This window comes from Oncorhynchus clarkii, chromosome 18 (genome assembly GCF_045791955.1).
Source record: "Oncorhynchus clarkii lewisi isolate Uvic-CL-2024 chromosome 18, UVic_Ocla_1.0, whole genome shotgun sequence".
In the NCBI taxonomy this organism is placed as follows: Eukaryota; Metazoa; Chordata; class Actinopteri; order Salmoniformes; family Salmonidae; genus Oncorhynchus; species Oncorhynchus clarkii.
The window spans coordinates 44,216,400-44,287,621 of NC_092164.1; the positions used below are offsets into that span (position 1 = coordinate 44,216,400).

Genomic DNA, 71,222 nt, shown 5'->3' on the forward strand with positions numbered 1-71,222 from the left:
TGACCGACAAGGTTATGTCATTACAGTATCACTTTCAAATAACACATTCATAAACAAAGTAGACTAACGCAGCAGAAATGATGTAACAAAATACTCACACCTCCATCTTTAGTTTAAATGTAATATTGCGCCTAGATACCAGCTCTGGTGGTAGCTGTGGCTTAGTGCTCCTTCCTAACAATATTCTCTAGCTCTTTCACTTTACTTTAGACACATGTATAAAGGGTGTGGCACAGGTAGTCGATGGGGAACAGAAATGGACAGTGTTAGTCATGATCCTTGGAAACCAACATTAGAGTCTGCCCGACTGCATGTGTTGCTGCGGGGGACCAGAAGATTGCTGGTTGGTGCCCACTGTAGAGACGGACATAATCTACTCTGTCACAAACCCAAGTCATAAAATATTCCGGAAAATTCATCTTTATACTATATGTAGTATCATACTGATACTATCTGTAGACTATTAGTTAGGCTATTTTATCAACGTCTGTCTGGGTCGTCATGCCGACCGTGCCAACATTCCAAAAATATGGGCACATGTGCAATGACATCCACAGTCCACTGGACTGCAGTCTAAGCTTGGGACAGGTAGTTTTTGACACAGTCTTGTTTAGTAGTATGTCAATTGATTCAATGCCAGACCAATATGAACTACATTACCTAACATCTGATATATTTATTTCTGGTCAGTCCATAATACTCCATTTGTAACAATGATTCATGTTTTAAATATTACTTTGACAAACTTTGTTACTATCAAAGTGACACTTCTGATCTCGACCAAACTGTTATGATCTCAAATAATACAACTATTATAGATCCTACATAACATAGTAATATCTTAAAGTTATGGATATTTCTCAGATGCAACTTCAGGCCTAACTCCCACATTCTGTTTGAGGCCTTAATCAGGATGAAATTATATTCACTTTTGGTTTCTTTATAGTACACACAATAACACAACAGGCCTAGAGTAGAAAAACATGAGTGTTTAGAATGATGTTTACAGTGTGAGGGGAGGAGGTAGCTTCACACACAGAGTCAACGGACACCCAGCAGGTCAAGAGATGCTCCTGTAGCCTCGCAGCTTGGAGCAGAGGGCTGGGCTGCAGCTGTTCCGTTCTGCAGGCGTCTCCATGCCGCCAGAATGCAGACACAGCTTCACACAGCTTCACACAGCTTCACACACACACACACACACACACACACACACACACACACACACACACACACACACACACACACACACACACACACACACACACACACACACACACACACACACACACACACACCATGACCATGCTGCTTTATACAGTTACAGAATTATCTATCCTCATGGCTGGCCCTGAATAACTTGGTGTCTTTTGTCTTTCTTGGCATATTATGTGGATCTCTCTACTAAACATATCAATTATTTCTAGTGAAAAAATAGGACAAAGGGGTGTATACCAGTTTGTATTATTCATTGAGGGAATGATGCATGATTTTTAAACTAGGTTATTGCTCTCAGTCAGATTGAATCGTTTCAAAATGCTTAGGCTATAAATCAATAACGCCCGAGGGGGTGTGGTATATTTAAGCAATAAGGCCAGAGGAGGTGTGGTATATGGTCAATATACCACGGCTAAGGGCGGTTCTTAGGCACGACACAACACAGAGTTAGAGCAGTAAAAATACATGTTTTCTCATGCCCGTGGTATACGGTCTGATATACTACAGCTGTCACCCAATCAGCATTCAGGGCGCGAACCACACAGTTTATGAGGCTTATTCTAAACCAGATAGTCCGGGTCCTAAGCATTATAAACTGGGTGGTTCGAGCCCTGAATGCTGATTGGGTGACAGCCGTGGTATATCAGATCATATACCACAGGTAGAACAATTCCTGTATTTTTTACCAATTACTTTGGTAACCAGTTTATATTAGCAATACGACACCTCGGGGGTTTGTGGTATATTGCCAATATACCACGGCAAAGGGCTGTATCCAGGCATTCCTGTATCCAGGAATAGTCCTTAGCCGTGGTATAATGGCCATGCATCGCGTCCCCTGGCGTCTTGGAGGACGTGTGTTTTGGGAGGGTTGAAAGCTGAAAACGTTCATGCAGGAGCTCGATGATGTCATCTGCGAACTCACTCCCCCAAGTCAGAGGCACCGATTTGTTGTCTTCGTTTCATTTCCCACCTGAAGTTTCTCCAATGCGTATCGGACCGCAGCACAAACCGAGAAAGTCAGATAACTAAACTTTGCTGTCTAAACGACGTGGGATTTAAGGGATTTAGCGACTGGACATAGACCCGAACAGCCCCTTTTCTGTGGGCGAGCGCGTGAACTTTTACTGGAACCGCAAAAATGAATCGGAGTTTTAATAAATCCCAATCTTCCCTGCAATATTTTGATTGCATCGCGGTTGAAGTGAAAAGCAAGGTAAGCCGACTAGCCTATCGTTGGAACACATTTAGACACCATCATGACAATTTTCTTTGAAGTAGGCTAAATAGTTAGCCTAAGCTACTTCACATGCTCTGGAATGGGGTTTCTGGCTAAATAGACTCGGCTGTGGTGGAAGAGGTACTGTACTGCTACTTGTCTAGATTTGACCTGCCACATGCAATGGGAATACTCACAAACTCTCAACAATTACGCTACAGTTGGTTAGTTGATGAATTGGTTGTAAACTACTGTGATTTTCACAAGGCAACTTTTTCAAATTTCTTGTGGAAAACCCGCTGAAGATTGGGACTATTCATGCGAATCCTAATGCCATGGCAGATGTTCTAGAAAAACGGGTTTTGCATTGACGAAGGATCGATTAAATGTGTTAATTATTCTAAAGAAAGTCTCATGGTAATTCCCAAGAGTAGCGGTCGAGATATGGTTATTTTTTGCAACATTTGTTGCAACTACTCTTGATTGTTTTGCTACTAACAAGAGTTGACACTGACAGCGTGTTGATTTCAACACAACAATACACGGACTGACTATACAAGATCATAGCCGAGCTTTCTCAACCAAATTACATTCCAATAGACCTAATACCGATTTATTTAGTTATTTTAACACAAATATGCTCTCTCATTGTTGTGAAACAAAAATGTAGTCGTCTATCGATGTGGGCTAGAAACCGAGACATGTTGTATTTTAGTTATTCGGTCATGCAGCTCTTGACCTGCTATGTGTGTGTGTGTGAGAGAAACTACCTCCTCCCCTCATACTGTAAACATCACTCTTAAGTCTGGAGTGTGTGCCAGTTGCCTACCAACCAACAGACATTGGTGGGTGATAAGACGAATATGTGCCATTTGAAACCATTAGTGGAATAGATCCGTTCAGACGACTAGATCTCTTCTCTACTGGCCCATGTCGTGTCCTTCCTCCATCCTGACATGTCAATATATTGTACTGATAGTATATTCTTCTACTTCTATGATATCTGTTGCTCAGGTTATGTTCCTCCATCATTCTTCTCTTTCCTCCTCTCTTACAAGGTTTAGGATGGTGCTGATGTTGTTTAGTTTATCCTCAGGTGGATTTCACAGCCTGGACATTTCTTAGGCGGGTTGTATAATCTTTGTGTAGTGTTGTGGCTGGCAGTGTTTTGCTCAAGGCTCTCGTTGGTGAAGTGCATCAATGCACCATGCCTGCCCGCCGCAGAGCTGATCCACCTCTATTGTTTCAGAGGGCTGAGTGAGTATTCAGCTCTAATTCAGAGTTAATATTCAGTCTCACTAATTCATACCGGGTCTGGAATGCTGCTGACCCATTGTCTGTCTCTCTGTCTGTGGTGAAAGGAGGTCCTCTTTTAGGAGCCCTATCAGAGTGTTAGGGCCCCCTTCTGGCTTATCTCTCCTGGGAACCCCTTAAGGAGCAAGCAGTTTAACGTTTTGTTTGTGTGTTTAAAACAACCTCTGATAGGTGGAGAGGAAACTTGTCAACTTTAGGAGAAACTTGTCATCAAGAGCCATATTGGGTTGGGCTAGGTAGGGCAGGACTAAACGTGTCATCACAGAACTAATTGGCTGTTGTAGTGAGTCAACCGGTGTCATCCTCTAGTGACACGACAACCTAACTCACCATCACCACTCTATTCAGGCCTGTTGGAGTGTGACCTCAATCAGGCACCATCTCTCCCCACTGAGGGAGTGAATCGGTATCAGCCTCTTAGTGATGTCATAAAGGAGTTTAGTTCCTGTTTTTCACTGACCCAGGAGGAGAACCTGTTCTCTGGAATTGTTCTGATAACACCAGACTCGAACAACGTGGCTTCTCAAAGATGAGCTGTGTTGCAACAGGCTGGTTTGTCTCAGCGCCAGCTGTTCTCTGTAGAGATGTCTTTAGATGGTACTGTAGCATGTCTTCATTCACCCGACAGTATCTACCTCACCCTCCCTCACCCATCACGGTTCATCTCTCAACCACTGGAATTTGCATCTCCATACAAAAACTGTCCGTAGGTCGGCTGGGTAGTTTTAGATTGTCACGCGGGGAAGAAGCGTGATAAGACCGAGAAGCCATTAGCAAACTTAGTCTGGCCTCCATCCATGTCAGTCAGTGTGTCGGGCCTAATGCTTGAGCAGCGCAGCCTGTCAGTCTGTACCTGTCTGGACCCGTTTTTAACATTCTCCCGTGAAAGAGGAGGAGGTGCTCTTTGTTAGTGTGATGTATTATTTTCAGGTTCTGATTCAAATTTAGCTCATGATCTTGTCCAGACTTGAAGCTGGCTGACTCCCTTTAGGCTGTGTTCGTGTTTTAAACACAGGCTGGTTTAACAGCTCAGTCACACGGATGACATGGTAACATACTGAAACACTGACCTCTACTTTTCAACAGCGAACATATCTAGCACTTTTAGGATTCTGTTTTTGAATCTATTTTATTGAGGGTTTTTTTTCTTCATAAAATCATATCGTGCCTCAGTGGTTTTCACAAGGCCTCATTAGCCCACAAGCTGAGAGAGAACAGTCTGTCACAAACCCATCACTTATTGCTAAATGTAGGTTTCATTTGATGATTTATTTTGGTGTGTGTGTGTGTGTGTGTGTGTGTGTGTGTGTGTGTGTGTGTGTGGTGTGTGTGTGTGTGTGTGTTTATTCATGTTTGGCATCAGTATGAGTTGGATAACACACCTGGCATCACACTGCCTCACCAACATATTCAGATGGTATTTCACGTTGTAATGACAAACTGCATGACAGGCGCAGTCTAACTCAAACCTCCCAGCAGTCTAACCTAGGCCTTCCTCTAGAACAGACTGTCATCGGGCCTTCCTCTCTGAGCAGATAATTACCGCACCATAGCATAGTGCAGCACAGTTCACCACCATCCACAAGTGACTACTGTTGTAATGTGACTGCTATTGTCAGAGACAAAGCCTAGTTTGTGTTATGCAGACCCAGTGCCCACGCATACAGTGATAGGGTTTCTACTGGCTATGTCAGTTACATGACCAGAGCTGTGACCCCTGGGTCACCCCAGCTGCTCTCCATGGTGGTCCAGTCTCTCTCTCTCTCTCTCTCTCACACACAGACACAGACACGCCAGTACAGACAATCACGCCTCTGAGCATCCTGTTTGAGCAAACCTTGGTGTGTGTGTGCATGCTCAGTCAGTTTGTCCACCCCCATATAATGTTGTTCTGACCCGAACTGTTTTGTCTGTTGGCGTCATCTCATCCAGATAGGCTTGTTTACTGCTGACTCATTCACCTGCATTGTTCCTTTGTCTCAGACAAATGGCACCCTACTCCCTATATAGTGCACTACTTTTGACCCGGGTCCTTGATCAACAGTACTGGACTAGAGTGAGCTCCAAAAGTATTGGGACCGTGACAATGTTCATGTTGTTTTGGCTCTGTACTCCAGCTCTTTTGATTTGAAATGATACAATGGCTACGAGGTTAAAGTGCAGACTATCAGCTCTAGTTTGAGAGTTATTTTCATCCGTTATCGTGTGAACCGTTTAAAAATGAAAGCACTTTTTGTACATAGGTAGCATCCACGTTAATGTAGAAGTGTTTAGAAACATTCTATTCTTATTTACAATAGAAGTGACTCCAAAATGACACTACATTATTTACTATTCATTTCTATTGGACACAAAATATTCTAAAACACAAGCAAAATAAACAGCAAGTGCATCCAACAAGTTTGTACGGGACCAAATACTAAACCTTTGACTACTTTAACACACACAAGTGAATTTGTCCCAATAACTTTGGTCCCCTAAAATGTTGGGACTATGTACAAAAAGTGCTGTAATTTCTAAATGGTTCACCCGATATGAATGAAAATACTCTCAAATTAAAGCTAATTAACCTCACAGTCATTATAATTTCAAATCAAAAGTTCTGGAGTACAGAGCCCCAAAAAAACAAATAATTGTCACTGTCCCAATTCTTTTGGAGCTCACTGTGTATTTAGGGAAAAAGGTGCATTTGGGACAAGCCTAAACCTCCACTTCCCTCTTGCTTCAGTGGGATAAATGGAAGACATGGACATAGCAATTACGGCTCTTTTCTTTACCTGTGCCGTGGCTTGTTTGAGTGTTACATTGTGTAAATAGTTTTATTGTGGTTAGACTGTCTGTGAAGTTCTGAAAAATCATCTTCTTTAGACATCCTGAAAGAATATTGTGTCTGTCTGCCGATTCTGTTTTGGCTGAACATCGTCTGGCCTTGGTGGTGGATTAGAGAACAATGTGAAGCAGTTGTGACACTGATTACCTAGCATTTTAGGACTCTGTCCCACTGAGGTCCCTTGTGTCTAACTATACGTTTATAGGCCAGGTCGATATCGATCGAGATTCAAGTATAAGGTTGGCTCAAATTGTGTTCAGTGCTGTGCTCGGTCACCAAGCAGCTGTCTTGCTAACTCACCCCTATGTGTTGTCCCTGCAGTACGGAGCAGAGTTCCGGCGGTTCTCCGTGGACCGGTTCAAACCGGGGAAGTTCGAGGACTTCTATAAGCTCGTCATGCACGTTCACCGCATCGCCAACATGGAGGTCATGATTGGCTACGCTGACATCCACGGAGACCTGCTGCCAATCAACAACGACGACAACTTCTGCAAGGCGGTGTCCACGGCCCACCCATTGCTCCGGGTCTTCATACAGCGACAAGGTGAGGAGGAGCTTGACTAATATATAGTGTTGCTGTTTCTGATCGAGCAGACTTATCGTTTTCTTCTGCGTCGTCATTGGTTGTAATGATTTAGGGTCTGTTTTCTCACCTATCGGTCAGGATCCTTTTTGTTTCGCTCACACGGGGGGGTTTACTGTCCTGTACTGCTGGTCCGCCGTGGGTGGGTGTGTGTGATGGGTCAGTCCTGTGTGCTATCTAAAAGGGGAATGCTTGCAGGCGAAAGCAGCCAATAGAAAGGAGGTCGATGGGAACGTCTTCTTTCATGCCAGACATGACTTCGAACAAAAGCCCTGCTTGAATGAGATGCTCCTCACTATGTAGGGCTGAACTGAGCGCTGCTAATCCAAAGGCACCGCTCCTAAACACTGAATGGGAGCCGGCCCCCCCCATATACACAAGGCCTGCGGAGGCCTCTTCCCCTGTATACCAGGCATGGGACCAGGCATGGGCATCCGACTGCAGCCGGCCCCAGCATACAAATGCATCCATCACCTTTCATGTGGAATGTTCACGTCATTGGCTGTGTTGTGTTTCCTGGTGTACTGTCCCGCTACGTACTCCTGCAGTTCGCGTTATGACAATACTCCCAATGGTTGTAATGCAAGAGGCTGAACAAAGTGGGGTGTTATCATGGCACATTGCTGACACAAAGGATTTGTTTGTTGAAAGGATTGCAGCTCCAGTAGGAAGGAAGATTATACAATGCCTCTCCTAACAAAGAGTTTGTTTTATCAGGTGTTTTTTTGTTGTTGTGAAGATCTAAGTAATGATAGTGAAGTATTCATGTGTGTGCAGCAGGGTAAGGTGAACTTATTGCATTGGGACTCATGGTGTAAGCGTGGGTACTATTTACAGGAATTCGCGCTGTAGTTACTTTGGAGATGAGTCAGCATTCTCGAGCTGTGTATTGAACTTTACTGGAGGCCATTGTTCTAACGTCTATTCATACTGAGGCCTATTCCTGCCTGTGTATCTGGGGGTAAAAATCCCCTGTGATGAGTAGCGCTGGGTAGTACCAACCTACAAGCACCACAGGTTTCCCGTCAGTCACGCTGTCCAAGCATCTCCTGACCACCCGGAGAACAATCCAGGCCTCTGTCAGAGACGGTCAGTAGTTAGAACTGCTGCCCTCTCTCAGGGCCTCGCATAGAGTCATTAGTTTGACTCAGCGTCATGACTCTGTCACTCTGATCACACGGATCCTATTCTAACGCAGTATGGGTCGTCTGGACCCACTGACTGAACAAACACTTAACTAGCCTCACATCCTAACCTCACAGAGACGACAATGTTGCTGTTATGAGCAGTAGTCTTAAACATTGTCCCTCTCTCTGTTTTGGGAAAAAGCTGGAAAGGAAATTCCTTATGCAAAACACTCCTCTCTGAGTGAAACTCTGGAATGGGTTTATAAGACTGAACAGAGAAGGTAAATGTCCCTGACAATTGAGTTTCAAAGCCCAGAACCCCTCACTGTCTGTCAATTTATAGTCTTCTCTCTCCCACCACATGACCTCGGACCCAGCCAATCAGAGTAGAGACATAAAGTCAGATGAGGCCCCTGGGGCCAGGGTAGGGTGGTCACTAGATCATCTCCATGGTCCACTGCCATGACAAGGACCCATTTGATGTGCTGCTGCACAGGTGCACTTCTCCCCTCCGCCCGGGACCCACTAAGACCCTCAGATCTCTGGGTAATGACTAATCTGAGTCCAGGGGGGAACTGAACCTGTAAGAGCCCCGCAAAGGGCCCACTTCCTCCTGGTTTAATTTGAACTCACCACCCCACCCCCTACCTTTCTCCAACCCCCTCCCCCGTGTGAGTGTGGAGACCTTGCTGCTGCTTTTACAAGGTTGTCTTTCTCTCTGGCCGGTAACCAGGCCTGTCGGCAGTTTAGAGGGCTCAGTCAGTAGCCACATGCATCATTGCATCTGGCTTTCACCCATCCTTCCTGTGCTCTCCGTTGTTCAGTGAGTTATGAGGTTGTAGGACAATCAACATCGGACTGAGGAAGAGCGGGTTAAGGATCGTTCTCCACCTGCTGTTATGCAGTATTTTCCTGTTTAAAGGGGAGATCCAGGGATATTGGAACGATTCCTTTTGCATAATTTACTAATCCTGTTACTGGAGCCACGTCTGTTTGCAAAATCATGATTAATGAAGTGCAGAGATGGGGAAACTGTGGCCTCGACTAGTAAGCTGATTACGGAGGGGCAACAGTATTAGGATTGTCCTGTAGACATATAGAGCAGAGACAGTTGAACTCTGGAACAGTCTATTCTAGTGTACAACTGTTACAGTTTGGGAGCTTTGGAAGATACAGCATGAGTATGAGGACAGAGGGGAAAGGAGTAGTGGGAAAGCATGCCTGTATTCAGGCTCCCTGCCTGAGATGATGGTGTGGGTGTGATTGTAGCTGTCCAGTCATGTGGAGCCTGCTGGTCACTCACATTAGCTCTGGGTCAGAGAGCTGCAGGGGTGGAGCTTTGTCTGGCCTCCCTGGTTCTGCAGTGGTGGAGCTTTAGGTTGTCTCTGAAATGTCACCCTGTTCACCATATAATTCACTACTTTTGACCAGGGCCCTATAGGGAATCTTATAGCCTCTTTAGACCAGCTCTGGCATGACCACTTCTAATGTAGCTCAAGCTGATAATTGCTGCATTGGGTTAAGGTTCAACTTGTGAGTTGTAACTTTTTAATAAAAATCTTTGCCACGATGCAAATGGATTCAAATTACATTATAAATACAGAATGAAATAGCTGGCACTCATGGTGTGTATCAGGGGTAGGCAAATCGATTCAGCTGTGTGATGATTTTTGTCAGAGTGAAAAGTCGTGGGGGCAGCCGGAACATAATTATAATCATTTGTACACTGCAAATTGATCAAAAATAAATTGTATTTGAAAAGAACAATTGCATACAGTGCCTTCAGAAAGTATTCACAACCCTTTTCACACATTTTGCTGTGTTACAAAGTGGGAATAAAATGTCTTTTTTTTTGTAAATGTTATACACAAAATACTCAATGTCAAAGTGGAAGAAAAATTCTAACCTTTGTAAAAAAGAAAATCATGAAAAATGAAACACTATCACTATAGATAAGTATTCGACCCTCTCAGTCAATGTAAACCCTCACCTTTGACAGTGATTATAGCTGAGAGTCTTTCAGGGTAAGCCCATTTATTATTTTCAAAATTCTTCATGCTCTGTCACATTTGTTGTTGATCAATGCTAGACAACCGTTTTCAGGCAGATATAGATAGTCTGTAACTCGGCCACACAGGTACATTCACTGTCTTGGTAAACATCTCCAGTGTAGATTTGGGCTTGTCCTTTAGGTTATTATACTGCTGAAAGGGGAATTCATCTTCCAGTGTCTGGTGGAAAACGGACAACCAGGTTTTCCTCTAGGATTTTGCCCCTTTGCTCCATTCCATTTATTTTGTATCATTAAGTAACGGGGAGTTTAATAGGGACCGACTGGCGCAGCTGTCTAAGGCAATGCATTGCAATGCTAAAGACGTCACTACAGACCTGAGTTCGAGCCCGAGCTGTATCACAACCGGCCGTAATCGGGAGCCCCATAGGGCGATGCACAATTGGCCCAGCGTCGTCCGGGTTAGGGGAGAATTTGGCCGGGGTAGGCCGTCTTAACTGACTTGCCTAGTTAAATAACATAAACAAATATATACAATCATACCCATAACATGATGCAGCCACCACTATGCTTGAAAATATGGAGAGTGGTACTCAGACATGTTTGGGGTAAATCCAATATTACCACGACTTTGTATTCAGGACAAAAAGTGAATTGCTTTGCAAGGATGCCTGTATCTTTGTAGTGACTGCGTGTATTGATACACCATCCAAAGTGTAATTAATAACTTCACCATGCTCAAAGGCATATTCAATGTCGGCTTTTCATTTTTTTGACCCATCTACCAATAGATGCCCTTCTTTGCAAGGCATTGGAAAACCTCCCTGATCTTTGTGGTTGAATCTGTGTATGAAATTCACTGCTTGACTGAGGGACCTTTTTTTTAGAAGATAATTGTATGTGTGGGGTACAAGGATGAGGTAGTCATTCAGAACTCATGTTCAACACTATTGCACACAGAGTGAGTCCACACAACTTATTATGTGACTTGTTAGGCAAATGTGTACTCCTCCTTATTTAGGCTTGCCATATTGACTGAAGACATTACAGATATAAATGTTTAAATCATTTGTAAAAATGTTGAAAACAATTTGACTTTGACATTATGGGGTATTGTGTTTACGCCAGTGACAGAACGTTTTTAAATTCAAACAAAATGTGGAAAAGGGTGAGGGGTATTGGCACTTTCTGAAGGCGATGTACCTTGATTACATACATACATTACATACATACATACAGACATGATCACGTCTTTTTTTATTTTTTTATTCATGGGAGTACTTGAGCAGATTTCCTAAATTGAACTTATTTTTTAAAGCTAAATTCCTGGTGATTTTATAGATAGATCTAACTATCTACCTACCTACCTTTCTACACACACAAAACAACTTTGGGGGGACAAATAAATGACTCGCTGGCTGATTTTTGCGTCACGGGCCACCTGTTGCTACCACTGGTGTATATGCAGAGCATAGATAGATTGGTTTTATTGTTTTGCATTGGGTCAGTTCCACAATAACAGAATTTCAACGTTTAACAAACCATACAACTCTATGCACAAGGACTACTTTTAACAATTTCCACAGAAAAATGTATCAAAAAGAATTTAGTGGAAGAGCTGTGGTGATGTAAACTTTGGGAACAGAATTTTGGTAAAATCTCCCTCTGGTTTTTATGCGACCACGTTTGCCAAAAACTCTGTTAAATATCTGCTCCGAATTTTACTTTTACCTACTTTTCGCCCCAATTTCGTGGTATCCAATTGGTAGTTACACTCTTGTCTCATCGCTGCAACTCCCGTACGGACTCGGGAGAGGCAAAGGTTGAGAGCCTTGCATCCTCCGAAATACAACCCAACCCAGCCAAGCCACACTGCTACTTGACACCATGCCTGCTTAACCCGGAAGCCAGCCGCACCAATGTGTGGGAGGAAACACCGTACACCTGGCGACCGTGTCAGCGTGCATTGCGCCCGGCCTGCACAGGAGTCGCTAGAGCACGATGGGACAAGAACATCCCTGCCAACCAAACCCTCCCCTAACCCGGATGACGCTGGGCCAATTGTGCGCCGCTCCATGGGTCTCCAGGTCACGGCCGGCTGCGACAGAGCCTGGACTCTAATCAGGTTCTCTAGTGGCACAGCTAGCACTGCAATGCAGTGTCTTAGACCACTGTGCAACTCGGGAGGCATCTGCTCCGAATTAACATGACACATTGAATTAACATGACACATAGAAAAAATAGTTTTTGGTTATTAACCTGTTGGATCTCTGGGGGCGCTATTTCATTTTTGGATAAAAAACGTTCCCGTTTTAAGCGCGATATTTTGTCACGAAAAGATGCTCGACTATGCATATTCTTGACCGTTTTGGAAAGAAAACACTCTGAAGTTTCAGAATCTGCAAAGATTTTGTCTGTAAGTACCCCAGAACTCATTCTACAGGCGAAACCAAGATGATGCATCACCCAGGAATTAGCAGAATTTCTGAAGCTCTGTTTTCCATTGTCTCCTTATATGGCTGTGATTGCGCAAGGAATGAGCCTACACTTTCTGTCGTTCGCCCAAGGTCTTAGCAGCATTGTGACGTATTTGTAGGCATATCATTGGAAGATTGACCATAAGAGACTACATTTTCCAAGTGTCCGCCTGGTGTCCTGCGTCGAATTCGGTGCGTAATTGCCAGCTGCTTCCACTTTACCATTTGATTCAGGGGAGAAAGCATGTGTCCAAGAACGATGTATCAATGAAGAGATATGTGAAAAACACCTTGATGATTGATTCTAAACAGCGTTTGCCATGTTTTCAGTCGATATTATGGAGTTAATTTGGAAAAAAGTTCGCGTTTTGAGGACTGAATTTTCGGTTTTTTTTTGGTAGCCAAATGTGATGTATAAAACGGAGCTATTTCTAATACACAAAGAATCTTTTTGGAAAAACTGAGCATCTGCTATCCAACTGAGAGTATCCTCATTGAAAACATCAGAAGTTCTTCAAAGGTAAATGATTTTATTTGAAGGCTTTTATGTTTTTGTTGAAATGTTGCGTGCTGGATGCTAACGCTAATGCTAACGCTAAATCCTTTGTTTGCTAGCTACTGTTACACAAATTATTGTTTTCCTATGGTTGAGAAGCATATTTTGAAAATCTGAGATGACAGTTTTGTTTACAAAAGGCTAAGCTTGCGAGATGGCATATTTATTTCATTTCATTTGCGATTTTCATGAATAGTTAACGTTGCGTTATGGTAATGAGCTTGAGTCTGTATTCCTGATACCGGATCCGGTATGGGGAGTTCCAAGAGGTTAACCTACAGTAAGTGAAGTGGATTTACACCCAGTAACGGAATTACGGTAATGGAATTACATGATGGGTCCCTGATCTGTAGTACACAGAAATGCATCATTATGGGTATGAATGAGATTCTCCAAAAGACATTTTCAGTTTCAGTTTCACAAGTTTGGACAGCGCAGCAGAGCAGAGTAGGGTTCTGTGTAGTACAGTCTAGCAGAGTAGAGTATAGTACATTATACTATACTTTACTGTACTCTTTCTTTGCTGTATTGGACTGTACTCTGCTGTGCTCTGCTTACTGTATTGTCCAAACTTGTGAAACATACGTCTATGATTGGTCCAGTCCGTCTGTGGACTTTAACAGCAAGGCCAAGGTGAACCGACCAAATTTCAACTACTTTTCAACGTCCATGGATGTCCAGTGTTGGTTGGTGCTCAGTGGGTGAGGATGCTGGTTACAGTAAATGGAAAGCGAGGGGGCTCATGGGTAGGTTTCAGTAAGAGCTGGGAGAGGTGACATTAACTGGAGAGAGAGTGCGCAAGGGATAGATTCTCCAGACTCTTAACACTCTTGGTTTTACCAAAGGACAACAGAAAGACAAAGAGAACTGCTATGAGCTGAACATAGTATGCCAGTGGAAGGGAGGACAGTAGCAGGTGACCCAACTGTGGTTTGTGACCAATATCCCATTGTAGCCAATTCACTTGTAGTAATTCTGTTACTCAATCTAATTTATTTAAAACACCCTTTTTACATCAGCAGATGTCACAAAGTGCTATACAGATCCCAACCTAAAACCCCAAACAGCAAGCAATGCAGATGTAGAAGCACAGTGGATAGGAAAAACTCCCTAGAAAGTAGAAAGGCAGAAACCTAGAGAGGAACCAGACTCTGAGGGGTGGCCAATCCTCTTCTGGATGTGCTGGGTGGAGATTATAAGAGTACATGGCCATTAAGGCCAGATCGTTCTTCAAGATGTTCCAACGTTCATAGATGACCAGCAAGGTCAAATAATAATCACAGGGGTTGTAGAGGGTGCAACAGGTCAGTACCTCAGGAGTAAATGTCAGTTGGTGTTACTAATGTTTTAAAATGTATTTTATTATTCTGAATTTTAATCACTTAATAATTAATAAACATTTGAAATCGGTTAAATCACTACAAGTCATTGGTAGGTCTACCATTACTTGTTACTTATGAACTTTCATTATCCTCTCATGAGGGAGAGAAACTAGAATATATCTTAAAGATGAGTGGGATTTTGATAATGGAATTACAAGGCACAAGGAAATATTTCTTACATTTACAGAAGCTAAAACAATTCTACAAAACTAAATGTGTTGAGATTATTCGGCATGGCTCTTTACGTCAACTTATTTGTGTTTTGATGTATTTCTTAAATGGTCATTTCCATGTAAAAGACCCAAGAACATGAAAATGTGAAGTTCATAGGATCATTTCAAATTTGGTGTCAAATAAATGCTAAGAGTCTCTATATTTCAGGGAAATAAAGGCATGTATACATTTTTCAACCATTTCCATCCTAAAAATTAGGACTAAGCAAAATGCTTTGCTTTCTGGTCAAACGGAAAACATCTCCCACACAAAGTCTTAAAAGGTATTAGAAATACAAAGCTAGGCAATTTTGTTTATGAATTAAGTGATTAAAATGTGAAAATCTGTTACCTTTTTGGTAGTTTCAGCTCAGGTAAATGTCTTGCGCTTTTGTCGTGTTGCTGTTTTTGTTTGTCTTTCTGTTTTTTCATTTGCGAGTTTGACTTTGAGCATCTCTGGATGTTTGCAAGTCCTCCATGGATGGGTAGGTTGGTTCTGATGCGATGTCCCATCAACATTTGTGCTGGTGAAAGTCTGTTCTGCAACAGTGCGCTGCGGTAGATCATTACAGGAAATCCTCCTTTCCATCTTGTGCCCTTTTCATCAGACCTTTGCCAATTTTGACTGAACTCACTGCTAAGCCGTTGGGGCTTGAGGTGTTATCTGAATCCCCAGTCGTTAGCGAATGATTGGAATTCGGAACTTGAGCTCTGCGGGCCATTGTCGGAGTACAGTTCAGACGCAACCCCATGTCTAGCGAAGACTGATTCCAGGTAGGTGATTACAGCTTTGCTGGAGGTAGTTGGCAGTGTTGCTACTTCAGGGTAGTTTAGGTAGTAGTCAGTAACAACAATGTATTTTTTTCCATTGCAGTCAAAAAAGTAAACTCCAACTTTGTAGTAGGGTTTGTTGGGTGCTGGATGAGGCATTAGTGGTTCTGCTTGCTGCTTTGGCCTGTAGGTCAAACACAGTTCACATGAAGCAGTGGTCTGGCTGATTTCCTGGTTGATTCTTGGCCAGTACATTACTTCTCATGCTCGTTGTTTGCATTTTACCTCAGCCAAGTAGCCCTTGTGTGTTTTCTGTAGCATTGTTTTGCGTAGTGTCATGGCAATGACTATCTTGTTGCCTTTGAACACTGTCATCCACAATGGTGAGCTCTGCTCTGCACATCCAGCAATCCTGTATTCTCTTTGGACAGTTGTTTTTCTGTGTGGGCCATCCCTATCAGTATTGTTTCTTTCAACTCTGTCATTGTTTCATCAGCTGCTGTCTCTCTTTTGATCTGCTCCATTATCTCAGAAGACACAGGAAGTGATGCTACGATCATATCGACATAGGCCTGAATCTGATTTTCTGTGTGTTGGCACTCCTCTTTCTTGTCAACTACTTGAGAAAGAGTGTCAGCGGCAAACATTTAGCTTTCCCGGGGTGTAGATCATCTTCACTTCATACTTTTGCAGTATGATCAACATTCTGGATTCTCATTGGACAATCATTCAGTTGCTTAGACATGACTGACACCAATGGTTTGTAGTCAGTTTCGACTTCAAGGCTTGTCTGTAGACTTATTGGTGAAACCTTTTGCAAACTCACGTTCGCCTGTAGTTCTTTCTCTATTCGTGCATAACTTGTTTCTGCACCTGTCAAGGCTCTGGACACATAAGCAACGGGTTGCCATGTGTCATCATGCTGAAGAACTACTTGCAGAAGAACTACTCACAGGCCAAACTGTGACACGAATGCAGAAATCCTTGTGCTTTTTTCTGGATCATAGAACCTGAGCACTGGCTCTTCTGTGATTGTCTTCGGGTTGTTTTTGAAGCAGTTTTCCTGCACATGAGTCCATGTCCATTTGTTTATCTGTTCCAGAAGACATCGGAGTGGTGCGGACAGTTGAGAGATGAACTTTTCAGACACTTCGTGCCCATGAAGTGTCTGAAGTCATCCTTGTTCTTCGGGTACTCCATGTTGTTGAAGGCTGATATTTTTCCTCGGTTGGTTTGACTAGATCCTCTGAAATGTCTCCCACAAAGGTATGTGTTTTCACATCACTCTCATTTGCCCTTGTTTAGTTTCAGGCTGACTTTCCGTGTCAGGTCCAGCACTTGTCTCACTCTCACATCATGTTCTTCTTTTGTGGACCCCCAGATGATGATATTGTCCATGGTCTCTAGTCCTGGAATGTGCTCATAGATTGTCTTGCGGTAGACCTCTGGCGCTGAGAGAATCCCATATGGTAGACCAAGAAATCTGTTCCTGCCCTCAGGTGTGTTGAATGTGCCTAGCCCTTGAGCTTGCATCATCTAGCTTCATTTGCCAGAATCCTGATGAGGCATCAAGCTTACTGAACCACTTTGCTCCAGCAAACTGCAAGATTATGTCTTCTCTGGTTGGCAACTTGAAATGCTCTCGCTTGATAGCTTTTTGAGATCTCTCCGGTCTAAACATATCCTGAGATCCCCGTTCTTTTTCATCACAATAACCAGTGATCTTACCCAATCTGTAAGTTCATCCATGTTTGTGATCACATCCATCTTTTCCATGTGTCAGAGTTCCTTCTTGAGCTTTTTTTCATGCACAACTGGAGTAATTTTGTCATCAATACATATTTTGTGTTCTCCAGGTTAACATCCGAGACCCTAAAACACATCCTCGTACTCAGTCAGTAGTGACTCTTGGTCATTTTCAGTCTGATGTCACTACATACTCTTTTCACCAACTGTAGCTTTTCACAAGCACTGATTCCTAGGATAAGCTGTACACTCTTTTCCACATTCAGCAGCTGTGATTTGAAATGTTTTTCCTTTGTGCTGTAAAGTTACTATGTAGCTTCCTTTGACTGCTATGTTCTCCCCAGTATACAGTGAGGGGGGAAAAAGTATTTGATCCCCAGCTGATTTTGTACGTTTGCCCACTGACAAAGAAATGATCCGTCTATAATTTTAATGGTAGGTTTATTTGAACAGTGAGAGACAGAATAACAACAACAAAAATCCAGAGAAATGCATGTCAAAAATGTTATAAATTGATTTGCATTTGCATTTTACTCTCTTAAACTGAGATTAGGAACACTCTCTTTGTTACCTGTATCAAAGACACCTGTCCACAGAAGCAATCAATCAGATTCCAACCTCTCCACCATGGCAAAGACCAAAAATCTCTCCAAGGATGTCAGGGACAAGATTGTAGACCTACACAAGGCTGGAATGGGCTACAAGGCTGGAATGGGCTACAAGACCATCGCCAAGCAGCTTGGTGAGAAGGTGACAACAGTTGGTGCGATTATTCGCAAATGGAAGAAACACAAAAGAAACACAAAAGAACTGTCAATCTCCCTCGGCCTGGGGCTCCATGCAAGATCTCACCTTGTGGAGTTGCAATGATCATGAGAACGGTGAGGAATCAGCCCAGAACTACACGGGAGGATCTTGTCAATGATCTCAAGGCAGCTGGGACCATAGTCACCAAGAAAACAATTGGTAACACACTACGCCGTGAAGGACTGAAATCCTGCAGCGCCCGCAAGGTCCCTCTGCTCAAGAAAGCACATATACATGCCCATCTGAAGTTTGCCAATGAACATCAGAATGATTCAGAGGACAACTGGGTGAAAGTGTTGTGGTCAGATGAGACCAAAATGGACCTCTTTGGCATCAACTCAACTCGCCGTGTTTGGAGGAGGAGGAATGCTGCCTATGACCCCAAGAACACCATCCCCACCGTCAAACATGGAGGTGGAAACATTATGCTTCGGGGTTGTTTTTCTGCTAAAGGGAAACAACAACTTCACCGCATCAAAGGGACGATGGACAGGGCCATGTACCGTCAAATCTTGGGTGAGAACCTCCTTCCCTCAGCCAGGGCATTGAAAATAGGTCGTGGATGGGTATTCCAGCATGACAATGACCCAAAACACATGGCCAAGGCAACAGGGTGGCTCAAGAAGAAGCACATTAAGGTCCTGGAGTGGCCTAGCCAGTCTCCAGACCTTAATCTCATAAAAAATCTGTGGAGGGAGCTGAAGGTTAGAGTTGCCAAACGTCAGCCTCGAAACCTTAATGACTCGGATAAGATCTGCAAAGAGGAGTGGGACATAATCCCTCCAGAGATGTGTTGCAAACCTGGTGGCCAACTACAAGAAACGTCTGACCTCTGATTGCCAACAAGGGTTTTTCCACCAAGTAGTAAGTCATGTTTTGCAGAGGGGTCAAATACTTATTTCCCTCATTAAAATGCAAATCAATTTATAACATTTTTGACATGCGTTTTTCTGAATTTTGTTGTTATTCTGTCTCTCACTGTTCAAATAAACCTACCATTCAAATTACAGATGGATCATTTCTTTGTCAGTGGGCAAAAGTACAAAATCAGCAGGGGATCAAATACTTTTTTCCCTCACTCTAACTAGTAACCATGATTTTCATAGGGTGTATTTTGCTCTTCACATTCGGTGTTTTGTTGTCATCCAGCACCAACAGGTTTACATGAGCTCCAGTATCGGGCTTGGATGGTATTATAGTTTAATTCGCAGTCAATTGCACAATCCATTCAGCTTTTGTTGTTATATAATTTGCTATATGCAGGGCAATTTTTGGGCTTGTGGATAACTCCACATTTTCCACATGTGGTATTTAGATTTTTTGCTTTTGGTTGTTTTTGTTTTGTGTGTGTGTGGCTCCTCTCTTTGTATTGCATGCACTGACGTCTCATCCCTGCGCAGCACTTTAGCTTGTGCTCTGGTGGTTTCAGCTGCTCGGCACGTTCACTGCTTTATCCACAGTTACATCTTGCTCACGCAGCAATCTCTCCTTGAGTCCATTATCAAGTATGCCACAGACGATCCTGTCTTTCACTAGTGAAAATCTGAAGACTCACATGTTTTGCTCAGTGTGTTCAGCTCTGCCAAGTACTGGTCAACTGACTCCCTGTTTCTGATCATTAGAGAAACATCTCTCAAACGTGATGTTCTGGCTTGATACAAAGTACTCCTCAAATTTAGCCATGAGGACTGTCAATGTCAAGTTTGCCTCGTCTAGCTGAAAGCTATTGTAAATGTCCAATACATCCCCAACAAAAACATGCTGAAAAATGGAAGCTTTCAATTGATCTCCCCTTGCTCCACTGGTTGCTATGTAGATATTGGATTTTTGCTTAAAACGTTTCCATTTGTCAGCTAGATTGCCTGTTAACTACATAGGAGTAGGAGGACTAATCCTATCCATGATCGTGAAACAGGTACAGTTTCAATTTCTCTTTGGTAAGTTGCTCATCAACTTGTTGGAATATATTCCAACATATTCCAGCTCAGCCCTGTTCTTCGTATGATGACAAACCAGAGCTTAGGTTGAACTACTTTTAATAAACAGATACTTCAGCTAGAAATGTCCTTGTGTAGCCATGCAAGGCATACTTCAACTCCCCCACCCTCGCATAGCCTGCTGGGTGACACAGTCTTAATGTTATTAACACGTAACAACACAATTTATGCTTAATTCTTAAGATGGAAAATGGTTCAAATGTATCTATGCCTTCATTTCTCAATAAAGACTTCACTTTCCTTTTGACACCCAATTTTGAAATGCTCCAATGGACTTCACATGTTGGTGCTCATGGGTCCTTTTCCATGGAAATGCCCATAGACATTTCACTTAACATGTTACTGAGGTGCACACAGTCAACATAAGTTTTCTTTAAGGGTCTTATTGACCTCCATTGTCAGGTACAGTTAAGTGTTTTTCTTCTGGCTCAAAGCACTGCTTGTTTGACGTACCGGAATCCCCTCCAGTGCAAGGAATTAATCAAAACTGAAAAAAAATCCCACTAATGTAGAGTTATAAAGTTAATGTTGAGTGTGTGCCAGTCATAATCCTACCTACAACTACACTAATGTAGCGGATGGGGGGGGGGGGGGGTTTAAGACAATGCCAGTGCTGAACAGACTGAACTTTAAACAGACAAACACCTCTTTCGCAAAACCCACAGTTTAAATAAATACTGGGAAGTTGGGATCTAGGAGGTGGGTGATATAGGCCAAGGTCGTCTCGTTGGCGGTGTAGCTTGTTTAACGTGGTGTTATGGGTACATAACCTGATTAACCTTCTAGAAACCCGCCTGGGACACTAGACTGATAATAGTGTTAGCGAAACAGTGTCTCCCTTGTTTTAGTACAAATGCACAGTACTGGCTGTCAGAAGGAAACTGCTTTAGCAACATTTTAAGTTGAACTCTTAGTGCATCTTTAAGCGTTAAATGTGGTTGAGCTATTGTAGAAATCTCTTCGCCATTTCCTGGTTGCAAAAATTCGAATAGTTCTCCGAATTTCAGTTTGTGACGAAGCAAGCACGGATACTGTAGAGAATCATTGTGCCATCCAAACCGCTGTGAAATATATTCTCCATAACCAAAAATATTGTGTTTTCATCTGTTTTGAAGCTGGTGTACAAAACCGAAAGTAAAAGACACAAAACTAAACTTAGGAACCGGAATCATAGAACTAGCGCACATAGAACATAGCTTCTTAGACTTGCTTTCAATGAGAGCGACAGATCTATAACACACACACATTTCTATGTGGGTTTGGTCAGGTCGCCCAAAAAGTTAGATATTGCAGCTTTAATGTGGCAAGGAGAACTAAAATTCAGTCCATCATAGTGAACCAATTGTTACTATTGTTTTTGCTGCTTTTAGACTCAAACGTGTATTGAGTTGTTTGCACAGCAGACGTTCAGGGAAAGTATTATTGTAATTACACTGAGTATACAAACATTAAGAACACACTCTTTCCATGACTGACCAGGTGAATCCAGGTGGAAGCTATGATCCCTTATTGATGTCATTTGTTAAATCCACTTCAATCAGTGTAGATGAAGGGGAGGAGACAGGTTAAAGAAGGATGTTTAAGCCTTGAGACATGGATTGTGTATGTCTGCCATTCAGAGGTTGAATGGGATAGACAAAAAATGTAAGTGCCTTTGAACGGGGTATGGTATTGAGACCCGGGCGCACCGGTTTGTGTCAAGAACGGCAACGCTACTGGGTTTTTCACTCAACAGTTTCCTGTGTGTGTCAAGAATGGTCCACCACTCAAAGGACGTCCAGCCAACTTGACAAACCTGTGGGACACATTAGAGGGCCAGCATCCCTGTGGAACGTTTTCGACACCTTGTAGAGTCCATGCCCTGACGAATATATATACTCTGTGTATAGACTCTATTTCAAGCATAAATCGGTTGTTGAGGAATGTAACTTGGCATGGTCTGAATAGAGGAATGTCATACACACTGCAACAGAACCCTGCTGTGGGACAGTGACTGGACTGAGTGAACCAGCTGCTTTGTTATATTTCTCTAATTGCTAATCAAAGTGTGGTGGTGCTTTACAAAATGTCGCATCAAACATCCCTCTACAGTAAGTATAATTTAATTCCCCAGAGAGGACCAGAACAGTGTCTGAAGTCCCAACAGATGTCTGAGATGGAGAGCCAAGACTGCAGACTGTATTGGCCAGCTAGAGACCTAGAGAAGGCCCAGACTGACAAATAACCCCTCAGATGAGATCTAATTGGGTCGAACTCGTAACGAGATGGAAGTAAAATTGTTATTGCCATTTTAGATTTTAATTTTATCCATAGTTAATCTTCCGTGACATTGTTTTTCTTAGATCCATAAGTTTCTCCTTCTCATCATGATAATGTGTTATTGTTGGAGGAGAGTCCTTTTGGCATTTAGCACGCCTCTGTTAGCAACATGTCTCCTTTCCCCCAGGTGTAGCCCCCCCCACCAAAAAACAAAAAATCCTGAAGACTTGCCTGTAGCTTCACTGCACCATTAGTCTGTCAATGCATCCCTCTTATGAAGGCTGGGTGTTATTTGTGTCTGTCTACCACAGCAGCCAACCACGGGGTACTGTCTGAACATCTGGTCCGCCCAGACCCAGACCTTTCATGACGACGGGGCTTCAGAGAACGCTCCCTGGAACAGGACCACGATTTGTTACCACCGTCATTGTACTGGAGACTCCTCCTGACGAGACACACACCACACAGATGTGTTTTCACCTCTCCACCAGTGTAGTGTACAAAGCTGTGCCCTCTGAGCGTTTTGAACCAGGGTGTAGAGTCATATAGCATTAGCCCTTTATCCCCCCCAGACAGAGCAGTGACAGCAGAGCAGTGTTAGGGATGTCACTCCTGTGCTGAGCTCGGATTAGATGTCTGATTAGTTTAATGTAGTATTTATTCATGCAAGAGTTCTGCCTTTCTCCTCCTCTCCAGGCCTTATGTAAGTGTGCTACTGGATTATGCAACTCACATGTTGCCTGGCCAGAGGAGAGGACTGCAGCAACCCTTGTATTATCGGCCATGGCTCCCTTCCAGAGGACAAAAGAACGGCTACAGCATGAAAGTAGAGGCTTGCTGTCAGGGCCACGTTGACTTGAAATAAAAAAGAATCTGAGCAGGAGATGGACAATGAGACAGGTCTAATGCACAGTTAATTAGTGATGCACCGATATGACATTTTTGACCGATACCGTTATCCAAAAACGATAACGATTTATTTTTACATTTTTGCAGCCTTTTTAAGCATTCTAGCACAGTTAAATAGTTAACACACACGGATGCACACACGGACGCAGCGGTCTAAGGCACTGCATCTCAGTGCAAGAGGCATCACTACAGTCTCTGGTTCAAATCCAGGCTGTATCACATCCGGCTGTGATTGGGAGTCTCATAGGGTGGCGCACAATTGGCCCAGCGTCGTCCGGGCTGTCATTTTAAATAAGAATTTGTTCTTGCCTAGTTTAATAAAGGTTACTTACACACCACACTGACCCCAAAAATATTTTGTTGGCATTTTACATATGTCCCCATTACCACTAAAGCATAATCAAAACCTATTTATTTCACTTACTTGCTGTGCAGTTTCGTTGTTTAGTCGTTTCATTCTCAACCAGGATTTCTATGGAACGCTGATTTCTATGGAACGCTGTTTAGCTAACTATATATAGCTTGGTGTCATCTAAAATAACCCTAATTTATAAGAGAGTTCTTATTTGATTAATGGTGGTTGGACCCATCTATGTGAAGCTAGCCACAATAAGGATTAGCCACAATAGTGGACTTTGCTGTTAGCCTTCAACATTAAAGTATGGCATAATTCTACTATTTGTATTCACTGTCAATGACATACTTTTATTTTGAAGGCAAACCGCAAATTCCACTATTGTGCCTAATCCTTATTGTGGCTAGCTTCACAACTCATAACCAAGTCCGGTCAAGCCTCACTAGCCAGATGAAGCTAGCTGGTTGCTTATAATGTTAGCTTTGGGCAAGAGGGTTAAGTAGCTGGCTAGCTATTTATTTTAATGAACTGAAGTTCAATTTCAATAAGCGAACAACAAGTTGCAACCTAGCTAATACTTACTCACAAGGATTCCTAAATCATTGCGAAGACTAATGACAATGACTGCAGTTTCTACTGGTCATTGTTTTCAGGCTGGTTGTACTGGTGCTAGCTAGGTACCAAGCTAAAGCTAGCTACCCCAGATGTTGCGGTCAAACTAATGATGCTTTATTACCAACGCGGTATTGTAAACACATCGTTCTTGGCCGGTGTCTGCAGACTTTGTTTTGTACAACTTTGACAGTGCTACTGTATATTTTTTGACACGCAAAGACCCAAACCGCGTTTTATAGTATGTATGCAGTGACGCTATTACGATGTGTAACTCCGATTGGGCAACATCTGAAAAATAGCACACTTGGTAGTGTGTACCGGTGCTCGATCAGGCATCGGAAGCCAACATCACCCATGTCAAGGGCAATGAATTCCATTATCTTGGCTTTGATGGATTTCGCATTCGAGTTGTCAAGCTGAAATTTTCTTACACTTTTTCAAATGACTGCTGGACTTGTTGACTGCTCGATCCACACAGCAGACATTGTGGGCTAGGTTAGGAATGCTGTGTTGCACGTGTAGCGCAAAACTTTACGTGGGGTCATTATGTCATGTTATATAGGTACGCACAGTAGCTTTTACATCGGTTTTTAACACCGGTGTTAAACTAGACATCTGGCTGATACCGATGTTGGCATTTTTAGCTAAGTTTTATTATTATTTTGATTTATTGATTTATTAAAAAATAATAATATTTAAAATAAAATGTATATTATTATTTTAAAAATAATATGGTGCATCCCTACAGTTAATGCATTTCCGATGTCTGAATGCTCTGCAGGGATAAAAGCCTGGTTCTGTTTGGGATAGAGTGGTTCTGAAATGGGTCCATATGTATGAGCTGGTCCACATGTTGCTCTGGACAAACAGACAGGCTCTTGAAAGGGGAGGAAGAAACCAGCTGTCAGTAGCCCCTCCCCCCCCTGTGCCCCTCCCCCCCCCTGTGCCCCTCCCCCACTCCCCAGCATTAGGTTTCTTTCCTCTCACTTTGGTGAAAGTGCTGAAGCTGACAGTATGACCGTTCAGAGAAAGTCTGAAAGAGGGTGAGTCGAAAGGGAGAGAATGACCTCTGCAGGTTTAGGCTAGTCCCGTCTGCTGTGGTTCTGTTACTCCGCTGTCAGACATCAGACAGCCCTGTCTGGGTCATTGGTAATCCCAGTCATATCCAGAGGGGAGACAGTCTGAGCATCACAGCACCATACTGGACAAATAACTCCCAGAGAGGGGGGACACTGGCTGGCTGCAGATGAACAGACCAACATGCTGTTCCTATTTGTTTCATAGCAAGCCTGTATTTGGCTTACCTCTACAGTATATTTGGTTATCCTGCCTGCTTCTGGTAGTAGGCTGTCCTTTGTGTGTTCCTGGACCATGTCAAGTGTATCTACTCTAAGGTGGTATGGTGGCATGGCCAGAGCAGTTAAAAGTGGTCAGTGTGTGTGGAAGGGGGGTCGTTTTTCTCCTGTGCTCCTCACAGAGAGAGAGAGAGCAGTAGTTGGAGTGTGATGGCACTGTAGCTACCTGCTAGGGGCTGCATGGAGGGGTAGCACCATGCCTGATTGGGACAGGCCCTCTGTCCGCCGGCTCTGTTGTAGCAGGACCATTATCGGCAGTTTAGATGGGCCCTAAGTCAACCCACTTGTTAGTGTCTCAGTCGTGCCACATCACCCCTCCTTCACCCCTGCTCTTCCCATCAACAGGGGCCAAATAGTTTGGTTTAGTTTACACAGGCAAGTTTTTTTCCCCATGGCTTTACTCTGATTTCCCCTGTTTGTGTCTTGGTGTTTGTTGATGTTTTGTAGTTTAATGGTTGTTTGTGGAGTTGGTCATTATACGTTCATGGCAACAACACAGCAGCTGCTTGTTGTTTAGGAGATTCACAGGAGCAGGGATGGTTGGGATGAGAGCAGACGTATGGAGGATTGGTGGGAGGAACCTGCACTCCTTCCTTTATTAATCTCCCCCCTCCTTGGATTCCTCCTTCCTGGTCGCCTCTCTCCTCTGTCTGCTCCTGAGATCACACACACTCCTTCCCATCCTCTCTCTCTGATCCCTACACTAGAGTGGAGGGAGGAGGGTGTTCACTTTAATTAAACTCTAAACGTCTGTTGTATTTGGCAAACTTGGAGGTGTTTTTTTTTCTCTCCCTGCTTCGTTTTGTTTAACGACCTGCTTTGAAAAGGCCTCGCTGTGTCAGGCCTCGCTGTGTCAGGCCTCGCTGTGTCAGGCCTCGCTGTGTCAGGCCTCGCTGTGTCAGGCCTCGCTGTGTCAGGCCTCGCTGTGTCAGGCCACGCTGTGTCAGGCCTCGCTGTGTCAGCTCCCACAACCTATGTTTCCAGACACACTGCCATGATTCCTGTGTGAGTTTCTCTCCCACATAATCTGAGACTGTTTCTGTACCAATACATGTTAGCCTATACGACCTGTTGTGATTAATATGGCTGCAGTTCTCTGGAGACTAACAGTTTAACAACCACCACCAAACCCTTTCTGTCAGCTCTGTAAATACAACTGTCTACCTATTCTTTCCAACCCTGCAGCAGCTTGATCCATGAGTGTATGTTTTTAGACCGGGTAAAGGAGGGGAGGTTAAGCCTAGAGCGAGGCTATCGTTGTTTATAGCCCCAGCCAGGCTGTGTTTAGTGGATTCTGGACCCGACCCAGTCACATGTGGTTTAGGAGAGAACTATCCCTGTGCTGGGCGAACCCTGGAAGAGGTTCATTGTGGGTGCTGGTTTGGGAGGGAAGCATTTAGTGTACTTTGTCTGCGGGCTGTTTGAGCAGAGGAGAGGTTAGGATGGGAGCAGGCAGTGTATCTATGCAAACCAGAGACCAGCTCTCTCTAGTTCCTCTAATTACTGATCTACTGTAGGACAAGGCTGTGTGTGTGTGTGTGTGTGGAGATTATGGTGCCCTTAACCTAGTTCCTTCTCTATCTTGTTTTAAAGTCTCGCTGCATTCACCGTAAATTGGCACGGACATGCCTCGTCTCCTGTCGAGTGCTGTGCTGAGATGACGTCCTTTATTCTAGTTCTCACATTTTTTTAACCAACCAGTCTATTTCTGTTAGTTTTACTGTCTCGTACATCGTGGTAAGACTATATTAAGGTTAACTTTTGCTTTCAGCATTTTTCTTGTCTTTCACAAAAAAATGGTCTCTCTAAAGCATTCTGGAAAGCTGTAAACATTAATATCTCTGTCCCTGTAGAATCCTGTGGTGTTTGATGACCGGGCAACAGAGAGATGAGTTCTGTAGCAGTATATAATCAGCCCCATTTCTCTCTCAGGCAGCACAGCTACATGTGCTACTGGGACTTTAACAGTCCCAGCAGCTATTGAACACATATATAAAAAAAATAAACACTTTTTTTAATGTAACCTTTTATCTAACTAGACAAGTCAGTTAAGAACAAATTCTTATTTACAATGACGGCCTACCGGGGAACAGTGGGTTAACTGCCTTTTTCATGGGTTTGAGCTGTGAGGAAAAAGTAGTGCGAGAGTCAACGGAGCGGTGCAGGGAGAGTTGTTGTGTTCTTAACATCGCCACTGCCTCCCGTGCCACCGTTTATTTCTGGAGGACATAATTACTAAGGAGGGCCTCTCCTCCTCATCTACTCACAACACCAAACACCCAGCAATACGCTGGTCTGTCTGGGAAGCAGAAATATGGTATGGACCATGAAACACGGAATTAGAAGAACATAATTGCTCTAGGAAGCTTAGATTTGGTTATTTAGGGACGTCCACATGTATTTGTTGCAGAATTGCCCGATACCTAGCATGTAGGGATCCTCATATCCCGTCACCTGAAAGCCATCACATCTTCAACCACAAGACCAGCCACCCTGTGTACATGTTGACGGCAGTCAATATCTAGTCTATGAAGCAATGGAAGAAAAAAAAACATATCTGCATGGTCCCAAATTCACTTTGCCTGATCAAGCCCTGCTCGGGGGGGGGGGCTCTCTCGCTACAGCCTCTCCCCCTCCACCCCTTCTCAGTGAACTAACATGATTAGCCCTGATGCAGCGATTCATTGGGCACAAGTCAAATATCTGTTTTTCCTAGAAAGGCTCAGTTGTGACTTGCAGTCAGATGAGATGGGGTGTTTTCTATAGGGTGTTTTCTACAGGGTGTGATTGTTCATCAGCTTTATTCTGAATCACCTTGGCGATAGCATGTTCAATTCTGATTCTCTGTTTGTCCTTGTTTCGCTGATCTCCAAATGGGGTTATGTATAGATTAAGTATGAACAGGCTTAAACAACACTCTTCGGACTGTAGTATGGGCTTCTAGTCCACGGTTGGGGGTGGTGGTTGGGGGGTGCTGAATCCGCTGAAGGGGAAGTAAAGGAACAATTAAGCTGAGTTTTTAGAATGTGTTCAAAGAAGAGGCATATATAGGTCATCGTGCTGTAAAACAATGAGACAGCCTGCTGTGCCATACCCCCCCCCCCCCCTTCTTCACTCTAACCTCCCCCACCCCACAAGGACCAGGGAGGCACTTGTTCAATGTTTGATTGGCTGCAGTGGATCAGGAGAGCTGTCAATCACAAATATATTTGCTGATTGGCTGAGCTGGGACATGCAGGCAGGTGACAGACCTGCACATGAACTTTTGAAATAAGACAATGATGCCCAACCTCTTTAGTCATATTGCAGAAAATATATTTTAGAGGATAACAATTTCAGTTGTTTAAGCATAATCCCATCCCTTGTGTACCTAATATAAACATCCCTATCCTTCTCTGTGCTCCTTTGCTCACAGGAGGTCTGTGATTTAAGCCCTCTTATTGTCTGTGTGACTGATACCCCAATAACTGACAGCAGACAGACACACAGAGGGAGAAAGGGAGAGAAGGAAGGATGGAGGAGACGGCCCCTTTACAAACATCTGGGCTTTTGGCCAATCAGGCCAGCTCAGCAGTTCAACCGTTCAGGGCAGTGGGATGGCAGGAAGAGAAATGAGCTCCAACTCTTCTCAGATGACTTGTGGAGACTAGACCTGTAGACAATATGAATCGTTTAGATTTGTAGACAATAGATACTGACGGCTAGAATGGAGAAGTTTGTCTTGGCAATCTGGGGAAGTTCTGATGCTACATTATAATACATCCATTTATTGAGTACAATTTGTGTTCCTGTCTTATCGCTGTTGTTAGCAGTCCTGACTTTTAAAGTAGAGGCCTTCACTGGTCCAAAATCAGGTCTTAGGTATTCAAGTACAGGTGGACCCGGGATATTATCTCAGGGGGCCCATTGTAGGAAAATAGTTATATTTCACTTTTTTGCTTTGTTGGAGAAATTGAGATCTGGGCAGGGTAGGATCTCGTTAGTGTGTGTCATCGTCTACAAACAGAGTCAGTGGAGCCTGGCAGGAGGCGGGCAGGAGTGGAGAACCTGACACTTTAGAAGCACACAGGAAGCAGTCTGGTTGTGTACAAAGGTGTGGATGGTTCAGGTGTAGCAGCAGAGCTCCAGACCAGTCCTGTTGTTGTTTCAGGTGTAGTTCTAGCCCGGGCCTGTCTCAGCATGCAGCCTGCCTAACGGTTACCCAACAACACCCAGGGACGGTGAGCCTCAACTGGGGAGGAGAGGCTGACACTGCCCCGTGTGGACAGAACCATCCTCTGTGTCTTACACAATGTAAACAGGGGAATTTCACAATGTGATACAGTATTATGGCTAAGGAACATAATGAACCATATGCTCTGCACAGTAGGACTTTACATACGCAGGATATTATCAGATTATCTCGCGTTGTTATGGAGATGTGATTTACATACAGTAAATTGAATTTCATATTCTTGTCAACCACCGAATAAGATGCATCTCTGAGGGAATCATAGTGAAAGCAGTTTTACTGTGGTTGAATTAAACCCTAATCAGCATTCGCTTAGCTTAGCTTAGTGTGTGTGTGTGTGTGTGTGTGTGTGTGTGTGTGTTGTCTTTCTTTTAATGGTGGATGAAACATGAATCTTTGCCACCATTAGACTGCAATTACCCGTCCAAATCCTTCGTTCCCGTTCCTCCTCCCCTACCATCGTTTTAATGATACGTACTAGTTCACTTCTCCCTGTGCCTGACATGAAAACCACAAGTTAATAGGCTGCGGTGAAGTCCCAACTCCACTTGGCCGCTGGTGTGATTCTCACTAGTACGTGAGTTTTTGTTTGCCAGTATGAGTCGTGTGTGTTTGCCAGTGTACATTGATAGAGCTGGTATGTGAATGTCAACCTGGATTGTTGTGCTTGGACAGGCTGGGTATTAGGATTAATATCGGTAAGCAGGATCCTGTGCCGGTAACACTTTTCAGAAAAAATGACATTACAAGACCCGGGAAACATTTTCCTCCTATGTCACACTAATGCAATTCCCCAAAACACACATGTGCAGTAGCAGATTAGCAAAACAATAAAAGGGCACATTATCCAAACCGGTTGTAGCATGGAAGCCACAAAGTCGCCATAAATTCAAAGCGCACGCTTAATTGACACTGCCGACTACACACGTGACCCAAATGCAGTTAATAAACCCTACAAGAAACCCCTACAGTAATAGCCAATAAAATGTTTGCCTCTGATCTGTCATTGTGACTCTTCAGACAGTCACAAATGTGGGGCTATGCACAATACACTACCGTTAACAATTCAGAGAGACATGAAGGAAAATTCTATTGTCCTAGAGTCTAGACTATTTTTCTATTCAGTCCCAATGCCACTGAAACCCAAAATCATGACTCCTGTCTCGCATGACAATTCCTAACTTTATTCTGTAATCCATAGGTTGCATTATCAACGCATGTCTCTCACCCATGCATGTGATCAACAAACCGTATGAGAGTAGTTATGAATATTTTTTTAAACGGAGTTGGTTACCGTTAAGATCGCTTGCTATTTAAACGATTTCCACCCTTGGTCTCACTGTTTATTCATGAGCTCATTCATTTGAAGGAGGTTCTATAGCAAGTTTAGCAACTTTGGTAATTTGACAAAGTGTGTGAGAGATTCTGTAACGCTATAGGCGTACTCTTGGTGCACCCTGAGTGCTCTCTGTGTCGAGATAACCGACTGCTGAATTAATTGAGGAACATGATAAAGCTCTGAATTTATGAAAGACCTGTTTGGCAATTCACAACAATGTAATTGTTGTTCAAAGGTAGTTACTCTCATTACTAAATATTTGTTTAATTTACGTTGAAATCTTCACATAGTGGTACAGCCAATCCTTACTTTGGGAGAACCCTAGAATTGTGACCATATTTTGTTTTTAAACCCTTTAAATTTCCCGGGACTCTCGGGATAAATATGAATTATTCCCGGTATTAAAAGATGGTAGATTTTTGGGCAAAAATGAATCCCTACTGGGTATAGAGCACCATGTGGCGTGGTAGTCAGACTCCCCAGATCCTCTCTGATGAGGGGGAGAAGTGGGGTCACAGGAGATGTTGGATGGGGATAGAGAGAGATGGGGGTGTCTGTCGGTGGGGGTACAGTCCTTATCCTAACTTCTCTCAGGACCTGTTAGTTGTTACCCAGAACCTTGGGAGATTAGAGAGGGTTATGAGGAGGTTAGGTTTAGGAGGTCTGGCTCTGCTCACTGACAGAGACAGCCAGGCTGGTGAGGGGGTGGAGAGAGGTCAGGCTAGGCCAGACCAGACCAGGCCAGGGAGAGGCTGTATCTAGTGTCGAGGCAGGGATGGGATCATCGGTACACCCTCATTGACCCCCACACTGAGTTTATCAGTGGGCTCTCTTCCTTCCCCTCCCATGCTGCCCAGGTAGATGTCTCACTGGGACAGTGGTGGAAAGACTACTCTTTGAGGTTTAGGAAACTCCATTATTGGGCACTTTAATCAAATGGCACGCCCTCTCATCCCCTCCCCTGAACTAATAAACCATTCTGATATCATTACTGGAACATCCAACATCCAATGATGCCCTTGATTTACAGTCTAAATGAGGCTGTCTATGACTAATACAGCTCTGTGAGTCTACTTTATTAGGTTATTCCTCTTCAGCCTGGATCAGTGTAAATTACTTCTAATGTATCCACTAAGGACACATACATGTTCTCTCGTAATGAACAGTGTGAACCAGATCGAATAGGAATCTAATCTTTCAATCCGGAGCAGGTTAAACATTATTAAAGAACTAAAGAGTCTGAAGCTCTCGCTAATGTAGCTGTCCTCTGTCGGCGTGCTTTGTCTGACTCCTACTCTGTAGTGCTGTCTCTATCTGTCCCTTCCTACTCTATAGCGCTGTCTCTCTTCCTAAAGCTTAAAGCTCTATTGTAGCAGGCTAGAAACGGCAGCAGTCTCCTGCTGTTGTGGTTCAAATAACATCTGTCCCCAATGCACCATCTCTCTCCTCACTCTCACGCTCTAGTGGACTAAGATGGCCATGAGCTCTAAATATGTCATTTTTTTAGAAAGAAGATTTTTGGACATCCTTTGTGGAAGCTTTTAGAAATCCCTTTTTTCCCCCATTTTTGGAAAGTAGGAGGCCGTTGGACTCGCTCCCTCAGATGAACTCCCTCCCTAGGAGCGAGGTCCAGACTCCGATGTCTATTAGGAGAGATGTATTCCTTCGTGTTCTCTGTCTCTCCTTCCAGTCGATCTCTTGTTTGTAAACAGACGGGTGGCCCTGACTCCCAGCATGCCACTGTGATTTAAGTCACCCTGCTCCGATACGCTGCCAAAATCTGTCCCACAACCTCCTCTGTTTCTAAATTCTGCTGTGCTTGGCTGCTACTTTAAATGTGAAGTGGACAAAATTGCAATGCTATTAGCCTGTATTCACAGATCATCTAGGATGAGTCGTCGTCCGCCCCCCCCTTATTCATTTTGATTTAAATGGCAAACTCCGATGTCAAATATGGGTCCTGAACTCCCAATTTACTGGAAGGCTTGTGGAACTTCTGGACAGCGGTAAGACAACGCTCAACATTAACCGCAACACGTGTTCTGACTTCTCTGGGTGGAGACCATTTATCAATTAACCCCCCCCCCCCCAACCACTAGACAAGTCGGCAACCATGACCTGTGTAAAAAAAATGTGATGCATCTGAAAAAGAGGAGGAGAGAAGGCTAATCCTCCATCGTAGTGCTGCCGTTCCTGTTCTCCACCCTGATCTCTTCAGCAGCAGTCCCCCTAACTGGTCCCAGATGTCTGGTGGTAACAGGCAGGGGGGAGAGGAGGAAGGGGGAGGGCCGTGCTGCTGACTGTGCACTCTCAGGGAGCACAAGCTCCTCCCTCGCCCGTCTGTCTCTTGAGAGTATTTGAGTAAAATCAAATCTCCAGAGGCTTTCCTCTGTCTTCCCCTGTCTTCCCCTGTCTTCCCCTGTCTTCCCCTGTCTTCCCCTGTCTTCCCCTGTCTTCCCCTGTCTCCAGCCTCTAGCTCTGCTCCCAGTTCTGGAGGAGCAGTGGTTGGAAGGGGTCAGTCTAATAGGTCTTGCTCGGGTTCTTTGAACTTTGTGTGTGACGAGCGAGACGACAGGATATTTCTGTTGTTATGGTAGAGCTGGAACTTAAATAACGTCCTCCCTCACCGGCCACTCTAGCTGTCATCTACTATGTAGATGTTCTTAGGCCCCTAAACATTCCCCCCTGACCCTGCTACCGTGGCAAACATGTTTGCTTATTTTAAATTCTAGGCGATTCCCTTTTTCCATGTTAGTGTTAAAGGAATGCCTTGGCAGCAGTCTTCCTGCTGCAACGCAGACCTCCCTGATGCTGGACGGACAGACGGGATCACACAGGTTTTAGAACCTCTAACTGACCCTTTCCCTGCAGGTGATGCAACACCTCTGGTTGCTGGTGTGGAGATGAGTGGATGGGGAATTTCTCGAGTAGCCACGACAGCCAGTCACATAATGGGAAAGGCAGCTGTGTCCCGTGCCCTGCATACCCTCTATACACCTCTCTGTGGTGGTTATGGTCTTTACCTCATGTCAAACTCATTCCACGTCGGGTTTTCGCTCCTCCCTTGCACTTGATTGATTGAATTAAGGTCACTGAAGAACTCCCCTCACCTGGTTGTCTAGGTCCATGGAATGAGTTTGACTCCCCTGGTCTATGCTGGCAGTAAGAGCAGTTAGTCACTGTTTAGTCCGTGGGTAGTCACTTTGTTCCTGTGGTGGTGGAGGAAAGACCCTTTTTATTGTCTCTACGGAAGATGGATAGCCTAGCTGTGTTGTGTGAGTGGTGTTTGCGTAAGCCAGAGTAGTTTGTTGGCCCAGAGTATTGGTTACCCATGCTGTTTTTAAAGGAGGCTCTTGATCTTTGAGGTCATGTGTTCTTCAGTGAGCTGGCTGTTCAGGCCTAGCAGGGGTCTGTAGCAGGGTCACGTCTAAATACTAACATCTCTTCCAGTGGTCACTCTCAGTGGCTAGCCCAAGCCTGGCCTGGGGGGAGGATGTTCTCACCCCTCTCTCTCCCTGACCTCTAACCTCCAATCTCTCACACCAGCCTGGCAGAAACCTGCTGGTTTGTTCCTCTCTGGCTACTGCTCGCTGACCAACATGGTTCTGAGGAGTCTATGTTTAGTAATGTACTCAAACTGAAGGAACATTCAGGGTCTAGTTCCCGTAGGCGACACCTGGTGAGCAGAGGGGATCCTAGATGCCTACAGTATACCTGGTGAACAGAGGGGATCCTAGATGCCTACAGTACACCTGGTGAGCAGAGAGGATCCTAGATGCCTACAGTATACCTGGTGAACAGAGGGGATCCTAGATGCCTACAGTATACCTGGTGAACAGAGGGGATCCTAGATGCCTACAGTATACCTGGTGAACAGAGAGGATCCTAGATGCCTACAGTACACCTGGTGAACAGAGGGGATCCTAGATGCCTACAGTATACCTGGTGAACAGAGGGGATCCTAGATGCCTACAGTATACCTGGTGAACAGAGGGGATCCTAGATGCCTACAGTATACCTGGTGAACAGAGGGGATCCTAGATGCCTACAGTACACCTGGTGAACAGAGGGGATCCTAGATGCCTACAGTACACCTGGTGAACAGAGGGGATCCTAGATGCCTACAGTATACCTGGTGAACAGAGAGGTACTGAGTTCCCAAACATCTCTGCATCATAACTGTTGCGTAACGGAGGTGCAATATGCCACGTGTTGTCGTCCATCACAAACACCAACTAAGACCCTGAATGTTCCCTCAGATCGTTAGGCTCACGTCAACGTGTGAGTTATGTTGCTTATTAATGTTCTGTAAAGCTAGTGTTTGGTGTTTATTAACGTTTTGTAAAGCCAGGCTTACGATTGGTTTGTCACAGAGGTGTAGAATGTTACCATTATTTACCAGTCTTTGTTATGCGGAGTTCATTTTTTACATAATTTTTTTGTAACCTTTATTTAACTAGGCAAATCAATTAAAAACAAATTCTTATTTACAATGACGGCCTAGGAACAGTGGGTTAACTGCCTTGTTCAGGGGCAGAACGACAGATTTTTACCTTGTCAGCTCGGGGTTTCGATCTAGCAACCTTTCGGTTACTGGCCCAACGCTCCAACCGCTAGGCTACCTGCCGCAACATTATACAGAGCCGACAGATTAGTCTAGACTAATGTATGTTAGTTTTACCATCAACGTGAACTTATAATCACGACAACACTACATCACAACAATATGCACTGTTCTTAGATTTGAACTGAACAAATGGGCTCAGAAATAGTGGCTCAAAATATAACATTTTATTTTCTACTTTGTGTTTATCGTTGTACTCTGTGCTGGCCAGTAGGCTACATTCTGGCCAACACATTCTGCTTGCTGGCGAATACATACATTCAGCACTAAACGTACAACAAGGTGTTTGAGAACAAAGCACATGGGGAGGCCTAATGACTGATCATAAAAACCCTTTATTGGACTTGAAAAGAGGCTCTTTTTCACAGGTCCAGTTAACAAGGAGGAGAGGAGAGTACTATGTAGGGAATAGGATGCCATTTCAGACCTAGCCCAGCCTAAAGGGGATGCAGGATTAGGACTAGGCAAGGCTAGAGTAGCCACAGCTACAGAAACTGAGTTAAGTTAAACCTGTCCAGAGATATCTCCATATCCATCAAGCGCCACATTCCTGACTTGTGAAACCCTACAGAGCTAGCCTGGCAGTCTGACCGGATTGTGGGTGGGAGGCCAACTCGGCCCTCTTACAAACAGAGGAATTTAGGCACTTCACCTTTAACCCCTAAACCCTGACCCATACTGGGATGGGAGAGCCAGGTCAGGTGACTGGCAGCATCACATGACTTGGTTGAGGCTGTTTGTTGTTGTACCTTAGAACTTAAATGGCACCCTATTCCCTCAATGGTACAGTACTTAGAACTTAAATGGCACCCTATTCCCTCAATGGTACAGTACTTAGAACTTAAATGGCACCCTATTCCCTCAATGGTACAGTACTTAGAACTTAAATGGCACCCTATTCCCTCAACGGTACAGTACTTTTGACCAGAGCCTATGGGGATGCCATTTCGGGTGCCACCTAATTAGTTTTCTTGGGGAAGATGTTTATTTGGTTCATGTCAGTGTTTTAGTTCCATGCCAAACTATTTAGCTGTATTCCCTCCGCATTAGTACCTTTTTATTACATGTCTTGTTTTGTGCTGCGTCAGTCAACATCAGGCTGAAGGTATTGACTCGAAGCATTCAGACTTTTTGTGTGGCTCTAGAAGCCACATAATCATCATGCTCTGATGATCATTCTATTTTATCCAACAGGGCTGCAGCTCTTACATTACTGGGCTAATTGTCCTTCCATCTTACCATCCAATTATTTGTGTTTGTATAAATTGTCTTTCCATTCTAGTCAGCAGTCTGTCCATGTGGCCTGGATCTTGGTGAGATGCCACCCTTTTTGCTCGCTCTCTCTCTCTCTTTCTCTCTCTCTCACTTGTGTTTCTCAGATAGTTCAGAGACTCTTTCTTGACCCTCAACTTTGTTAGTTTGGAAAGGACTTTGGGATTCAGGGGGGGGGGAATGTGTTGTTCAGTTTCATCAGTGTGTCGCGTGCCTGGGGTTTTGGGACAAGGTATGCCTGGGGTTTTGGGACAAGGTGTACCTGGGGTTTTGGGACTAAAGGCGGGACAGTGGAGGGAAGTGTTGGTGCACCAGTCCACCTCGGTAATGAGATGAAGCAGTACAGCCTCAATGTGTTTCCCATCAGCAGACTTGCACTTGTGGCATAAATTCCTCCCCATAATAAAAGCCTGTCTGGCTTCAATCTAAATAATTATACTTCCTGCTGCCTCGACCCGACAACTAAGAATAATTTCTGCACCCTACTTTGATGATATTCAGAAGCTTTGGGAAGCTTTCTTAAAAACAAGAGTTGAAAGCAGCAGTGAAACAGAAAAGGGTGTCTACGGGTATTTTCCAGCCTCTCTCTGACAGGGTGGGCAGGGCAGGAGCTGGAGCCGGCAGGGCAGGAGCCGGCAGGGCAGGAGCTGGAGCCGGCAGGGCAGGAGCTGGAGCCGGCAGGGCAGGAGCTGGAGCCGGCAGGGCAGGAGCTGGAGCCGGCAGGGCAGGAGCTGGAGCCGGCAGGGCAGGAGCTGGAAGGGCAGGAGCTGGAGCCGGCAGGGCAGGAGCTGGAGCCGGCAGGGCAGGAGCTGGAGCCGGCAGGGCAGGAGCTGGAGCCGGCAGGGCAGGGCAGGAGCCGGCAGGGCAGGAGCCGGAGCCGGCAGGGCAGGAGCCGGAGCCGGCAGGGCAGGAGCCGGCAGGGCAGGAGCCGGAGCCGGCAGGGCAGGAGCCGGAGCCGGCAGGGTAGCTTCTATATGAAAATCCACAGTAGAGCTGTCCAGACTGGGTTCTGTGGCTTGTGGTTCTGTACCTTCTATAGCTGTGGCTAGAGTTGCACATTTTGTGGAATATTCAGAGGTGGAAACTTTCTGTGAGAATATATGGGTATTAACGGAAGTATATGAAAATGCATAGATCATTTAAATATAGATGTTTTTTGCATTGGGTATATTTACCATATCATATAGAGACAAACATAAACCTTTTACCTAATCATAAGTAGACATAATTGAAAATTATTAAATCCTCCCAATATACATTTTCAAAAGCAATTTAGTTACGAATTGAACTTTAATTAAATGAGTTGACTCTTCACATGGGATGATTTCACTGAGCAATGAAAGAAAGGGAATATTCAATGATCCATTGCATCTCCCAAAAACATTTTCAACATACACCTGTAAAATGATTGAACTAAAGCTTTGGTTGTCCTCCTCTCAGGCTTCCATGTCTTCTCACTAGACCTCCTCAATGTCCACCTCTTGAACATCAGACTCTGAGGCCTCATCTTCCCTTGTCACTTTCCAACCTTGTTGAGGATGGCTTGTTGTCAGGCTCAACAAGCCTCAAATTTGCGCGGATGGCCACCAATTTTTCAACGCTTGTATTGGTCAGCTTTGGTGTGTGTGTTCCCAAACAAGGACCAGTTGCGCTCTGAGGCAGCTGATGTTTGTGGGATTTGGAGGATGATGGAGGAAACGGGAAAGAGCCTCAGATCCACAAAGTCCCACCAGGTGGCTGATGAGATATGTTGGCACGACTGCCATATTGCATCTCCATCCCAAAGCCCTTGCTTGGAAGTGTAGTTTGCCAGACTGCTAAGAACCTTGTCCTCATCCAGGCCAAGGTAGCGAGACACGGTAGTGATGACACTGTTGGCCTTGTTGATCTCTGCACCAAACAGGATGCTCTTGCCAGCATACTTGGGGTCCAACATGTACGCTGCGCCGTGCATGGGCTTCAGGCAGAAATCTTCACACTTTTTGATGCATTTCAGAACTGCAGTTAACTCTGTTTGGAGCAACAGTGAAGTGGGCAGGGCTGTACGGATTTCTTCTCTTACATCTGCAAGCAGTCTGAACATCAGACAGGATGGCATTGTCTCTCTCAATCCGTGCAATGGCTATTGCTAAAGGTTTCAGGAGTTTCAGGCTGCTTATCACTCTATCCCAAAATACATCATCCAAGAGGATCCTCTTGATGGGGCTGTCCATATCGGCAGACTGTGATGTGGCCATTTCTTGGAGAGACTCCTTCCCCTCCAGGAGACTGTCAAACATGATGACAACACCACCCCAACGGGTGCTGATGGGCAGCTTCATTTTGGTGCTCTTATTCTTCTCACTTTGCTTGGTGAGGTAGATTGCTGCTATAATTTGATGACCCTTCACATACCTAACCATTTCCTTGGCTCTCTTGTAGAGTGTATGCATTGTTTTCAGTGCCATGATGTCCTTGAGGAGCAGATTCAATGCATGAGCAGCACAGCCAATGGGTGTGATGTGAGGGAAGAACTCCTCCACTTTAGACCAAGCAGCCTTCATGTTTGCAGCATTGTCTGTCACCAGTGCAAATACCTTCTGTGGTCCAAGGTCATTGACGACTGCTTTCAGCTCATCTGCAATGTAGAGACCAGTGTGTCTGTTGTTCCTTGTGTTTGTGCTCTTGTAGAATATGGGTTGAGGGGTGGAGATGTAGTCAATTATTCCTTGTCCACGAACATTTGACCACCCATCAATACAGTTTGCTTTCTCTATGATTTGCTTGACTTTCAACTCTGCATCCAGCAAATGAGTAGATAAATAATGTCTGGTTGGAGGGTGTATGCTGGGTGAAGAACATTCAGAAATCTCTTCCAATACACATTGCCTGTGAGTATCTGAGGTGAATGAGCTGCATACACAGCTCGAGCAAGACATTCATCAGCATTTCTCTGACTACGTTCCTCCAGTGAGTCAAAAAGAGCTTCTGATTCCAGGAGGACCACGAGCTGTTGCTATCGATAAAGTGTCTGATTCATCATTTTCAACTCGACTAGAAGTAGTGGGACTTTTGTCAGAGGTTGCTTGTTGTAAGTGCTGAGGGAACTTTATGCCCTTGGCCAGATGATTCTGCATCTTTGTTGCATTCTTCACATATGATTTGGCACAGTATTTGCAAATTTACACAGCTTTTCCTTCTACATTAGCTGCAGTGAAATGTCTCCACACATCAGATAGTACCCGTGGCATTTTCCTGTAAAGATTAGACAAAAATGTGTAAAAAATATATATAACATTACATGTACAAATAAATAGTTAAGCAAATTTGATTAAACTCCTTTTTAAGATAAATGTTAAATTTTTCCCCCCCATTTTATTTCACCTTTCATTCACCTTTCATTCATTCATATATATATATGGAAACAGGTGAATTAACACTCCTCAGTTTGCAGGCTCAAGCAAGCTAAAACCCACATGGTAACAAAAACTAACTAGCAGAAGTTGCTAACAAATTAGAAATGATTTAAACACACTTTGCTGTAGGCTACTATTTACTAGTTAACAAAAAATCATGTATGTCAGATAAAATATATTCATCCCACCCAGTATTGTAATCAAAACTTACCAGAAAGCATGTTGTCCTTGACTATGACAGTGTAGCAGTGTGGGCTCATTAGTGTGCAAGATCTTGAGAATCAGCTGTACATGTGTTGGAAGAATGCACTGTGCATGCAAAGGGTTGCAATTCCATTGAATTGGGGATGGTTTAACCAAAATATGACGCAATACCTAGAATTGCCTTATATGTATCCCACAAAAAAGGTTCACTGTTAGCTTAACTTTTTTTTGATGAATTTTAGCAAAATTCCCCAAATTCCCAGACTTAACTTCCCATGGAAAATTTCTGGGAAATTTACCGGAAAGTTTCCGACCCTTTGCAAACCTAGCTGTGGCCATCTGTATATGTAGCAAGGAGTGCAGCAGTTTGCTTTCAGAACAGCGTTATTAAAACAGTGTGTTGTGTCTTGTCATTAGATTCCGTCATTAGTGGGGAGGAGATGCAGAAAGTCATTAGTCGGCCTGGGAGGTTGGGTCAGTACAGTGGTGCACAAAATATTCCCACTGAAACTATTAGCACAGAGAAATGGCCCCCCCAAAAATACTTTAGCATAGGAACTAACACACTTTTCCAGCAGAGGGAACACATCTATACCACGTGACCATATGGTTATCCCACTTGCATATGCTATTACGTCAAACACATACACCCAGGCAAGTGTCCACCCCAGGAGGGACTATGACTCGTGGCCCATTGCCATGGAAGTGGTGGATGTCCCCCCCCCCCGTAGGACCTCTAGTTCCTGTTCCTGCAGCACTTTGCTTCACACTGTCCGGACAAACTTCCTCCTTGGATCTGGATCAACACAGCTAGCAGTACAGACATGTCCTGAGAGGAAGATCACAGGATGAGTTTATTATGCCTGAGCAGTCCTCTCACTATCATACTGTTTCTCTGTTTCTGGCATTCTCTGTCTCTCCATGTCTCTCTTTATTTCTCTTCCTGTCATTGTCAAGCTGGATAGATAGTAGCTACCTAATGTAATTTTCAGTGAGTGTTTTACATTTTACAAGCGGAAGTGAATGAGAGAAATTGTGCAAATGAACAAAGTTGTGATGAATGCTTTTCTGAAGGAAGAGCATTATGTGTACAAGGAGCAGAGGGGAGAAGAAAGGAGGGGGGGGGATGCTAGTAGGAAGTACAGGGAAAGAAATGGCATCTGTACAGAACTCATCCAGAGCTTTTTGACTTTTCAAACACGGCAGAAAGACATAAGATATCTGATGGCAAAATTTTTGTGGTGAATTGCATACAGGTGTAACTTCATCACCTCATGTGCGCTGCACAACAGAGACTTACCAATAGATATACAATGCTTTGGACTCACCAGCTCCCGCTTTCTCATGTTATGCTATTTACAAACAAACACGTGACTGGCTCAACTGTTCATAATGTGAGGGGTGGAATGAAAAGGGCAATCTGCTTTGTCTCTGAACGTATTGCACAATTTGACTGTAGGTATTAACTTAAAAAGTTGCTATAAATATTCAAATGTATTGAACAACTTCAAAGAAGTAGTTTTGACAAACCATCCTGTGTTTTTTTTCCAAATACCCCAGTATATCGTATACCGCCTAAGCCTAGACATATTGGGTTGGTTGAAATGTTTTTATATATTTTTTGAACTGTGAAAATAGTTTTGCTTGAACACACTCCGTTGCCCTTGCTTGCAGACAGCGAGTCGTGTACAACTGAAGCTCAGAATGATCGGTATTCCAACTGTAATCCCATCCTGGTGTTTGATTACAACTGTTCTTCCTGTGGCTCTGGTCCACCCCACTGACTGCAGAGCTACACCAGACCAGCACAGCACTCGTCAGGCTTTCTCTACGGCCCAGAGTGCAACAGGGTCTGCCACAAGTTCAGCCCAGTTGAAGCTTTGTTCTGAAGTGGAGGGAAAGGATTTCACAGTAAACAAGCTGCGGAGTTTTAATGATAAACTTCCCTTTGTCTTCAACTCCTTGTGTGGGTGTTTCTTTAGAGTGGGACTGGTAAGCAGTCAGTACGCTGTGACTCTGGTCCCATTTTGGCCATGGTTTGGCTTGGCAGGCAGGCAGGGCCTCCCCAACAGCAGCTGTCTAAGCAGTACCAGTAAAGCGGGACAGCTCTGTCAGCACTGTCAGCACAGACAGGAACGCCCCACACACACACACACCCCCACGCTGTCAGCTCTGCTCTGCCCTCTCAGCGTTTTATTAATGACTCTAGGACTGCAATCTGGAATGTATTGGCAGCTTCACTATTCTGTTGTGTTGATGTCCCAAGTCTGGAATAAAGTTAATCTGTGTTCATGTTGTCATCTTGCAGTTTTATGTGTGTTTTGGTCATTTGTCCATTTTTAAAAACATGAAGGGTTGACGCTTGCTTTACCCAGAGGTAGAGTTAGAGGAGTTTGGACTAAGACCTGTTGACGTGTATGGTAATGAGCACTGCGTACATTTCTTGCTACAAATAAAACCTTTATGTATTGTGTTCTTTCAAAGGAAAACATCTGCTCACCATTTGAGGCTCATATGCTTCAAGTGAAGTGTCCCTGAGAGCTAAGCTGTAGTTCTGTTCCGTGAGCAGTTGTTTTCTCCTGTCTCCCAGAGGCCTTAAGGGGTTCTATATTTTCTGTGTTTCAGTTCTTAGCAGTTCTGTTCTGGGTTTCAGAAAAGGCTCTAACCAGTTCTATGTCTCCTGTTGTGTTTCAGAGGAGGTCGACTACAGCAGCTATGGGACTCACTCTCTGACCCGAAAGAAGAAGGCTGTGGTGGCGCTGCGGAATGACGTCAACAGGAAGCGACCTCACATCCGTATTGGCATGCCGCAGGACTTCCGGCCAGTCTCCTCCATCATCGATGTGGACATCTTGCCAGAGTCCCACCGCCGCGTTCGTCTCTACCGCCATGGTTCTGACAAACCCCTGGGGTTCTACATCCGGGATGGGACAAGCGTACGGGTGACGCCCCATGGCCTGGAGAAGGTGCCTGGGATTTTTATCTCCCGCATGGTGCCTGGGGGCCTGGCTGAGAGCACGGGCCTGCTGGCCGTCAATGACGAGGTCCTGGAGGTCAACGGCATTGAGGTGACTGGGAAGACGCTAGACCAGGTAACGGACATGATGATCGCCAACAGTCACAACCTGATTGTCACAGTGAAGCCGGTGAACCAGCGGAACAATGTGGTGCGAGCCAGCCGGATATCCGGCAGCTCCGGTCAGTCGTCAGACAGCAGCGGTTCCACTGGCTACCCCAGCCTGTCCACCGCAGCAATGGCGACCGGTGCCCATGGCTACCCCGACGAGCTGGAAAGCGATGAGGAGTCAGACATCGTTATCGAGAGCACCCTCAAGCGGCCGTCGAGGCGCTCCAGCGCATCAATGGTGTCCGTGGCTTCAAGAACGTCACGCTCCCATACCCAAGCCCCTCCCCAGGCCCCCGTGGAACCCACCAACCCCCCGATCCGACCCCTCTCTGTGGTTTCCACCTCCTCCCACTCCCAGCCCAGCCTCAATGGCCTTTCTCACCACGGCAGCCTCAGCTACATGCTGCACAGGGACCTGAACCTCCAGCAGCCCCAGTTACAGAACCCGCAGCATCACCAAACCCAGCACCACAGCAGCAACCCAGCCCTCCGGGAGAGCAACAGCAGCCTGCACAAAATCCTCAGCACCATGAGGACGGACCCTCGACACAGCCTGGCTCTGCCCCGGGGAGGGGTGGAAGAGGATGGCACCGTCATCACCCTATAATACACACACACACACCTACACTAATAATACACACATCCACACACACACACACACATTGGACGTGAGCTGGAGCATCCCCTGCCCGGTATACCCACCATGAGAATGAACGTTGTTCCTCAAACCTCCTACTAATTTTGTTACATTTTTTATAAAACAAATAAGGACAGTTTATTCTGTATTGTTTGAGTTTTAAGGTTTTCAATGTCTTGTAAATGAGCATTTTAGGCCACTAATGTGTAGGCCTGATGGGGTTCACCTGCTATCCTTTAGTGGCCACTTTTAATCTGAACCTCTATCTCCTTTTTGGGACCAACTTTGAGCTTTTGTTTTTAAGAACAATTCTATGTTTCTGTACAATGCTGCCTGTCTACTGATTCTCTTTATCTGTATTTTACCTGCGTATTCACAGGTGATTTATCTTCTCCAATAAATTATTCTAAGCTTTAATAAGGAGAAGTGTTGGATCATCACATGTACTAAAACTCTTACTTCCCTTACCAGCAGTCATTTATACCTGGTACATTTTGAACTGCTATCAAGCAATACTTCCTACACTGAACATAGTCTATATCCTGTTTCGTCTTCTCCACTGGTTGTCTGTTTTTGGAGCTCCAGGAATGCAACATGCTCTCTGGAAAAAAGCCACTATCTGACTAGCACCCCTCTCACTTCACCGCTAATGAATCCTTATCTTTACTGTTTACTCACCTGCTTAGCTGTGAACCCTGTTACAGCAGACAGGGGGATGTGAACCCTGTTACAGCAGCCAGGGATATGTGAACCCTGTTACAGCGGACAGGGGGATGTGAACCCTGTTACAGCAGACAGGGGGATGTGAACCCTGTTACAGCAGGCAGGACTGCTAAGAGGTGAAGGTGATAACACCTGAATCTGCATCTGCTTAACCTCACTCATTCACTTTCCTACACTGTGTTGGGCACACACATTGAGACCCATGTATGGATCCAGTGGTACTTTGGTTAACAAGCGTCTATCCATCCATCTATCCATCCATGGTATGGTTAACTTTCATAGAGTACATGGATTCTGTGGGACACTAAGCCATCATCCATAGGTGGTTTGATTTTTGTATGGGATTCTTCTCACCATTATTCACATTGTAGTTCAAGGCTTTTAAGCTGTCAAGGTTTGCAAAGTAATTTTTTTAACAGTCTTATTGTTTCAACGCTTTAAATCTCCAGGATTAACATTGGATTATCCACCCTATTTTGGTTCACAAATATGTCATTTGTGTTGCTCTTTCCTTTTCCTCTCCCCATAGGCTGCTTTGGTTACCTTGACACTGTTCTTATGATCATAGTGCGGTTATTCCATGCATATCTTTACTGTGCACAGTCAGTTCAACCCTGTTGAGTAGTGCTATAATGTGTTGGTCACTTCCCCCTTCTGGTAGTACCCTGTACCATCGATTGTGTGAGCCAACATATTCACGCCTAGGAAATATTACAGGTTTTATATTTATTACAGAAACATCTAGATTTTTCTGGAATAATGTCTAATGTTTTACTGTCTTTTTAATGTACATACGGATTTTATAATAGATTTTTACAAGGGAAAAACAATGACATAAGAACAAATAATTCCATGAGGTGTTATGGTACGAGGATGATTATGATGGGGAATATTTCAGCATATCATGTAAACTGGACTGTTTTTATTCTATGGGATGATGATGATGCTGTACAGACATTGCTATACATTCTCCACACTTATTGGAGAAAAGGTTTGTAAAACACTTTGTGCCTTTTAATTCATTTTAGTCCAGATATGTACTGAGCACTCAAATGTAAACAACAATTGAATGGATATTAGGGCTTGATCTGTAATTGCTCAATCAATATTTAGTAGGCCTAGTTGCTCTTTCAACATAGTAAACCGTAAGTATCACTTCAACTAATTTCCACAGTTGAAATTCAAACCCTTAATGCAATTAATTTGAATTGTATTGTGAATATTGTGTTTATATTTTCTTACTGTTTTGTACGTTTTGGGAGATACATTTTGAAATAAAGGTTTAAAATGCACTTGCTGTCCAGTTTTTCATTCCAATTTTCTACTGTGGAAAGTTGACTCATTGTTTCCTGTGTTTTTACACGTTTCTAATGGCGATTGAGTCATCAGATTTCAGTATTCAACTTCAGAGGAAATTAGTGAGAAAGAGCCCTGATTTAACATTGCGCCTTTTCGCTTAGCTCTACTTGATCCTTGTAAGCCGCCATCAACATATTCAACCACGTGATTTAATCAGCTGACAATCATAACACGGTAGCTGAAAACAAAAATAAACAAAAGGGGGAAAGATGGAGCCTAGGATGGAAAATAGGGTAGATGTTCTCTCCCCGCTGGAGGAGTCCAGTGCCGAGGTGAGTCGGGACAGTGGCATCGTGTCGCAGAGTGTGAGCAGTTTATCCATGTTGAGCGAGGCCCTAAGCAATGGTACCGTGTCGCAAAGCCCCAGCTTCGACGCAGCAGTCTTGCGGAGTCCGAGCTTCAACTCCGAGGAACCCGACACGGACCCAGACCACAACGAGGAGGATGATATCCTGAGACACACTACCCTAAGTTACTCCTCTTACATCAGAGATACTGCTGGAGACGAGGTTAGTATTAATCAACCTTTTTGATGGATGTAAAATATATAATACTGTCTATGCTGGGAGGTACAATAGCGCTAGCCAAAGCTAGCTATAACGGGATACGCGTGACAAGAGAAATGCCACTTGACTGGTTATAACCATGTCCTGCTTTCTATACCCCACAGATCCTGGGTTTGGAGAAAAGTCTGGAGGAAATGCTTACTAGGGTGGATGAATTTGTTGGAATGCTTGACATGGTACGTGCTCAAAGATAGATGAAATATGCATTTCGTTTACTTGAGTAATTTGTATTACACAAGGCTGAACTGCACTCTATTGTGTTTTTTAACAAGATACTTTCAGGAGCTGTAATTTGTATTTTCAAAATACTAATCCTTTTCTATACAATTTATTTTTTATAGGGCTTCAGTTTTGTGGGCCCCTCACCCTGCATTGGTATCAGAAGTCTGATGGCACTATGGTGTGATAAAATAATCTGCGAAATCAGGGCTGTCCAACCCTGATCCTGGAGAGCTGCCATCCTGTAGGTTTTCACTCCAACCCTAATCTAGCACACCTGATTTGTAATAATTAGCTGGTTGATAAACTGAACCAGGTTAGTGACAACTGTGGTTGGAGCGAAAAGATACAAGGTACCTCTCCAGGAACAGGGTTGGACACCCCTGTGCCGAATTAACTGCAAATAATTGTATATGTAAAAATTGACATTTGCAAAACATGCTGAGTATTATTGTAATGAGTTCTGACTGACACAAGGCTAATAATACCCAGTGTGCTTTGCAGTTCATTTTGGTATGTTCATTTTCACATTTTGGTAATTTAACTGACGCTTATCCAGAGTGACTAACAGTCAGTGCATTCAACTAGAGCAAGTCAAATGTTTCTGTAACCGTTACTTATTGAGAATGTTGTTGCTGTTTGGGCCGACTACTTGGAAATGTATTTCTGTATTTTGTAGTTTGATACATAGCTTTTTATGGTATATTGCCATTTGTGCGCATCCCTGTATGTACTGCTCATGTCTGTGAAAGTGGGTGAGAAATTAAATTTTCTTGTTCTGGTTATAGATCCGCAACGACACATCACAGATTGTCAACGAGAACCTACCTCAAATACATAGAAAATCAGAAGAGATGAGACAAATATACAGAAAGATTGACAAGTTGGATGTAAGTGTGATTTACTTAACGTAATTGTTAATGACCAGGGTGATGTCATTGAAATCCTGACAGGATCTGTGTACCAAATTACACCCTATTCTCTATATTTGGTGCACAGATATGGTAGTTCTGTATCTGACCCTGTTCCCTGGTGTTGTGTCCAGGTGTTTGTGAAGATGGTGGGTGCCAATGTGAATGTCATGGAGGAGCATGTCACTCAGGCAGAGAAGGAACAAGGAACCCTGCCGGGCGCCTTCAGAAAGATCTTCCGTACCATTAGTGTCCCGAGCTTTCTAAATGTGAGGAGTCAATCAATCAATGCACATCTCAGTCAACCATTAAGGCAATATCCATTTGGAGTGTAAATGCTGTATTCCTAAACTTAATCACTATCCCCCTGAACCAGTATCTCTGTGTTTTTTATTTTATTTAACCATTATTTAACTAGACAAGTCAGTTCTGAACAAATTATTATTTACAATGACGGCTTAACCTGGCCTAACCCGCACAATGCTGGGCAAATTGTGCGCCGCCCTATGGGACTCCCAATCACGACCGGGTGTGTTACAGCCTGGAATCGAACCAGGGTCTGTAGTGACGCCTCTAGCAAAGTCTTCTGTAACACCCAAGAAGTTCCAACTCAAACTGTCATTCACCAGCTCCGCAAGCGTTATAATGTCAAAATACATTTGCTGATCACCAATTGTGGAGTTTCGCTGAGCAACTATCTTCATTTTCTCCAGTTACGGCCGGTATGTACTTCCAAAAAAAGGTATAAATAAGAATGTACAAGCATCTGAAAAAAAGCCTATTTGGCACCTCCAATCACTCATTATTGCCACGCACAGGTCGGAAGTCTATAACAGCTCAAAACATTGGAGGTGCCGAAGAGGCATTTTTTTCAGTTGCTTATACAAAATGTCCATAACATCAGTACATCAAAATCAAATGTTTCTTGTCACATGGGGGCAGCAGGTAGCCTAGTTAGAGTGTTGGACTAGTAACCGAAAGGTTGCAAGATCGAATCCCCAAGCTGACAAGGTAAAAATCTGTCGTTCTGCCTTTGAACAAGGCAGTTAACCCACTGTTCCTAGGCCGTCATTGAAAATAATAATTTGTTCTTAACTGAGTTGCCTAGTTAAATAAAAGTTTAAAAAATACATGAAATGCTGAATACAACAGTTGTAAACCTTACTGTGAAACACGACCCTGCCAAGCGACACACTGCTTGCTTAGCCCGGAAGCCAGCCGGACCAATGTGTCAGAGGGAACACTATACAACTGGTGACTGAAGTCAGCGTGCATGCACCTGGCCCGCCACAAGGAATCACTAGAGCGCGATGGGACAAGGACATCCCGACCGGCCAAACCCTCCCCTAACCTGGACAACGCTGGCCCAATTGTGCGCCGCCTCATGGGTCTCCCGGTCGTGGCTGGCTGCGACACAGCCTGGGGTCGAACCCGGGTGTGTAGTGACACCTTAGACTGCTGTGCCACTCGGGAGACTCTATAATAATTAAATGTTAGTTGTCCATTGCTCTGTGGATATATTTGTATTTTCAGAACTGCATTGTTGGTTAAGGGCTTGTAAGTAAGCATTTCACGGTTGTATTTGGCACGTGACTTAATTTAATTTAAATCCATAACTTTTGTCTCTACAGAAACCAGCCAGCCCCAGTAGGCAGCAGCATCAGGAGCTTCCCCCAGTGTTGAGAACAGATGATTATTTCATCTCACACCCAGGACACTGAAAGCTTGTCTCAAATAGCACCCTATTCCTTACATATTGTATTACCCATTGTTTTCTGGTCAACAATAGTGCACTATATAGGGAATAGGGTGCCATTTTAGGAGGCTATTTGAAACAGATGCCTACAGCTCCCACACATCGCACATGCAATGGTCAGCCTGACTCCTCTTCAGGTGACCTCAGTCTGTATGGCTGTCTTAACTGGACCAGAGCCATAGATGGATACGGCTCTGGACCTGACTATAGACAATAATACTAGTGTCCTCTGGACTGGAGGATCTGACAGTACAACAGTTTCAACAAGCAATATAGTGTTGGCTCTCAAGACGCTGAAAAAATCAGACGATGCAGACACCTGAAAAAGGAAAATTGTGTTATTGATCTGAAGACTTCTTCTTCAAGATTCAAGTGCCTCTGAGTGTTTCCCTTTATTTTATTGCGTGGTCACCTGTTCAATTAAATTGCTATAAGGAAAATGTTATTAATCATCACACTTGTACTCTCACCAATCGTATGATTTGAAGTATATGATGTTCAAGCTTGAGTAAACCTTAACATGATGTTTTTATAATGCTATTGTTTCCTGTTTGTATGGCCTAATACTGGAGTGGAATTGGCACTTAGTAATTCTCAACACACTGCACCAAGCAACATTTATTTGTTGAACATATTTTGTCATAGTTGTATATTATTTGATACTTTTGTCACTCATGATCATCATACTAAATAATTATCAACAAAGTGGTTTCTTCCTTATTGACTTTATCAGTAAACCATCTGGAAAGCTGTTACTGAGTTTCACACCACCACAGATATCAAAATATATCAGAGGAATACACAGCTAGCTGCTACATAAAGCACTTGTTGAAAACTAAACTATTTTATGTCACTTTCTCCTTGCTACAAAGAGCTCATGTGTAAAATAACTAATAACTAAATAAAAATGTGTTCTTAACTGACTTGCCTAGTTAAATAAAGGCTAAATTAAAAACATCTGATTCTCAATGCTATATAAAAGTATACATTGTCATATCCATTAACTCACAGTTGTCCATGTAGGAATTTGTTCTTAACTGACTTGCCTGGTTAAATAAAACATATTCTCAATGTTATACAAAAGTATTAATTGTCATTAAACGTAACATTTAATATACATTTCATTATCAATGGGCTGAAAATAATTGAGCTACCAAGGTTGGTTGCACTTTGGTATTTCTCCCAAATCATTTTGATGGAAACGCCCGTTTGGGTGCCATTCCCGCTCGTAGGTACCCGCCAATCAAGCCGAAGAGCGCATCTATTGGTTGTTTGGCCCCAGCATATGACAACACAAGTTTTTTTCTCCGGATGAAGCGGGAGAGACCTGTTGTGCATCCACACTGGATTACTAGCAAGTTGCATATTAAGGTAAGTTCCATATGAAGTTTTACACAACTATTCAACAATAAAACATGTAGTTTATAGGGGAAATTATTCTTTGCAACACAAAGTAAAAGTTTAGTTGTCTTTTTCTGAGTGGAATAATGTACTGACATTAAACTAGTTAGCGAGCTAGCTTGCTACTGTATATAACTAGTTCGCTATGTAACGCAGTATTCATTCCGTTAACTGACGTTAGCTAGTGTTTCCAGTTTTGAGATCTAGCTAGCTAGTTAGCCATTCTCGTGCTCATGTTCTCTTGATAAGTGGATAAATACATGATGACAAACTGTGAAGTTTTATCTTTTCCATTCATTATAATTCAGAATGATTCTGCAACACGTGGAATGTGCTCATCAGAGATGTTGGCTACGTCATATTCAAGTCGCATTTTCCTCTCCAGATTCCTACCTGCACTTTGAATCATGGCAAGCAAACCGGTTTGGGAGCAGATAGGTGCAGGCTTTGTGCAACATTATTACCAACAGTTTGATTCTGATAGAACCAAACTCGCCGATCTCTATGTGAGTATTTACATTTCAACACAGTTAGAGATGTGTAATGGTGTTTCATGGACCAACCTTGTCATCTGGAAACCTGGGGTGACTCTCCTCTCTTAATTCCTTGCCTACTTCACTTGGACTCTCTCCTTCAAATAACCCTACAGTTTTCAGCTTTGCTCATGTGAACCACAATCCCAACGCTGTGTTTTAACGTTTAGAAACGTCAATCATTGCTTACAATATGGCTTCTGAAACATATGGCCCTTTCATCATCGAGAAAAAAAGCATTAAAATAAAGATACTTACTGTTGCAATTTTTCAAGATCCATACAGCTATGGGTACTGCAAGCGATGCGTGTTAATGTTCAGATTGAGTGTCAGGACTCTTAACTCCCCTGTACAGAAGATGTGTAATGGATTGGAATTGAGTCATGTTGAGTCATGTTCAAGGGCTATCCTCCGAAGTGCTTTGAGAAAGTGGCATGGATGAGAGGATAGAAGGAATCGAGGAAAACTTTTGAGATGGACCCATGGGGTGTATCCATTGGTCAAATTCCGTTGCAAAACATTTGGGTTGGTAACCGTTTACTCCAAGCGGAAAACATTTTACAACGAAAACAACAATTTCTATTGGTCTAATTCAGGTAGGTCCCTCCCATTCCGCAAATCGTCTTGCAACGGAATCTAACTAATGAATACACAGCTGCTCATGTTGTTCAGTGTGTAACTGATGTGAGAGCTCGCTGTCTTAAAAAATTATTGATGTTTGTGTGTCCAGACTGATGCGTCATGTTTAACATGGGAAGGAGTTGGTTTCCAGGGGCATAAAGCCATTATGGAGAAGATCACTGTAAGTGGCATCTTCATTTAAACTTCAAAGTAATTATAATGTATAGCCTAATTATTTTAACATGGTACAGACATAAAATACCTCTTCTCTCCCTTACTGCAGAGCTTACCGTTCCAGTCAATTCAGCACAGCATCACCGCACAGGACCACCAGCCCACGCCAGACAGCTGTGTAATGAGCATGGTGATGGGACAGCTCAAGGTAGGTCATTTCAAAAGTAGTGGACACACGTTGAGTGACTTGCTGGTGTAACAGGGAGGTCGTACCAGAAACTCACCCACAGCTTGAGGTGGCGCCAGTGATTTGCATCCTTTTCAGTGGCACAACTGGTGTATATATTGTCAAGTTGACAGTCATGTGTGTTAACTGTTTGTAGCAGAGGATTGTAGTCAAGCCAAGTCAGAGGCGAGTTGAGAGAATAAGCTAACACAGTGACGCGGGTTACAGTGGTGCCGTGACCTGGATCCACAGTTAAGCTTAGATCAACGGCTGGGGTCAATGTAGTGCAAGTTTAGAGGGCCGAGAGTAACTGAGTGACATCGAACCAGAAACTCACCAACTGCTTGAAATGACCCTACTTTAAGCCCAGTCAAAGACAAGTTGAGGAAAGGAAAGAAGCTGCTAAGCTAGCATAGTGACACTGGTGAACCTGGGTACAAAAAATGCCACGAAATAAAGATGGATATCTGCACACTTGGGCTGAAACGTTGCACAATAAATTGCAGGAACATTCATCGGTGTCTTTGTTTCACCGCTGAACATGGAAGGAGCTGCTCCTGTTTTCATTTTAATACCACTTAAAGACACTTGAGCTTAACTGTAATCAATTTTAGAATCAAATCGATGGTTCTTATTGTGGTTAATTTCTACTGTATGTAATGATTAGGGTTGCACATTTTGGGGAATATTCAGAGGGAAACTTTCCATGGGAATTAACGGAAATATATATACAAATTAATATATTTTTAAATGTAATGTTTTTTTGCATTGGATATTTACCATGTCATATGGAGACATATTTTTACCTTGAGTAGACATAATTGCAAATGATTAAATCCTTCCAATAGAAATAAACAATTTAGTTACGAATTTAACTTTAATTAAATTAGTTGACTCTTCACATGGGAGGATTTCACTGAACAACAAAAGAAAAGGAATATTGAATGATCCTCAATGATCCATCGCATCTCCCAAAAACATTTTCAACATAAATCTGTAAAATGATAGTCCAGAAACTAAAGCTATGGTTGTCTTCCTCTCAAGCTTCCATGAGTTCTCCCTGGACCTCCTCAATGTCCACCTCTTGAACATCAGACTCTGAGGCCTCATCTTCACTGTCAATTTCCAACCTTGTTGAGAATGGCTTGTTGTCAGGCTCAAAAAGCCTCAAATTTGCCTGGATGGCCACCAATTTTTCAACCCTTGTATTGTTCAGCCTGTTGCATGCTTTGGTGTGTGTGTTCCCAAACAAGGACCAGTTGCGCTCTGAGGGGGTGGGATTTGGAGGATGATGGAGGCAACAGGGGAAAGAGCCTCAGATCCACAAAGACCCTTCCACCAGGTGGCTGATGAGATATGTTGGCACGAGTGCCATATTGCATCTCCATCCCAAAGCCCTTGCTTGGAAGTGTACTTCAGTGATCGGCAGCTTACCGATCACTGTACCTGTACATAGCCAAACTGTAAATAGCACACCCAACTACCTTATCCCCATATTGTTACTGATCTTTCTCACCCAGTATCTCTACTTGCCCATCATCTGCACATCAATCACTCCAGTGTTAATGCTAAATTGTAATTATTTCACATCCATTGCCTATTTATTGCCTTACCTCCCTACTCTTCTACATTTGCACACAGTGTACATATATTTTTCTATTGTGTTATTGACTTATTGACTGTGTTTATGTGTAACTGCTGTTTTTGTCGCACTGCTTTGCTTTATTTTGGTCAGGTCGCAGTTGTAAATGAGAACATGTTCTCAACTGGCCTACTTGGTTAAATAACGGTGAAATAAAAACTTTGCCAGACTGCCAAGAACCTTGCCCTCATCCAGGCCAAGGTGGCGAGACACGGTAGTAATGACACCATAGGCCTTGTTGATCGCTGCATCAGACAGGATGCTCTTGCCAGCATACCAACATGTACGCTGCGGTGTGTATTGGCTTTTTGATGTATTTCAGAACTGCAGATTCCTCTGCTTGGAGCAACAGTGAAGTGGGCAGGGCTGTACGGATTTCTTCTCTTACATCTGCAAGCAGAGTCTGAACATCAGACAGGATGGCATTGTCTCTCTCAATCCGTGCAATGGCTATTGCTGTAGGTTTCAGGAGTTTCAGGCTGCTTATCACTCTCTCCCAAAACACATCATCCAGGAGAATCCTCTTGATGGGGCTGTTTATATCGGCAGACTGTGATATGGCCAATTCTTGGAGACTCCTTCCCCTCCAGGAGACTGTCAAACATGATGACAACACCACCCCAACGGGTGTTGCAGGGCAACTTCAATGTGTTGCTCTTATACTTCACACTGCTTGGTGAGGTAGATTGATGCCATAACTTGATGACTACTATTTACTAGTTAACAAAAAATGTATGTCATAAAATATATTCATCCCACCCAGTACTGTAATAACTTACCAGAAAGCATTTAGTCTTTGGCTCAGACAGTGTAGTAGTGTGGACTCAATAGCATCTCATTAGTGTGCAAGATCTTGAGAATCAGCTGTACATGCGATGGACGAAAGCACTGTGCATGCAGAGGGTTGCAGTTCCATTGTATTGCAGACAGTTTAACCAAAATATGCCACAAGACCTAGAATTGCCTTACATGTATAATACAATAAAGGTTCACCTTTATAAGCTAACGTTTTGGTGAATTTAAGCAAAATTCCAGGTCTTAACTTCACATGGAAAATTTCCTGAACATTTCCAGAAAGTTTCAGACCCTTTGCAACCCTAATAATGATAGATTAGTAAATTATATTGGTAGAGGATGATGCTCATCTGTTCTCTTTTCTTTAAAAGGCTGACACGGACCAGGTGATGGGTTTTCAACAAACGTTCCTGCTGAAGAACGTGGACAACAAATGGATCTGCACAAATGACATGTTCAGATTGGCACTACATAACTTTGGAGCATAGGAGGAAATGGAAGGATCATGTACCTTCCACAGAGTTAGCTTTTTATATTACTTTTCAACTTTACGTGTGTGTGAGAGAATGATTGTCAGATTCTTGTCTTCAATAAACTCATTAACCAGTTATTCTGTATTAGGAGGAAATTGAGACACAAATTCTGCACAGTTAACTGCATACTGTTACAGTGGTGGTGAATTGTGATGTCCAGACTAGAGGTCTACCGATTATGATTTGTCAAGGCCGATACTGATTAATCGGCCAATTTTTAAAATGTGTGTGTATATATATATATATATATATATATAAAATACACATTTTTGTAATAATGACAATTGCAACAATACTGAATGAACACTTTCATTTTAACTTAATATAATACATATGGGCTTTTGGATGGGTGTTCTTAAGGTGATTCCACAGGTTGGTGGTATTTTTTTATTTAGCTGTTGCTGACCCCTTGCTTACATCTTTATCACAAATAAGACACCTTGCTTTCCCTGGTGCCACACAGTCCCACACTGGTGCTTTGCTTTTCTCTGCCATCTGTAAAGACAATGATACTGAAGAGTCTGCTTAGGAAATACTCTCATCTATTTGAATAAAAATAGAGTTTAAGTTACCTGTGATGAATGTTGAAAACAAAAACTAATTTCTATATGCAGGAAATCCTATTTTAATAATGGACATGGTAAGAATTGACTACCAAAGTGCGAGTCATAATTCCCATGACACCTAGCAAAATCTGAAAAGCGGTTCCTTCATTCATTCCATAGGATATTTTTAGATTCACTTAAAATAAGGTCTGTGTTTCGTGTAAGCTTACACCACCTTGCCAATTTTATAACTGTAGATATCCATAGGACAAGGTAACTCTGATCAATATTGGCTAAATATAAGCGAAGATCATTTTTTTTTTGTAGAGTGGATTTATGAAAATATGTTGACAAACGTTACCTTACTCTAGTGAGATTTACACGGGTATCAAAACCCCGAGGCGGTTTAAGCCTGCACGAAACACAGACATTATTTGAAGTAGATCAAGACATTCTCTATGGAAGACAGGAACGGTAAAATAACGAAGAAACTCCTTTCAAATTTAGCCGCAAGTTATTACAGGAATTACAACGCGTCAACTATTTCTCTCTAAACCATATACCTTTGACTATTACGAGCCTGCTGCTGCCTACCACCCCTCAGTCAGACTGCTCTATCAAATATCAAATCATAGATTTAACTATAATAAACACACAGAAATACGAGCCTTAGGTCAAATCTGGAAACTATCACCTCGAAAACCGTTCCGTATTTTCTCTAACGGGTGGGATCCATGAGTCTAAATATTCCTGTCACATTGCACAACCTTCAATGTTGTGGCATAATTACGTAAAATTCTGGCAAATTAGTTCGCAAAGAGCCAGGCGGCCCAAACTGTTGCATATAACCTGACTCTGCGTGCAATGAACACAAGAGAAATGACAATTTCACCTGGTTAATGCCTGCTAACCTGGATTTATTTTAGCTAAATATGCAGGTTTAAAAATGTATACTTGTGTATTGATTTTAAGAAAGACATTGATGTTTATGGTTAAGTACACATTGGAGCAAAGACAGTCGTTGATTGATTGTTTTTTATAAGATACGTTTAATGCTAGCTAGCAACTTACCTTGGCTTACTGCATTTGCGTAACAGGCAAATGTTGGACTAGTTAACTGTAAGGTTGCAAGATTGGTTCCCCTGAGCTGACAAGGTAAAAAAAATCTGTTGTTTTGCCTCGTTCCTAGGCCGTCATTGAAATTAAGAATGTGTTCTTAACTGACTTGCCTAGTTAAATAAAGATTAAATAAAGGTGTATAAAAAAAAAATGGCACCCAGAATAACCGATTTCCGATTGTTATAAAAACTTGACATCGGCCCTAATTAATCGGCCATTCCGATTAATTGGTCGACCTCTAGTCCAGACATGGTGCACAGGAATACAACATAATTAATTCATTCCCAAATACGTTTCTGGTACGATTTGCCTTATTCTGTTATTCAAACTATAGTATTAGTTCCCAATATTGGATAACATTTCATCCATACATGCCTTGTTATTAGGAAATGGCACCCTATAAAACCCTCAAACTCTACTTTGGACCGCGAAGCCAGTTCCACAGCATTTTCATTGTTCCTTTATAAATCAGGGACTGATTTAGACCTGGGACACCAGGCATGAGTAATTCAGGTAGAACAGAAAACCAGGAGGCGCTGGGCCTCGTAGGGTAAGAGTCGAGTATCCCTTCTATAAAGTATAGGGTACCATTTCAAACGCAGTTTAACTAGGGAAGATCTCAATTGGATACTCCTCGCGTCCTCTCATCTCCTCAAAACCAATTAGATGAGAAAGCCAGAGGTCCCTCCCCTCTGACCTCCAATGGGTTGAGTAGGAGACAAGTGGAGGATGTGAGGATTATGCAATTGATCTTCCCATAGTCTCCTGCAAAGGTATAAACTGCCTCCTCCAGCGGCACGCCAGCTGCAGTGTACCGATCGCTGCAGCTGTACACAGCCCATCTGTAAATAGCCCATCCAACTACCTACCTACCTCATCCCCATATTTGTTTTTGTTTTTCTGCTCTTTTGCACACCAGTATTTCTACTTGCACATCCTCATCTGCACATACATCACTCCAGTGTAAATTGCTAAATTGTAATTACCTCGCCACTATTGGCCTATTTATTGCCTTACCTCCTTACTTCATTCGCACACACTGTATACAGATTTTTCTATTGTGTTATTGACTATGATTGTTTATCCCATGTGTAACTCTGTTTGTTGCACTGCTTTGCTTTCTTGGACAGGTTGCAGTTGTAAATGAGAACTTGTTCTCAACTGGCCTACCTGGTTTTTTATTTTTTTATTTCACCTTTATTTAACCAGGTAGGCAAGTTGAGAACAAGTTCTCATTTACAACTGCGACCTGTCCAAGAAAGCAAAGCAGTTCGACACATACAACGACACAGAGTTACACATGGAGTAAAACAAACATACAGTCAATAATACAGTATAAACAAGTCTATATATGATGTGAGCAAATGAGGTGAGATAAGGGAGGTAAAGGCAAAAAAGGCCATGGTGGCAAAGTAAATACAATATAGCAAGTTTAACACTGGAATGGTAGATTTCCAATGGAAGAATGTGCAAAGTAGAAATACAAATAATGGGGTGCAAAGGAGCAAAATTAATTAATTAATTAAATACAGTAGGGAAAGAGGTAGTTGTTTGGGCTAAATTATAGGTGGGCTATGTACAGATGCAGTAATCTGTGAACTGCTCTGACAGTTGGTGCTTAAAGCTAGTGAGGGAGATTCTCGATTGGATTCAGGTCTGGACTTTGACTTGGCCATTCTAACACCTGGATATGTTTATTTTTGAACCATTCCATTGTAGATTTTGCTTTATGTTTTGGATCATTGTCTTGTTGGAAGACAAATCTCCGTCCCAGTCTCAGGTCTTTTGCAGACTCCATCAGGTTTTCTTCCAGAACGGTCCTGTATTTGGCTCCATCCATCTTCCCATCAATTTTAACCATCTTCCCTGTCCCTGCTGAAGAAAAGCAGGCCCAAACCATGATGCTGCCACCACCATGTTTGACAGTGGGGATGGTGTGTTCGGCTGTGTTGCTTTTACGCCAAACATAACGTTTTGCATTGTTGCCAAAAAGTTCAATTTTGGTTTCATCTGACCAGAGCACCTTCTTCCACATGTTTGGTGTGTCTCCCAGGTGGCTTGTGGCAAACTTTAAACGACACTGTTTATGGATATCTTTAAGAAATGGCTTTCTTCTTGCCACTCTTCCATAAAGGCCAGATTTGTGCAATATACGACTGATTGTTGTCCTATAGACAGAGTCTCCCACCTCAGCTGTAGATCTCTGCAGTTCATCCAGAGTGATCATGGGCCTCTTGGCTGCATCTCTGATCAGTCTTCTCCTTGTATGAGCTGAAAGTTTAGAGGGACGGCCAGGTCTTGGTAGATTTGCAGTGGTCTGATACTCCTTCCATTTCAATATTATCGCTTGCACAGTGCTCCTTGGGATGTTTAAAGCTTGGGAAATCTTTTTGTATCCAAATCCGGCTTTAAACTTCTTCACAACAGTATCTCGGACCTGCCTGGTGTGTTCCTTGTTCTTCATGATGCTCTCTGCGCTTTTAACGGACCTCTGAGACTATCACAGTGCAGGTGCATTTATACGGAGACTTGATTACACACAGGTGGATTGTTTTTATCATCATTAGTCATTTAGGTCAACATTGGATCATTCAGAGATCCTCACTGAACTTCTGGAGAGAGTTTGCTGCACTGAAAGTAAAGGGGCTGAATAATTTTGCACGCCCAATTTTTCAGTTTTTGATTTGTTAAAAAAGTTTGAAATATCCAATAAATGTCGTTCCACTTCATGATTGTGTTCCACTTGTTGTTGATTCTTCACCAAAAAATACAGTTTTATATCTTTATGTTTGAAGCCTGAAATGTGGCAAAAGGTCGCAAAGTTCAAGGGGGCCGAATACTTTCGCAAGGCACTGTACCTGCTGGAGCGTGTGCTACAGGTGGGAGATGCTATGGTGACCAGCGAGCTGAGATAAGGGGGACTTTACCTAGCAGGGTCTTGTAGATGACATGGAGCCAGTGGGTTTGGCGACGAGTATGAAGCGAGGGCCAGCCAACGAGAGCGTACAGGTCGCAATGGTGGGTAGTATATGGGGCTTTGGTGACAAAACGGATTGCACTGTGATAGACTGCATCCAATTTGTTGAGTAGGGTATAGGAGGCTATTTTGTAAATGACATCGCCAAAGTCGAGGATTGGTAGGATGGTCAGTTTTACAAGGGTATGCTTGGCAGCATGAGTGAAGGATTCTTTGTTGCGAAATAGGAAGCCAATTCTAGATTTAACTTTGGATTGGAGATGTTTGATATGGGTCTGGAAGGAGAGTTTACAGTCTAACCAGACACCTAAGTACTAAGTATTTGTAGTTGTCCACGTATTCTAAGTCAGAGCCATCCAGAGTAGTGATGTTGGACAGGCGGGTAGGTGCAGGTAGCGATCGGTTGAAGAGCATGCATTTAGTTTTACTTGTATTTAAGAGCAATTGGAGGCCACGGAAGGAGAGTTGTATGGCATTGGTTAAATAAAGGTGAAATAAATTATTATTATTTTTAAAATTTGACCTGCTTTTCTCCCCAATTTTGTGGTATCCAATTGTTAGGAGTTACTATCTTGTCTCATCGCTACAACTTCCCGTACGGGCTTGGGAGAGGCGAAGGTCGAAAGCCATGCGTCCTCCAAAACACAACCCAACCAAGCCAAGCCTCACTGCTTCTTAACACAGCGCGCATCCAACCCGGAAGCCAGCCGCACCAATGTGTCGGAGTTAGGACCTGGCGACCTGGTTAGCGTGCACTGCGCCCGGCCCACCACAGGAGTCGCTAGTGCGCGATTTGACAAGGATATCCCTACCGGCCAAACCCTCCCTAACCCGGACGACGCTAGGCCAATTGTGCGTCGCCCCACAGACCTCCCGGTCGTGGCCGGCTGAGACAGAGCCTGGGCGCGAACCCTCAGTTAAGAACAAATTCTTATTTATAATGACTGCCTACCCCGGCCAAACTAGGACGACGCTGGGCCAGTTGTGCGCCACCCTATGGTACTCTCAATCACGGCCGGATGTGAAACAGCCTGGATTCAAACCAGGAACTGTAGTGACGCCTCTTGCACTGAAATACAGTGCCTTAGTCCGCTGCGCCACTCGGGTTTGATGCTGATCATGTGAAGCACATGCTCAAATGAAGGCTAGCCAGCTTCATCCTCACTGTTTTCAGTTTCCTTTTTGTGTTATTAAGATCCCTTGACCCACAACCTTATACACTTTTATAGTAATGCATGTCAACCATCATGTAAACTCCTATAAGTTGACCAGGCTATGTGTATGTTGTCCTGCAACACAAAACAAATGTCTGCTTCTGAAATGGCACCGTATATACTTCCTATATGGTGCAATATTTTTGACCAGGGCAAGTAGTGCCCTATATAGGGAATAGGGTGCCATTTCAGATGCAGTCAAGCAAATTATGACGGCTTAAGATCAAGACATAGGCCCAGATTACCTATTGAGTAGTAAATGCAACCCAGACACCAAATCCTCTGACAGGAAGATGAGCAAAACTTTGTGAGTTCCTCACCTGGTCATCAATCAAGTACAAGGAAGAAGCGAAAAACCCCAGACACTAGGCCCACTGTGGAATGAGTTTGACACAATGTACACTGTCATCTCGCTACCATGACTGGCCCCTTGTTCACATATTGAGTAATTTCACACTCAATGCCATTGAGTATTGCTCTTGAAAATATATTTCCATCATGAGGAATACAATAATACGTAAAGAATGCTGAGTTTTTCTTTGAGGAGATAACAGTAGCCTGTAACAATTTTAGGCTAGGTCAGCAATAATAGTGTTGGCCTCCAGGGGGCGATCACAGTTGGCCAGAAGTTATTTATTTTCAACTGAAGGTGGCGATGCAACTGTTGACAATAGAACCCTGACTATAGGAGTGAAAGTTGAGGAAAGTCCAACTTTACGAAATGTACCAGCAACATGTTAACCAATTGGGTTGAATTGTTTGATTTGTGCAAATGAAAGGCATATGCGCAAAAATAGTTGATAAGGTTGTTTTAAGGGCCTTCAAGAGATGGTCGCCTAGTGACTGGTGAGTGACTACGGCATTAGGGCACCAATCAAGACATTTACAAGCATATATGATGAACCAATTAACAATTTGTAAATCTGTGTTTATGTCTTGTTATCGAAGATAGTTTTACCGAATGGTGGTGATTGAATAGCTTTACATGGCGAGCCAAATTTCACTGGGGCTAGACCTTTGGATTTATCATTTTTTGCATAACATTCAAAATATAACGATAAAAATTGTTATTCTTGATTTTTACCTTTGAAATACCATTGCAAAATTTATTCTTTGCCATTAATTCATTATCATAAAGATAGCTACATACTCACGTTCTTACAAAAACATTTTCTTCAAATAATGGACTGGAAGAGTCGTCTACTATTGGCTGATGAACAGTGGCATGATATGACGTCACCATACTCTCTTTGGCCCTCCCCTTTGCCTCAATAACCGGACAGCCTATTGGTTGTTTTGAATTGTACCATGTGACTAGCTAGCTTTTTCCATAGCCTTCATTTTGTCTGTAGCCACTCCCACATCTCTTTAGTGCTCTTATATAAATGTTTATTAGCCCAATTAACTAATCAATTAAGCGTGAAATGGATTTAAATCTCTACGAACCTTCCAACTATGTTTGGAACATTCCTCAATTTAGTCCACGACTAACTTCAATCTCATTGGTCACCTTCCGTATATGCTAATTAGGACCCAAACGTCATGTCCTGAACACAGCGCCATTTTTTTTTATATACTTCAGGAGGAGGGTGAAACAGCATAATACACCAATTATTTCACTTTAATGTAAATCATTTTTTCCTGAATTAACTTTGGCGGCTGCATGTTGTCTGGAGAGGTAAGTGGCAGAGCATTGTCCAGGTGGATTGATTGCACACTTCCGTGACACCGAGACTGAAGCGCTTGCGGATTGGTGAAACTATCCAGATTGGGAAAAAAAGACGCGACAGCCATCCTTTTATAACCGGAGACGCCAAAGCAAAGGTAATTTTATGTCATGTGAGCATCCTCAACAGTTCATCACAAATCTACACCTATTGTAGCCATTGTCAACAGTTGCGCAGATGCGCTGTCACAAATCAGCCAACCAGGCATGTGTGTATGTAGTTCAACCAATGATTTATCATTGCGTTCAACACAACTAGCTAGCATTTTAGCTAATGTGTTTTTATTCCCGCCAATGCGTACAATTCGATGGGTTTAGTTAGTTCTCCGGTCCCCCGGCCGCTTTTGATTACCGTTGATGGCACAGACCTCCCATTCGAATGGTAGTTGCCCTTTCAACTTCCATGGTAGTTTCTGTGCCTACCTAAATGGTGACCACGGGTAACTGCGAATCAGGATTTAATTCCGAAGAGGGAGTCTGGAAAACGTCTACCACATCCAGGGAAAGCACCAGGAACACAAATTATCAACTCCCTAGTCAGGGAGGCAAGTAACTTTCGTTAGCCAGCTAGTGATGAAAAAAGCAATACTGGACCTTTTGTACACACAAAATACACACAAAATACTTGAATGAGGATCCATTACAGATTTTTAGAACTGATGTTCAGAGTCATTTTTTTAGTGGTCAGAAATGTACATGTATGTTTTGAAAGTAACATTTGACTGCCAGTTGCGTATCCGTGTGACAATGTCCAAATTGGTTCACGCCAAAAAATGAAATCAAGTTAATTTATTTTTTATTTAAGTATGAGGCAGGTAACTTTTTTTATCGCGGTTTAGTGAAATTACTATGAACCTTATTCAAAATGTAATAGCGAGAATACAAGGAATTTGTGTTTTTCAATTGAAATGCCAGATTATATTACCGAAGTAACTAAATAATAACAATTATTTTCTTGTCAATTTGGGAATCATTCGACCTTTTTATATTAACATGCATTGTAATTCAAGGCACTCAAGGCACCAATACATGAAATTGTATATAAACTAAACATTTAAGGTGGTCAGTTGTTTAGACATTATTTTTTCACCTTTGTTTTGGCCGTATGGCAACTACCCAATTGTTCATGTTATCTTGCGTTGTGTGTTTTGATTTGGAGAGTAGCTATATTAGCTAAAGGATGATGCTGGGTGAGTGTAACGTTATCTAGCTTCATGAATGCATTTACAATTCTTAAAATGATGTCACTAGGTTAAATGGGCCATATACACATGAATCCATAGGCTACGTTCATGGGTAGTGTATTTTCATTTAGGCCTATCCATGTTAACAATTTGAAATGGACCCAGGTTGTTATACTAACCATGTCCCCAGGCTTATTGTTATGGTACTTTTATGCACAGTTTATGATAACCTAATAGGCTAACAGATCTGGGATAACTGAGTTAATAAGTGTAAAGTGTACTGTAGGTTATATTACCTGGCCTAACAAGATGCCTCTCTCTTTTAGGAAGCTGAGGAACAATGTATCAAGTCCCTGTTGGAAACTTGGAAAACATCAGAAAAACAAGGAGAAAAGTTAAACATATTTTGAGTGACTTTGGACTGGAGAATTGTAAAGTCCTTCTGGAAGTAGGTATTTGTTGTGCAATTTTTACGTTTAAAACTATCAGAACAGTGTAGCAACTATTGTTTGTCGGCTAGATGAATGTCTAATTATTGCCATTTTACCCATTGTTTAGAGTCATGATTGTACTTTTCCCATAACTTTTAAAGACTCTGTGTCCCATGTGGCACCTTGTTCCCTATGGGCTATATAGAAGTGTACTATAAAGGGGATAAGATGCCATTTGGGATGCATGACAGTGAATGATCAGAGATCATTGATCAGTGTTTCTTCCTGTGATACTTAGCTGTATGTTGTCTGTCACCATCTTCCAGGAGCTGAAGAAGGAAAAAAACTCTGATTCTGATGAGGCGTTCCAGGAGACCGAGTGGGTGGACTTCAGTGAGCCCTTTCCAGGCAAGAGAAAGAAAAAGGTACAATAGCACCTGGAAAGATTAGCTAGTCTGATGGGGATGTCAACAAACCAAGCAAGTGTTTAATTTGAAACAGAATAGTTTATAATTCAACTGATTGATTAAATGTGCCAATATTTCTGGGGTCTGTCAAAATGAATAGCTGTGTGTGTGTGTGTGTGTGTTAAAAAAATTAAAAAAAATACATGTTGATTCAGTTCTTACTGAATCAACTGAAATGGATGCCTATTCCCCAAATTCCCACCCTATCCCCATAGGGCTCTGACAAAAGTGGTGCACTATGTAGGGCACACCCTTTCAGACAAAAAAAAATGAACATTCATTCCTTAGAGTGAGGTAAATAATCTTATTTTGCTAATTACTCTTGTTGTCTGTGCATTTTCTTCCCCAGTGGCCATACCGCACACGGCTGTTGTGCTGCACCCTCTGTAAGTACTCTACACGGAACTGGTACTCCTACAAGAGTCATCTGCAGCGGAACCATGAGTATGAGAGGAAACTGTGTGTCCTGGCTCCCTGCCAGATCTGCCCATTTGTCGCCCACCCCCGAGTCCTCAAGAAGCACCTCCTCCTCTTCCATGGCTCTCCGAACGTGGACCAGGATGCAGAGTCTCTGCATTCAACTACCAAGAAAGGGGACCGGTTTAAGTGTCGTAAGTGCCGATATGTGGACTCAAACCTGTTCTCAATGAAGAAGCACGTCCTGCTTAACCACCTGGAGAAGCTGTGGCACCACTTCTCAGGACGGATACCAGACACCAAGTTCCCCCATACAGCCTCCAGGCAGTTCTGTAAGGTGTGTAAGATGGCCATCGAAAGCACGGAGCACATGCTGCACCACATCCTGTCCTCTCCCACTCACCAGTGGGCCTGCGCTCAGATAAGGACCTGGATCTTAGAGAACACTCAGTACACCAAGCCTTCAAATTACCAAACACTGGCCCCTAAAAACCAGCTGCCACAGGTATCCAGTCCTGAGCAGCTGGCCGGGGCCAAACAGAGCTTCCTCCCCCCACAGTCTTCAACCCTGGTTCATATGTCCGGTGCTAATGCTAAAGGCCACCTCCAGCCTGGTGCTACCGTCAACCTGCAGAGTGCTATGCCACAGGGGGCCATCTCAGCCACCATGCCCATCGGCCAGACCATGGTCAGACTACCCTCTGGCACCTCGCTACCTGGTGCTCCTCACAGCCAGGTGCCTTTCATAGGGGTCCAAGGTCAGCAGCAGCCCCAGCAGGTCTTCCTGCCCCCGAGGGTGCAGATCAGCATTCCAGGGATGTCCCAGTCCCTCATGATGACTCAGCGCCTCCCCCTGAACCATGGGACCCCCCAGAGTACCATTCTCCAGAGCACCCCTCAGGGCACCATGCTGACCTCCCAGTCCCTCCTCAGCCACCTCATCCCCACAGGCAACAAGGTCAACGGCATGCCCACCTACACCTTCGCAACGCCAGTGGGCATGCCCGGCCAGACGAGCAACGTCCAGCTGATGAGCAAGGCTCCTCAACCCATCAAACCAGCAGGTAACCCCGCTCTCAACGCCAAAGCCAAGAAGTGGATCACCTGTCCCATCTGTAATGAACTGCTCCCCTCCAATGTCTATGAGGCTCACCAGCAGGCTGCCCACAAGGCCCAGCCCAGAACAGCCAAGCAGCAGGGCCTGGCTGCCCGCGCTCCCTTCCTCAGGAAGATGCCTGACAAGACAGTCAAGTGTTTGAAGTGTAAGATCCTCCTGTCTGAGAAGGGCCTCTTTGAACACCTGCTGCACGGGCTCAACTGTCTCTACTGTCCTGGGATGTTCTACTCCATCCAACAACTGGTTGAACACACAAACACACAACACAACCCCACACAGAAGGCCAACTGTGACTTCATGAGGCGGGAGTATAGACTGTACACAGACGACAGCGGTAACCTTCTGTTCCCCTACTTTGACATTAACACCACGGCCCCCAAAGAGATCCTAGGAGACGCAGAACTGAAATTAGCTCTGGTCACGAACTCCCTGGACCTGATCTTCCTCAAGATGCAACCTGGTGGTAAACAGGAAGTGTGTCGGAACCCCAATAAAACGATGCAGACCGACTGCCCCTTCTGTGAAGAGAAGTGTGTCACACTGGAGAACTACCGGGCCCATCTGAGTGGGAAGCACTGCATTGCGCCCACTGTCCATGCCATCCTCAAGACCTCAGCATTCAAATGCATCTACTGCAACGGCGTTTACACAGGCAAGACCACGCAGAAAGCTATAATCATCCATCTACAGCGGTGCCGCCGTGCACCCAAGACCCCTAAAGATGCAGACAGTCTCCAGTCCACCCCCACCAACGGACGCCAGCAGCAGGTCGTGGCCTTTAACCAGATGATCCAGGTGCCAGGTCGGTACTCTACCCAGCTCCCTCCCGTCCCCATGGCAGCGAAGCCCTCCGTCCCCATCCCCCAGCCCTCCGAGTCACCTGCTGAGCTGCAGAGCAAGCTGAGGCTGGAGGCGGCCTTCAGGGAGGCCATGGAGGCCAACAAGAAAGAGAGGGATGCGCGGGCAGCCTTCCGCAAGCAACGAGAGAAGGAGAAACGAGAGCAGGCACCCCTGACTGACCCCTCTATTCAGCTAGCCCTGGACCCCAGTGGGATGGAGAAACGCCCCTCTGAGGAGCGGAAAGACTTCCTCACAAGATACTTTCACACCAAGCCGTATCCCACAAAGAAGGAGTCTGAGGAGCTCTCCAAGAGACTGTGGCTGACCCGGACTGAGGTGTCCACTCTGTTTGGAATGAAGCGCACCAGGTGCATGAAGGCGATCCAGAGGAACAGCCCTACCATCTTCATGGGCTTCAACATGACTGAGCTGAAGAAACTTAAGCACGACCTCATCATCCCAGATGTGGAACCTGCAGAACCTGAGAAGATGGCTGAAGTGGAACCAGAACAGGCAGGTTCTCCAGAAGCGGAACCAGCAGAACCAGAAATGTCTCTTCCAGAAGAAGATCCTTTAGAACCACATCAGGATGTTCCAGAGATGGATCCTTTAGAACCAGAGCCGGTGGCTGTCTGAGTTGTCACTTCAGAGTACATGTACAGTGTATATAGATCCCTTTACCTGGCTGACTGCAGCAGATTGCAGTGCCCTGAAATGTATACTTTTATATTGATGTTGAGCTGCCTGCTAGTGTTGTCAAGATTGAAAGTCAACTTAATTTGAGGTGTTTACTTATTATTCTCCTTTTCGTAGAACTGTAATTCAAATGTTGACATTCTCACAGGCTACATGTTAGAACAAACCTCTGTATAAGTGTAAAAAATATATATAAAGCCAGGAATTTATTAGTTCAACGAAGGGTATTGATTCTGAGTGACACTCCGTTTTCAGGGGTTGGTTACGAGAGCTGTGTTACATACAACCAACACATGGTTAAATCCACCATTTATTTCTAGGGGGCATCGTTTAGAGATGTTTTTCAGCCCATTGACCATGATTCAGTTTGAAGGATATTTTACTTGCTGCTTGTTTTGAAATACGGTCTTAACTGTTAAAGCTATAAGTACACCTGTACACCTGTATTATGGAATACTCATACTATACAAACTGGGATAATTGATTACTGACTTTTTAAGCAACTAAACTAACTCTCCTGTTCAAAACATAATGGACAGTATGTGTAAATGTTTATCAGAATACATTTTTTCTGTTAGTGATTTCATTTAGTTTGATAGTTACTGGCCACCGTTCTCAATAGAAACTCAAATCTATTATGTGTTTATGAGTCCATTGACCAGATGAGACTGAGTATAATCATAACTGTAAGATTCTGTCTAGCTTTTTTCTTTTCAGAATGTGTATCAACAGCTGTGCTATCCTTTCCCTTTATTGAAACCAAGTAATGGATCGTAATGAGTACGCTCAGATATGGAATTTTCCCATATCCTCCATCACTTTCAACTTTGCTTTCCTCACCCTTGTTAATTTGCTGTTTTGTTTTGTCCACTCACTTTGTTGAATGTTAATATTTTTGGATAACAGAATACCTCACCTGGTGTTTTTACCATTATTTTCACATGTTAATTCATCTATGGCAAGGATGTCAAACTCACTCCATGGAGGGCTTAGACTAGAGTCTGCTGTTTTTTTTATTTTCAATTAGGACCTAGACAACCAGGTGAGGGGGGGCTCCTTACTAATTAGTGACTTTAATTCATCAGTCGAGTACAAGGTGGAGCGAAAACCTGCATACACTCGGCCCTCCTTGGAAGAAGTTTGACTAGTGTGCTATGAGTTTGTTCTTTTTTTGTCTTTGTTTCTACTACTTCCTGTCTCATTTGCAATTGATTGTTAGGTGTATGTACTGTATACCTGTTGGGTTTTCTATGGTTTCAGTCCTTGAGAAGCAAAAAATGTATTTAGTCTTGAAGGTTTGAGCCTGCTGATGCATTGTGGCAGAATTGTGCAGAATAAAAACTTTTTCCAATAAATACATATTTTACTCCTGCAACGTATTTCTTATGAATGGCTGTCCATCTGAGAAAGTTGGTCTCTATCAAAAGTGGGATATTCTAAAATCAAATAATGGCTAGCATTTATATCTGTAGAAACAGAATTAGGATCTATCTGTGTAGCAATTAACTGTCTGACAAGTACAAAGGATAATTTAACCAAGATACACCACAGCCCGTCATAGTGGGCAGAACAAGCAGGGAACTGGACAGAGCCAAGCATGAGCTAGTGAGATCCTATTGGCGCGTTCTAGCATATATTTGCATATTTTCGTTCAGAGTAGCTGAAGTGCGCGTGTGCAATATCTTAATTCGCCTTTGCGCTCCGAAATAACGCAAAGAGTAAAATCTACACAACGTAGTCCAATCTGTTCGTAACAGAATGCAGTTTCGGGAACAGAAAACTATTCAAGCGGATGCTTCACATCTATACATCCGGTGAAATATATATATTTATTTTATTTTTCATGAACAACAAATCAATACAGAAAGTACATGAGGGAACAAGTGTATATATAGATTATAAACAATGAACAATCGAGCTAGGGGGTACAATATCACATTACAATTTTACACAAGGACCTTAAGGGACATACAGTGCCTTGCGAAAGTATTCGGCCCCCTTGAACTTTGCGACCTTTTGCCACATTTCAGGCTTCAAACATAAAGATATGAAACTGTATTTTTTTGTGAAGAATCAACAACAAGTGGGACACAATCATGAAGTGGAACGACATTTATTGGATATTTCAAACTTTTTTAACAAATCAAAAACTGAAAAATTGGGCGTGCAAAATTATTCAGCCCCCTTAAGTTAATACTTTGTAGCGCCACCTTTTGCTGCGATTACAGCTGTAAGTCGCTTGGGGTATGTCTCTATCAGTTTTGCACATCGAGAGACTGAAATTTTTCCCCATTCCTCCTTGCAAAACAGCTCGAGCTCAGTGAGGTTGGATGGAGAGCATTTGTGAACAGCAGTTTTCAGTTCTTTCCACAGATTCTCGATTGGATTCAGGTCTGGACTTTGACTTGGCCATTCTAACACCTGGATATGTTTATTTTTGAACCATTCCATTGTATATTTT

General features: G+C 43.4%; 4 protein-coding genes across 6 annotated transcripts; all 4 read left to right on the plus strand.

The window, feature by feature from the left end:
• The first annotated feature begins 2,138 nt into the window (after window positions 1-2,138).
• LOC139373555 (partitioning defective 6 homolog gamma-like) lies at window positions 2,139-46,584 on the plus strand. Its single transcript, XM_071114201.1, has 3 exons — window positions 2,139-2,431; window positions 6,900-7,122; window positions 43,500-46,584. The coding sequence occupies exons 1-3, from the start codon at window positions 2,357-2,359 to the stop codon at window positions 44,537-44,539; spliced, it is 1,338 nt and encodes a 445-aa protein (XP_070970302.1). The 5' UTR covers window positions 2,139-2,356; the 3' UTR covers window positions 44,540-46,584.
• A 199-nt stretch (window positions 46,585-46,783) lies between these two features.
• On the plus strand, window positions 46,784-51,186 carry LOC139373556 (biogenesis of lysosome-related organelles complex 1 subunit 4-like). The gene is made up of 5 exons (XM_071114202.1): window positions 46,784-47,160; window positions 47,322-47,393; window positions 48,225-48,326; window positions 48,482-48,616; window positions 49,979-51,186. Exons 1-5 carry the CDS (start codon window positions 46,861-46,863, stop codon window positions 50,066-50,068), a joined length of 699 nt encoding a protein of 232 aa, XP_070970303.1. The 5' UTR covers window positions 46,784-46,860; the 3' UTR covers window positions 50,069-51,186.
• Window positions 51,187-51,419: 233 nt separating this feature from the next.
• On the plus strand, window positions 51,420-56,479 carry LOC139372657 (nuclear transport factor 2-like). Its single transcript, XM_071112437.1, has 5 exons — window positions 51,420-51,474; window positions 51,890-52,010; window positions 52,768-52,839; window positions 52,942-53,040; window positions 55,867-56,479. Exons 2-5 carry the CDS (start codon window positions 51,912-51,914, stop codon window positions 55,981-55,983), a joined length of 387 nt encoding a protein of 128 aa, XP_070968538.1. The 5' UTR covers window positions 51,420-51,474; window positions 51,890-51,911; the 3' UTR covers window positions 55,984-56,479.
• A 6,882-nt stretch (window positions 56,480-63,361) lies between these two features.
• LOC139373557 (activity-dependent neuroprotective protein 2a-like) lies at window positions 63,362-70,116 on the plus strand. Of its 3 annotated transcripts, XM_071114205.1 has the most exons (5): window positions 63,434-63,707; window positions 65,120-65,241; window positions 65,551-65,649; window positions 66,041-66,589; window positions 66,650-70,116. In XM_071114205.1, the coding sequence occupies exons 2-5, from the start codon at window positions 65,134-65,136 to the stop codon at window positions 68,699-68,701; spliced, it is 2,808 nt and encodes a 935-aa protein (XP_070970306.1). In that variant the 5' UTR covers window positions 63,434-63,707; window positions 65,120-65,133; the 3' UTR covers window positions 68,702-70,116. The 3 variants fall into 3 exon arrangements, with proteins under 3 accessions (XP_070970304.1, XP_070970306.1, XP_070970307.1); XM_071114203.1 differs by having other exon boundaries at window positions 63,362-63,707; window positions 66,041-70,116; XM_071114206.1 differs by lacking the exon at window positions 63,434-63,707 and having other exon boundaries at window positions 65,160-65,241; window positions 65,523-65,649; window positions 66,041-70,116.
• The last annotated feature ends 1,106 nt before the right edge of the window (window positions 70,117-71,222 follow it).

Excerpts from the sequence above, each read along its gene's own strand:
- LOC139373556 (XM_071114202.1), top strand. The coding sequence starts at position 46,861 with ATGGAGCCTAGGATGGAAAATAGGGTAGATGTTCTCTCCCCGCTGGAG. Across the intron at positions 47,394-48,224 it reads TTGTTGGAATGCTTGACATG|ATCCGCAACGACACATCACA; the intron begins GTACGTGCTCAA and ends TTCTGGTTATAG. Across the intron at positions 48,327-48,481 it reads GAAAGATTGACAAGTTGGAT|GTGTTTGTGAAGATGGTGGG; the intron begins GTAAGTGTGATT and ends TGTTGTGTCCAG.
- LOC139373557 (XM_071114203.1), top strand. The coding sequence starts at position 65,134 with ATGTATCAAGTCCCTGTTGGAAACTTGGAAAACATCAGAAAAACAAGG. Across the intron at positions 65,242-65,550 it reads ATTGTAAAGTCCTTCTGGAA|GAGCTGAAGAAGGAAAAAAA; the intron begins GTAGGTATTTGT and ends ACCATCTTCCAG. Across the intron at positions 65,650-66,040 it reads CAGGCAAGAGAAAGAAAAAG|TGGCCATACCGCACACGGCT; the intron begins GTACAATAGCAC and ends TTTCTTCCCCAG.
- LOC139372657 (XM_071112437.1), top strand. The coding sequence starts at position 51,912 with ATGGCAAGCAAACCGGTTTGGGAGCAGATAGGTGCAGGCTTTGTGCAA. Across the intron at positions 52,011-52,767 it reads CCAAACTCGCCGATCTCTAT|ACTGATGCGTCATGTTTAAC; the intron begins GTGAGTATTTAC and ends TTGTGTGTCCAG. Across the intron at positions 53,041-55,866 it reads TGGTGATGGGACAGCTCAAG|GCTGACACGGACCAGGTGAT; the intron begins GTAGGTCATTTC and ends TTTCTTTAAAAG.
- LOC139373555 (XM_071114201.1), top strand. The coding sequence starts at position 2,357 with ATGAATCGGAGTTTTAATAAATCCCAATCTTCCCTGCAATATTTTGAT. Across the intron at positions 2,432-6,899 it reads CGGTTGAAGTGAAAAGCAAG|TACGGAGCAGAGTTCCGGCG; the intron begins GTAAGCCGACTA and ends TTGTCCCTGCAG. Across the intron at positions 7,123-43,499 it reads GGTCTTCATACAGCGACAAG|AGGAGGTCGACTACAGCAGC; the intron begins GTGAGGAGGAGC and ends GTTGTGTTTCAG.